Source organism: Setaria viridis, chromosome 3 (genome assembly GCF_005286985.2).
Source record: "Setaria viridis chromosome 3, Setaria_viridis_v4.0, whole genome shotgun sequence".
NCBI lineage: Eukaryota > Viridiplantae > Streptophyta > Magnoliopsida > Poales > Poaceae > Setaria > Setaria viridis.
In genome coordinates, this window is record NC_048265.2 from 25,529,188 (window position 1) to 25,600,470 (window position 71,283).

The 71,283-nt window shown below is 44.1% G+C and overlaps 5 protein-coding genes, 1 long non-coding RNA gene and 3 pseudogenes across 6 annotated transcripts; 4 read left to right on the forward strand and 5 right to left on the reverse strand.

Moving 5' to 3' along the window:
• The first annotated feature begins 1,416 nt into the window (after positions 1–1,416).
• On the forward strand, positions 1,417–2,847 carry LOC117847753 (transcription factor bHLH61). The gene is made up of 3 exons (XM_034729030.2): positions 1,417–1,576; positions 2,117–2,404; positions 2,527–2,847. Exons 1-3 carry the CDS (start codon positions 1,499–1,501, stop codon positions 2,605–2,607), a joined length of 447 nt encoding a protein of 148 aa, XP_034584921.1. The 5' UTR covers positions 1,417–1,498; the 3' UTR covers positions 2,608–2,847.
• Positions 2,848–6,961: 4,114 nt separating this feature from the next.
• Positions 6,962–12,697, forward strand: LOC140222207 (uncharacterized; annotated as a pseudogene).
• A 5,437-nt stretch (positions 12,698–18,134) lies between these two features.
• Positions 18,135–23,088, forward strand: LOC117849615 (ruBisCO large subunit-binding protein subunit alpha, chloroplastic). Its single transcript, XM_034731231.2, has 8 exons — positions 18,135–18,295; positions 18,528–18,681; positions 19,679–19,800; positions 19,898–20,105; positions 20,235–20,380; positions 20,577–20,883; positions 21,755–22,206; positions 22,577–23,088. The coding sequence occupies exons 1-8, from the start codon at positions 18,242–18,244 to the stop codon at positions 22,865–22,867; spliced, it is 1,734 nt and encodes a 577-aa protein (XP_034587122.1). The 5' UTR covers positions 18,135–18,241; the 3' UTR covers positions 22,868–23,088.
• Positions 23,089–25,700: 2,612 nt separating this feature from the next.
• LOC117850353 (uncharacterized) lies at positions 25,701–28,108 on the reverse strand. The gene is made up of 3 exons (XR_011897831.1): positions 26,504–28,108; positions 25,952–26,436; positions 25,701–25,868 (listed from the first exon to the last, which is right to left on the reverse strand). It is a non-coding gene; the product is annotated as an uncharacterized lncRNA (long non-coding RNA).
• Positions 28,109–28,167: 59 nt separating this feature from the next.
• Positions 28,168–30,510, reverse strand: LOC140222208 (uncharacterized). Its single transcript, XM_072292399.1, has 2 exons — positions 28,270–30,510; positions 28,168–28,188 (listed from the first exon to the last, which is right to left on the reverse strand). The coding sequence occupies exons 1-2, from the start codon at positions 30,376–30,378 to the stop codon at positions 28,168–28,170; spliced, it is 2,130 nt and encodes a 709-aa protein (XP_072148500.1). The 5' UTR covers positions 30,379–30,510.
• Positions 30,511–36,392: 5,882 nt separating this feature from the next.
• On the reverse strand, positions 36,393–43,235 carry LOC140222209 (uncharacterized; annotated as a pseudogene).
• Positions 43,236–45,448: 2,213 nt separating this feature from the next.
• Positions 45,449–50,200, reverse strand: LOC140222210 (uncharacterized; annotated as a pseudogene).
• A 2,866-nt stretch (positions 50,201–53,066) lies between these two features.
• On the forward strand, positions 53,067–58,644 carry LOC117848054 (protein NRT1/ PTR FAMILY 5.1-like). The gene is given in 4 exon segments (XM_034729358.2): positions 53,067–53,446; positions 56,993–57,976; positions 57,979–58,284; positions 58,287–58,644. Coding segments are annotated over 4 exon segments (1,647 nt in total). The 5' UTR covers positions 53,067–53,248; the 3' UTR covers positions 58,446–58,644.
• A 4,062-nt stretch (positions 58,645–62,706) lies between these two features.
• On the reverse strand, positions 62,707–63,893 carry LOC117847633 (uncharacterized). The gene is made up of 2 exons (XM_034728873.2): positions 62,986–63,893; positions 62,707–62,919 (listed from the first exon to the last, which is right to left on the reverse strand). Exons 1-2 carry the CDS (start codon positions 63,629–63,631, stop codon positions 62,915–62,917), a joined length of 651 nt encoding a protein of 216 aa, XP_034584764.1. The 5' UTR covers positions 63,632–63,893; the 3' UTR covers positions 62,707–62,914.
• Between the last annotated feature and the right edge of the window lie 7,390 nt (positions 63,894–71,283).

The window sequence follows — 71,283 nt, forward strand, 5'->3', positions numbered from 1 at the left end:
TGGCTTTATATCTATCTATCTATCTACATATACATACACACACACACACACAAAAATAAGTTAGGTTTATTAATTAAAATCTTTATTTTAGGTAGCCTTCGAATAAGGTCTATACAATTTTCCAGTAAAATCAGTAGATGTTTGAAATGCCATGAGAGCTATAGGATATTTCGCAGGAGCTGGAAAGTGGGAGAGCTGTGATCAATGCAGGTGATGTGGTGTGGCTCCCAACCTCTCTTGTCATATGCGTTGGCCACGGCATATGTGCACTGATGCGCCCAAGTGTCGCCATTATAGTAATGGGGTAGAGAATGTAAGAGCCATTTGTTTAGGGGAAAGAATGAGGGGAGGAATTCGATGTTTTGTATCCACCCTGAATCGATCAGGGGGTCATGTGACCAAAAAGTACATTCCTTTGTACTTTTGCTAGCGCGTGTGTGTGTGAACCCCATTTGGTTTGTATGACAAGATCGAGTGCATGCGCTAGCTGCAGACCGGGAGTTGGCCTGACGTGGATGTACAACAATGACGCTTTGCTGGCCCATTGCAATCAGGCTCACTCCCATTCATAGCTACTAATAACCTAGCTTATTAGCATAAAGACCACCCATGCTCCTCCCACGAGGACGAGGACGAGATTCGCAGCTAATGACTAGAGGACGCTCCTCCCCCGTTCTCCATGCTCCAGCCCTCCCTCACCATGGAGGACGCCATTACTGTCGCCTAGGCAACCTTGAACTCAGGGGAAGCCATCACCAAGCCGCGGGAGAGGAGACTGATTCGCTACTCGATTTGGCTGGAGAGGGAGTTTGATTTGGTGGTGGACGCTTCAATTTGGCCGGAGGTGGGCGAGAGATGGGGCGGCGCGCGAGGAAGCGGCGGCGCTGTCGTGCTCAAGGGGAAGGAGAGGAAGCGGTGCATGGTGGGCTGTGGAATTTTTTACGTTGCGGGCCCCACTGTTATGTCTGTTTATGGGCTTAGCATTGTGGGGATTGTAATATCTATTCAGACTACTCCTGGGCCTATCCACATAGAATACATTGCTCTTGCCCTAATAAACCGTATCGAATGGAATTATTAGTAGCTACTACTCCAATTTTTTCTTGATTATACCAATTAATAAACCGCGTCAGGAATTTGTATCTATACAGCAGCCAGCCTGCAGATTGACGTCTCCAAATCTTTTTGTTGATGATCTGTATATACTCTTAATCATCAATGATTGTGCATATCTCCGGTTGCGTCCTCATGGTATCAAATATTAATTGCGTGGCCATATTATTTGGTCTGTTACTGTATCCCAGCAGGATTTTACTAGTAGTGCAGGCAACCATTAGCCTTGAAGATTGTAAAAGACTTCCATGTATAACCAAACGGTGGGCCTCATGCCAGGGGGTCGTCATGTGTGGAGTAGCGCTTTTAAATAGCCCCCGTCGCCATAGCATGCTCGTTCAACCGAGAGAAGGACAAGGGTAGAGGGAGGAATTAGGAGAGGGAGATGGTGTCCAGAGAGCAGAAGAGAGGAGTTTTGCACGAGAAGCTGCAGATCCTCCGCAGCGTTACTCATTCTCATGCGGTAATTTTCATCTGCTCATCTGCTCGTCAAGATTATCCAGTGCTCTTGCGCTATATGTTCTTCGTTCTTCTGGACGAACACCCATCATATATCCTCTTGTTATGTATGTGAAACAATCCAGCTCCTTGTATTGCTATGTGCTGTTGATTACCTTTCAGTAAGGAAGGTGGTTTTCCCCTCAGAAATTAGGGGGCTGATCATTTAGCTTTGCCTGAATGGTTTAGTTTTTCGGTTGTTGATTTCTTGCATATGTGGTAGATAGATATAGATTGATTTATCTTGATTGAAAGCTAACTTCTTGAGAATCAACACCCACCTGGCCACCTTGGTAAATCAGGTCCAAACTTCCATTATTATCTGAACCAATAAACAGCCTCAAAATTACTTCTCGAATGAAATGTCAAAAACAACAAAGTGGTTTGTACAGTAGCTAAACTTATGTACTGTGCAGTCATGCTATTTTTTATTAACCATTCATCTTTCACGTCATTTCAATTTTCACCCGGAAACTGAAAGTTGTATGATGCATGTGTCATGCAGGGAGATAACATGTCGATAATTGCTGACGCATCATCGTACATCAAAGACCTGAAACAGAAAATCGCAAAGCTGAACCAAGAGATTGCATCCGCACAGCACGCCAATGTTTGCCAACCATTGGTGAGTGTTGAAATCCTAGAGAACGGTTTCCTCATCAATGTGTTCATGGACAAGGGTAGCCCAGGACTACTTGCTTCGATTCTTGAGGCATTTGACGAGATTGGGCTCAGCGTGCTTGAAGCTAGGGCTACCTGCGCTGGATCATTCCGTCTTCAAGCTGTAGGAGAGGTTGGAATTCTGAAACACCGTATACACACCCTCTATATTAATGAAAATCTTGATAGATATTAAAGAGCGTAAACATCAGCCTGTTTTTCTGTTGAAATAAAACTCATTTCGATTTTATGCAGGAAGAAGGTGAGGATCTAATCGATGCACATGCCGTGGAGCAAGCAGTGGTTCAAGCAATCAAGAACTGTCCTTCAAACTGATCAACCTGCTAGAACTGTCCGATCGAGTTTAATTTCATGCTGTTGGAGTTTAGTGCTAGGAGCACAAGATTTTCCGTCTAAACTCCATGCTATACCTATAGCTATTTATTTTCATCCTCCTTGGAAGAGAGCAAAGTATATTCTCTTCCTGCAAGTGTCAATAATCTTGCATGTTATGCTAGTTAGGGGTATCTTATGGTAATGTCATTATGTCAATATATATATTGTTGCTACATCAAATCATCAGCTTGCATATCTAAGTTCTACAGTTTAAAAGAATCACCCGTCGTGTAGCTTATTGACATGGCGTGGCCCTCGTTATCTTTTCTCGCCCAATTTTTGCATGCTTGCGTGGAGGTGATAAAATGCTGTCGTGGTCCAAAAAAACGCTAATGCTTGGAACTGGAAAGACAATGACTACTGACAGTTTGTTTGGCTTTGGCTGGTACCTCAGTCCTCACGGGCAAGATCAGTAAAGAGGAAACAAGAACAAGGCAGTAGCAGTCCCTCTTGGCTGCCATTTCAGTCCATGTCTGCCCCTGCTGTCTGCATTTGCCTTGTAGCAGCCCAAGCTGCTGCGGCAGCACAGCCAGCATGGTTCAGAAAAATTAAAGCAAGAGCTACACGCCTACATCTCGCTGCCTGAACCTGAAAGCTACATTGGCACGACCTCCGCAGTGGCTACTGCTGCTATCTCCGTAGTAGTTGTGCAATCTCATCATCAACTGTTTGCTGCTTGCGTTCGATGCATAGCGATGTAGAGAGTGGCCAACTGTTTGCTCTCTCTCTCTGTTTTTTTTTTTTTTTTTTTTTTTTTTTGCTACTAGGTGGGAGCGAGGACCTGGAGGATCAACCAGCCCAGCCCATCACTACAGTCCTTCGGCCATACCCATGAAGAAAAGGAGTATCAGCCCGACCCACTCCAAGAATCAAGGGCACAGAGGCAGAGAGCAGGCCAGGAGCCCAGGACACCAACAGACAGATTGGCTCATCTTTTCGTTGGCGGTCCCTCCCTCCCATCCTCCCAGCAGCAAATCCGGCCTTGAGTCAATATTGCAAATACATGTGTCGCATCTCTGGCGGGAAAACGCTAATTAGTGACACTCACAGCTCAGCTACAAAGAAAACATGATTTGATGCTCTTATTATTTGCTGAGCAGATACACAGAAAATGACTCGCCGCTCCGCATTTAGGGCTCCCTGTTCCCACTGTTCTGTCGATTGCCTTCGATCTTGGCGACTACCTCCATAGTTGATGAAATGTTGAATACGCAAAGGACGAGCCTGTGGGCTGAAGTGTCACAAGCTCCATACCTCGGTGTCACGCTCAGGCTCAGACCGCAACCGTGCAGCCACTATTAAGATCTCACATTCAAGCAAGATTTTGAAAATTAGCACCGCTCTCCCTGCAACAAAGAAAAAAAATAAATTTCTGGTTTTGCTCTTTTTGAGGTACTTTGCAGCTAATAAAAAAGGAACCAAGCGGCCAATGCAACCGTACAACAAGTTCGTGTGTCAAATCACCAGGATAGATGATATTAAACAAAGCTCAACAAATAATTCGCACATTGATCAATGCCTAATTTACATAATCCCGATCATTCCAGCATTAATCTAGACATGCCAGGCACAAAGAATCTCTACTGCTTAAAGCTTATTCAATCGGTACTCTGATGTGCCTGCCAGGCAGCCATCACTACAAATAAGGCAGGTGATGGAGCAAAAATTTCAAGTCGGCGATTAGGGGTTTTTAATTTTAATTTGAGAACAACGAGAAGATAACTCGAACGGATAGGATTAAGGCGCGATCCGTCGCGGGGAGAAGCAATTGCGCAGCCCTATTAGCTTCTGCCACATGCCCGTGAAGCAACCCCGCTGTCGGAAAATGAACGAGGGAAATAGTATTTTTTTTCTTTTTAGTTATATCATCATCGCTGACATCATCAAGGTAATTTTGATTCATTTTCTTTGATCGTACATAACTCTCACCTTGAATCATCCATTTCATATCCATTTGTTCCATTATATTCTTTTGAACGAGATGTATGGAACAAGGTCCATATTTAATATGTTTTGAAGTTTTTTTAAACTATTATCAACTTATAATAATTGTATAGCAGTACCTTATATATGAACTGTGTAGCAACTTATGCAACTTAAATAGAGAAAAAAATTAGTAACTTATGTATAAGCAACGGTACTAATGATTCATATCTCTCGCGGTACTATCAACTTATATAGAGGTTATTTTACTACTGGAAAACTAAGCATTCATCCGACGTGTTAGTACAGGACGCACGTCACGCACAGTACCACCGGAGCTCCTGTAGTATCGGTTTTGGAGCCTCAGCCGATACTAAATGGTAGCTCGTGGATCGCGTGGCCAATAGCTAGATTCCCTTGGAAGTCATTTAGTACTAGCTAGTGGCTTCAACCGGTACTAAATGGCGGCTGGTAACTTGAACCGGTGCTAATTATAACCATTTAGTACCGGTTTCAAGCTACCAGCCGGTAGTAATCATTTGTTCTATAAATCAGCTGCTTCCTTCCTCCCCGAGCAAGCTCAACCATTTGCTCGAGCTTCATTTTTCTTCACTTGACTGGCTTCTTCACCAGACCGGTTAGCAACTTCATTCTCCCTCCTTTGGTAATAGTATTCTAGGGTTTTTTGAGCTAGTTTTATGTTACAAATTGAGTACTTGTTGCTTTATTAGAGTGAGGAGAATGGAGAGTTTTTTAAATGAGTTTTATGTTACAAATGGAGTACTTGTTGATCTTTTAGAACGAGAAGAATGGAGAGTTTTTTAGAGTAAGGAGAATTGAGAGTTTTTTGAATGAGTTTTTTAGAGTGAGAAGAATGGAGAGTTTTTTAGAGCGAGGACTAAATATTATAAATGCATTTACTCTTTGTTTCCCCTACCTAATATTGATCAAGTTCTTTATCTAATACGAAGCTCTATATCCATTTTTCACGTAATACGACACAGATGGACCGACAATGGATGTAACACCTCCGTTCCTCCAATACCAGAGAACAAAAGAACTTAGAGTCCACAAACTCTGGCTGAACTTCATAAAAAGAATCTTGAAATAGTTTTCCACACACCTTTTGGAGCCAGATTTTCATAATAGAAGTATGATGGCCAATAGCCGGTTTAGACAGAGATTTGTTCACTTACCTTGACCCATCGACTTTTGGTTAGTTTTGGATTGCCAAAATGGGCCATGCTCAATCAACAGGTCTTTTGCCTGGACAGGCTATTGGGCCAACATACTTCTATTATGAAAATATGGCACTGCTCCAAAAGACGTTTGGACAATTATTTCAAGATTTCTTTATGATATTAATTCAGCTAGAGTAGGTGGACTCGTAGATCTTATGTTGTACCATTATTTTAGGATTGGTGTATCTTTTTGTCTTCCAAATTAACGGTCGTGATGTGGACGATCCTATGTTCTAAGTATCTCATTTATGTAAGACTTAATATGTATATATGATGAATTTTTATCCCTACGATTTCATATATATAATTTTTATATGTCATGAGGATTAGAGTGAGGAGAATGGAGAGTATTTTAGAATGAGTAAAAGGAAACTTTGGAAAATAAAAACAGTGCGTGCGGGAAAGGAAACTTAGGAAAATAAAAGATAGTGCACACCATTTTAGCAATTTTAGTACTGGTTGGTAGTCCTACCTGGTATAAAATAGAGAAATTTAGGACCGGGCAAGGCTTCCAACTATACTAAATGGAGCAATTTAGTACCGAGTAGGTCTTTCAATCGGTACTAAACTTTCGCACCTACATATACTTCATCTTCTCCAAACACTTAGCAGTTCCCGACAAAGTCGCCCCGTCCCCGGCTCTGTCGCCGCCGTCCCGTCCCCAACCGCCGCCATTGCCCCCGGCCCCGACTGCCGCCGTCGCCCCCGGCCCTGACCGCCGCCGTCGCCCCGTCCCCGGTCTGTCGCCCGTCGCCCCTGTCCCCATCGCTGTCGCCCCCATCCCCGACCACCGCCATCATCGTCACTGATTGGGCCGCCGCCGTCGCCTCCCCCGCGGGCTGTCGTCATGCCTCTCCCTCCCCCGGCTCCCCCGTGGGCTGCCGCCGTGCCTCCCCCGCGCTCCCTCCTCAGTTAGTTTTTCTTTTTTACGATAATTTTAATTTTGATGCATTAAAATGATTTTGCTACTTGTATTGGATTAAAATGATGTGCGTATATGATAATGTATTATTGGTGACAAAGTTGACTAGTTAAGAAAAATGGTGGCAAATTATCTTATCACAATTTTATTCGACAGTTTGAGCTAACTATGCCAAGTGGAAGTTCTTCTTGCTGCGGTGGTGGCGGCCATGGACACTACATTTTTGAGGAGCCACCATTGGCTTGTCCTCTATAACATCCCATCCTTCAAAGGCCCTGTTTGTATCCGATTATTTCCCGCTTATTGGTGGAAATAAGCGATAAACCCACCGAAATGCCTTGCTTATTTCCCGCTTGTCACGTAAGCCGCTTAGTTGAAAATCCGGAATAGAACTAGCGGGGCGCTTATCTCGTACGCGGGTCTGAATACGCTTCTGGGGCAAGCGGACCGTTTTTCCGCAGGTACCCTCGGCCACCGACGCCTCCATCGTCCACCCCCGAGCCTCCTGCAACCGCCGCCGCTCCCGTCCGCTCCAGATCCCGCCGCCGCTCGGGTCGCTCGGGCCGCCTCCTGACCTCCGCCGGGCTCGGCCCCCGCCGCCGACTGCCCCTGCCACCAGGGCTCGGCCCTCGCCTCCGGCCACGCCGCCTGGGCTCGGGTCCCGCCGCCGGACGCCCCTGCCGCCTGGGCTCGACCCCTGCCTCTGGCCGCGCCGCTTGGGCTCGGATCCCGCCGCCGGCCGCCGGTGCCGCCCGCGCTCGGCCCCCGCCGCCGGCCGCCCGTGCGGCGCCTGTCGCCATCTGCCCGTGGCACCTGAAGTGTTGAGGGAGGGTAAGAAAAGATTACCCTCAGTATTGAATACCTACTGTCAACTTATAGTTAGTACTTCCACCACCGAAAAAATTTCATGAGAGGCATGCCATTTTCGTGAGAGGGGAATTCACCTCAGCTTCAGGTTGCTGCTTGAAGGGAAAGATTTTCCAAAATCCAACGTGTAGCTATGAAGTACCATTTTATAGGTGTAAATCTTGTTGCTTTGCTTAGGCTTTTTGTGGATGGAAGTGATTGAATTGTTTGATCAATTAATTTGTTGGACAACTAATGACAAGGCTATATGTAAATTTCTTCATTTATTCACCACGAATTTTTGGCATGCCACTCCAAAATGATTCAGTCAATGTTAGGATCTTGTGCCAACTGAATGAACACAGATGGTCACAACGATCCTATGCCTGGATTAGTTGGCACTCAGTCCATTGCGAACGCAGAACTGCTGAGCCTGAGCATATATATGCACAAGCTCTGAAACAGGCTTGCTCCGGTGGTTGCTTCATCAGGGGCAAAATGAGTGTCATACAACACTTAGTGCTGGATGTCTAATCATTGAGGATTGAGGTATTGGAGGAAATATAAAACCATACACAATTTTGGTTATACACTATTCAAGAGCATCGTATTAAGCCATCTCTGATTGAGCCTTTTTCCCATGCATGATTACCAAGTCAGTTTCACTGTAGGACACTAGTTTACTACAACACCTCTGAGTTGTACACAGAGATCTTGAGCAACGTCGGAGATAACAATTTAGTATGTTCAATCATTTACTTCCCCTATAGAGTACCTCATAACAATTTTATGCATGCATGTAGTTGCTGCAGAGGATCTGGACAGCTGTTGCTGCTACGACTGCAAGGCCGCCAACAAATAGCAAGGTAAAATTGGTGTCACTTCTTAATGGATTACTAAAATGATAGATTGTGGGTTGTATGGTCAGTAAACAAGCTTGTAGATTTGTATTTAATTCTACAATACTGTAATCAAATTTTAGATGAAAAAGTCGTCAAAGATTGTGGCAAAATGGGATTCGTTTGCTGCGAAAGCTTTCAATGACATTTGCGTGGAAGAAGTACTTGCTTTCAATCGGCCGCAGCAATGTTTGAATGCGGTGGGATATGCAGACCTTATTAGAAAGTTTTATGAGCGTACCAAGAGGCCATACGGTGAGAGTCAAATGAAGAATAGGTGGGATATATTAAAAAAAATGTATACCCAATGGAAGACTTTGAACTTGAGATCAACAGGATTGGGAAGAGATCCTGTTACTGGTTGTATTGTGGCTGACGATGAATGGTGGGAAGAACAAAATAAGGTGATCCCACTAACAACAATGCTAGAGATATAGTTCACATACACGTTGTTTGTTTATTTTGAATTAGAGTATAATAGCATGCTGTTTTGGTGATATTTTACAGGCTATGCCAGGTTGTATCCGGTTTAGAACAGCTCCGCTTGAATATGAGGATCATATGCGAATCATGTTTGAATCGGTCATTGTTACAAATGAAACTTCATATGTTCCAAGTGGTGATGGAAACGTTGATGTTGATGAACATGATGTTGTTGATGTTGAGGGCACCAATGATAGGGAGGCACATAAGGCCCCATCCAGTTCTGAGCGGAGGGCTTCAAAAAGGCCAGCTCCTAGTTCCCCTAAAGGAAAGAAGAAGAAGACTTTTAGAGACCAGTGCATGAAGCGGTTGGTCGATGCATATGAGTTGAAAGCTCAAAGTAGTAAACATTCAGCTACTTCATAGGTTGTTGATCACATTAGAGATGAGATTGGGAATACGTTGGAGCAAGTCATTTAGGATGGGGCTGAGGAGGGGAGTGATGAACACTTCTATGCCACACAACTTCTTCAAAAAAAGGAAAACCGTGATGTGTTCATTACATTGAAGACACCAAATGGGAGGTTGAATTGGCTGAGGAGGGCTTGGGAGATAAGGAAGAAGCACTAGGGTGTTGCATTAGTGTGCCATTTCTCTTTCATTTCTCTTATGTTGTGTGAGACATAATTTCAATTTTCTAAGTATGCTGTGTGAGACTATGAACCTTCTATTAGTTGTGTTGTAACAATAAAAATTCATCTGATGACTTGGTTAGTGCTTTTTGACAGGCTTGCATTTGTTTTGATGAGTACCTCTAGTGCAACTAGTGAATGTGAAGGCAACAGTGATTCTGTTCATACCATGGATGTTGATGAATCTGATGATACTGATGATGATTACATAGTGGCAATGCTTGGTCTGGACTACATGGCATCATCTGGTATGAACAAGAAGAAGATTACTACTACGATAGCAAGGATGACTGGAATACAGTGGGTTGAGTTACAACTACAAGATCCAGTGGAGTGCTTTAACATGTTCAGAATGAGGAGGTCAGTTTTCTTAAGCCTTCATGACACTTTGGTGCAAGATTATGGATTGAGATCAAGTAGATAATTTTGTAGCAAGGAAGCACTAGGAATGTTTCTATGGGCTTGTGGTGCACCTCAATCTTTTAGGCAATGCAAGAATAATTTCCATCGCTCATTAGAAACTGTGAGTAGAAAATTTGAAGAGGTTCTTGAATCTATCATGAGATTAGCTGTTGACATTGTGAGGCCTAAGATCCATAATTTTCTACTATTCATCCTAAACTACAAGAAGCAAGGTTTTGGCCTCATTTCAAAGATTGCATAGGAGCAATTGATGGTACCCATATACCCGTAACTGTGCCATTAGCTGATCAATCGAAATACATTGGTCGGCATGGGTATCCTTCACAAAATGTCATGGCGGTATGTGACTTTGATATGCGGTTCACATTTGCTGTCACTGGTTGGCCTGGTTTTGTCCATGATACTCGTGTATTATTGGACACGCTTCTCACATACAAGGATCAATTTCCACATCCTCCCGATGGTAAGGACGAGTTATGTTGCAATTTATTTTTCAGGGAATATTTGCTCATTGTGATATAACATATAAATATAACATGCAGGTAAGTACTATCTTGTTGACTCCGGATATCCTAATAGAAAAGGATTTCTTGCACCCTACAAGGGACAAAGGTATCATGTTTCTGAGTGGCAGCATGGTCAGCATCCGGTAGGATTGAAAGAAGTGTTTAATCATGCACATTCATCCCTTAGAAATGTGATTGAGCGATCATTTGGAGTTCTAAAGATGAAGTGGCGCATTTTCTTGAATTTGCCCAGTTATCCGGTTAACAAGCAGTCGAAAATTATAGTTGCTTGTATGGCCCTTCACAATTTCATTAGAGATAGTGCCGTACATGACGTGCATTTTGAAGAGGATTTTCAGGAAGATGATGGTAATTCAACCCAACCTAGCACAGATGGTGGTGGTGGTGCTTTAGGAGATGACATTGATATGGGTGCATTGCGTGATGCTATTGCTGTCGCTATGGTTTCATGATTTGTTGTTGTACCCATGATGGATGTTTCCATACTAGACCGATCTATCGTATGAATTTCATATTATTGTAATGTAATTTCTATTTAACAAACTCCAAAGGCATTAGAATTATTGTCTTCCCCTCAGATTCACAATAAAAATGAGCTATTATCAGCCTTAGGGGCATTCAGGTCAATTTACCAACTAGGACAGACAATCGACACAAAATAATCAGGATTGCCAAACACCCTGCTTATTCAGACAGCAGATTCTCCAGGCAGCAGGCTTATCAGATAAGCTTGCTTGCTAGATAAGCGAGTTCCAGAAAAGCGTATACAAACAGGGCCAAAGCCGCACCTCCCAGCCCTTCCGAGGGGCGCGCACGCGTACACATAGTACTCTATTTACACTTTCATCCTCGCTTCGTATAAAAGAGTTAACCCGAAGGTGCTATGCTGGTTGACAATTTGCTCAACTAGCAAGGTGGTACTAAACATGCACACCTACACTCATGGGCCACACTGGGCCAACCAAATCGGGCCGGGTGTCACATACACCCCTCTTCCCTCAAAGAACCCGACATCCTCGTCGGTCCAACTCAGCCACACTTGGGCAAATATCTAGGAACATTCCCTCTAAGCGCACGATGTACGTCCAATGGCGGCGCCATATGTCATGCCGTGTGTCCCATCCAGAGCCCACACGCACCATGCACCATATGCCCGCACACTGATCCGTACGCGCAACCGCGAAGGTCGGCTCTGATACTATTTGTAACACCTCGTGCTCAAAGCCGCACCACCCAGTCCTTCTGAGGGGTGGGCATGTGTACACATAGCACCCTGCTTATACTTTCATCCTCGCTTCGTGTAAAAGGGTTAACCCGAAGGTGCTATGACTGGTTGATAAAAGCTTATAAGTTGGCTCCACCCTTGCTTAACTAGCAAGGTGGTACTAAACATGCGCACCTACGCTCATAGGCCACATTGGGCCAACCAAATTGGGTCGGGTGTCACATCCTCCAAGAATTCACTTCCCTAATCACGTCATTGACTTGCCAAAAGGCGATCGAAACAAAGGAGCAATTCCCAACATAGTAATATTCTTTCCTTCTTGTAATTGTTTTTTACTACACATGAATAATTCCTAAATTTTCTTGCATACAATGTAGCTTATCGACAATATTAAATGGTTGAAAGATGTTGTCGAAGCTCTAGGTGGTACTTCTCCTTTAGTGCAATCCAAGATAGTTGGTTCACAAAATTTTAAAAGAGTAAAAATTAGTACCTGTTCGAGAAACATAGGCCAATTGGATGAGAGTACCAGGACAGCCCATCCCGATAGTTTCAATTGCCGCATGGGATCAATTAGCACCAAGTAGGGTAACTTTTGAAAGGACCGCCGTGGAGGCCTGCCTACAACAGCTTATGGATCATGGGTACTTTGTACCAGACTTCTTATACTTTCGAATAAAGACGCTCGAGGAAGGAGAAAGCAATGTGACTAGAACTACTGAGAGGCTTTGTCAGCTGGATCAATTTGACATGGTATGGAACATATCTAATCATTCTTTTATCTTTAATTATGTAACATGTTTTAAATCTCATCAAGTTATTCTCTTCTTTTAGGATGTCTTTGGTCAAACCTTGGTAGCAATGAGCTCATGCGATTCTGGCTCAAGTCTTGGATGTGTTGAATTGTAGTTACGCCGATGGAAACCCGATACGCATTAGAGATTTCAAGCTCCAGGCTCATCTCACTTTCTACAAGCCATTTCAGTTGATGTCGTTTCCATTGTTCGAGATTTATGGTAGTGCATGTGACCGCTCTTGTGAAGCGCTAGAGAGTGCACTAATTCATACTCTAGCTTATATTGATGAAGTTCTAGGCTTTATGATTGGAGACTTAGCTATGTGGCATATCTACATAAATGAAATGAATTATTAAATATGTAGCATGCATGGATGTACTCCTACCATACCCTTTTCTTATGGATTTGAACTTGTTCTCTCTAGGACCTTACGCATTGATGTACGAACTATTGAGTGTTAATGATTTGAATTGGTTGACACTTGTGATACTTGGATTTGAATGGGTTGATATATTAACTTAATATTATTAGTTAAAGCTCAATTGATTACGAATACAAATTGAAACAAAAGGGTAAAAAAAAAAGAAAAGGAATAAACTTTGGACCGGTTAGTAAAACCAACCGGTACTAAACTGCCGTCCGCAACAACGCAACATGGCTCGCAGTTTGGTACCGGTTGGTGTTACCGACCGGTACTAAATGGCGCATTTAGTACCGGTTGGGCTGACCGGTTACCGACCAATCGATACCGGTCGAGCGTCCGGTACTAAAGGGGGTTACGTCGATCCTCCAGCAGTGTTTATCAAGTTATATAGAGACTATGTATCAACTTATATGTAATAATTTTTCAATTTATGTGTACTTGTAATATGAACATAATTAAGTTTATATACTAGTACACCTTAAATATAAATTGTCAATGTAAAATATTTCAAAATATATGCAGTGGTGCACATTGCAGTTATCACATTTTAATTAAAGAAGATCAATTGATACTAATAATGACTCAACATGCCACAAAATGACAAAAACATCCAGCAGGCCAGCCAATCATGCAGTCGCCTCCCTCGCAGCCTCCTAGGCTAGCCCTCACACATGCAATGGGGTGTGAAGGTCGCACGTTGGCACTCCAGTGTGACCTGTCATCATATAGATTTTGCGAACTCGAACTAGAGAACTATGTATCGTGGACGGTGCACCGGTAGAGAACTGAGTATTAGTCCTGATTGGTAGGGCGTAAATCTCCCAAAAAACTATTCGGGATTAATCAATCGAGACAAAAGGGGATGTCTTTTGTCCCGGGTCCCTCGACCGGGACTAAAGCAACATTTATCCTGGTTGGTATTCCCAACCAGGATAAAAGAGTTTTCCAAAAAAAAATAAAAAAAGCACCGGCGGGCATCCGCTCGCCTCGGCTCCCGTGCTGCCCGCCTCGGCTCCCACGCCACCCCTCTGCTTCACCTGCACCACCCCTCTGCCCCGCCCGCTGCCTCGGCCCCACCCCGCCCCGCCGTCGTCGGCGCCTGCCTCCGTGCCCCGTCCCGCCGGCGGCGGTGCCCGCCTCCGCCGTGCACCATGCGGCCTCCGCCTTTGGCTCCCGCGTCGCCCGCCTCGTCTCGATCCACACCACCCCTCTGCTTCACCCGCACCGCCCATCTGCCCCTCCCCGCCCCGCCGCCCGCGGCGCCCACCTTCGCGCCGTGCACCCGTGTGGCCTCCGCCTCCGGCTCCCGCGCACCGTCGGCCGGCCGCTCGCCAGCCGCGCCCGCTGCCTGCCTGCGTGGGAAAGAAGAAAGGATAAGGAAGAAGAAGGAGGGAGGAGAGGATAAGGAAGAAGGAGGGAGGAAGGAGAGTACCTGCCGCTGCCTCCCCCGCGTGACGCCCTCGGCCCATCGCCGCCGCCTCCCCCGCGTGCCGTCCTTGGCCCGCTGCCGCCACCTCCACAACGCTCCGGCGCCAGCCCGCCGCCGCCCCGACCCCCACCCCCCCCATCCCCCGCCGCTCGCACCTCGCTCGGTTCCGCGCGCCCGCCGCCCGCCTGCGCGTGGGAAAAGAAGAAAGGATAAGGAAGAAGGAGGGTGGGAGGGAGGAGAGGAAAAGGGAGGAGGAAGGAGCTAGAGTACCGGTGCATTTTCTGAGACAGAGATCGAGGAGGTGGAGTGGTGGGGGCGTTAGTCCCGGTTAGAAACACCAACCGGGACTAAAAGAGGGTCCTTTAATTCCGGTTGGTGTTTCTAACCGGGAGAAAAGGCTCGTCAGGGCCACTGGCCTTTACAACCAGGATTAAAGGAGTTCTTTAGTCCCGGTTGGTGAGCCCCCCGCTAGTGGCTGAGTTTTAATCTCGGTTTGTGAACCTTTTATGTCGGACCTACTTTAAACCGGGATAAAAGGGAACGATCGAAAATCAGTTCTCTACTAGTGATTCTACTAGTGATGGCATGCTCGTGCTACCCCACCATGTCGGGTAGCACACCCGAAGCAGGAAAATAGTTCGTGTCATCCTGGTCTAAGCACCATTGCTACCTGGCTGGACCACAGTAGCATGTCCAGACCGCCATTATTTTGCACGACCCATTTGGCTAGCACTGGGATATGCATGTATATACATTTATATCAGGACGTGCATGATTGTTTATCTAGTGGTTTTATCTCTACCGCAAAACAAATTATAGTGAAACCTATCAAACTATGGTAACATTTACTTTAAGAAAGATACTAAGGTATATTGAATGAAGATAAATGCAAAATCATACATACAATAAGTAAAGAGATGAGCAAGATAATGTGGAACCCAGTATTACGAGCAAATCATCAACCCCGGTCCACGGTAGTGTTGAGGCAATGTGCAAGCGCTAGTGGAGGGAGTATGGTGGTGTACGCGCATGCTTGAGGAAATCCTATCCACCTTCCAGAAGATAGATAAATAAACATCTATAATCTAGCAGTAGCTCAATAACTAGCCCACAACGGTCCAATAAACTATCTCAACATTTTAGATGAACACGTAAAAAAGTTGGTGAATATAAAAAAATATTGAGCAAAAATATATTGGTGAGTGCAAAAAAAGTTAGTGCATGTAAAAAATTGTTGAGCAATAATGTTGGTGAATGTTAAAAAGTTATAGAAAAATGTTGGTATATATAAAAAATGTTGGTCAATGTCAAGAAATGTTGATAACAATTAAATCAAACTTTTTGAAAAAATATTGATGAATGCATGTTGATAGATGTTAAAAAACTGTTGTACATGGGCTATACGAGCTTTAAAGATAAGTTGCTTACCTACATTGGGATTTCAAAGATAAGTTGTTTACCTACATTGGGATTTAAAGATAAGTTGTTTACCTACATTGGGATTTTCCTGGGCGTCAGGATTCGCTGGATTAGCGTCGGGAAGTTTAGACGCATCCATTGTGCTCGCGGTGATTTTAACCCGAGCCACAATGACTGTTGGAAAAATGCAAAGTATAAAACAATTGCCACTTAATAGAACAAATGAAGAAAGGAAGAGATAAAGTCGAATCACCTTTGCAGTTGTAAGAAAAGGGCCGCGGCTGCGAAAGCATGAATCTCAAAGCAAACAGAGACGAAGGTTCCAAGAGTTTGCAACACACGAGGGTGCGAAAAGTTATGGCACCCTCCCTCTATTTATAGGCACCGAAAGATGCCGCTTCGTTAACCGCGCCTAACGGTAAAAAGACACGGGCAAAAGGGTCAATTCACCCACCTTCACAGCTCGATCCATTCCAGCGTGCGAGGGGGACGTTTTTGTATTCTTGATCGAGATCAAATGATTTTCGAGGATTCATCCTGCTGGAGTTTGAACCTCACCCACGAGGAGCTACTGTTGGGATCTTGTTCAATGATATCAATGTCACCTTCGCACACACTCTTTTATGGATCGCATTGACTCAGGGCCAATCAAATTAGTTTTCACCTTCACAGGGTGAAATCAACATCGCTACCAAGATCACCCTCACCGAGATAGTTGCGAGGGTGTTAGATAATTTGTTCGCCACTTTCGCAGGTCTCCACATCGAGAGGAAGGGAGCGAAGGTCTATGTCAAGCCCATGGGGGAAGGACAAAGTCGGCAAGCACTTTCGCACGAAAGGAATCCAGGAGCCTCGCGGGATCAACCTTGTCAAAGTACCAGGAAGAGGGTCACGTTGCAAGCGTGATCATGATGGCGTGAACCGCATGACCCGGTGGGAGAGTTCAAGTCGGATTATGACTCTTTCTTTACCATTTTGTACGGCATATTCTAAGAATGTAGTGGTTGAGTAGGGATAAATTCGGTATGTAAAATGTCGGTTGGCCTCCCTATAAAAGGAGAGGCACCCTGCTATATAAGGGTTCACATTTTTTTAGAAATACAAGCCCTTAGATAATGTTGTTTTCCCATCAGTGTGTGCATTGTTTTAAGTGTTTGGTAGAGAGCTTGCTATGAAACAACAGACATAATTATACACGCCGACCTTACTGCTTTCTTTTGAGCCCATTAGCAAAGCAACCTTAAGAGCTCCTCTTTAGCCAGCCTACAATATGGTAGAAGGTTGTCCTAATTCCTGCTTCCTTTATACTCCATAGAACCAGTAGCACGATTCAGTTTTCTCGCTTGAGCAAAGGAGTTCGGGGCCACCAGACTGCCACGGGGAGATCGGGAGAGGAGAGGAAGAGGGCAAAGTATAGCATCTTCTATGTACAATTGTTAGCTGTACACCCTATTTAAAAGATGTAAAGACAAACTTCAAATGCAGTAGCATCATTTTCACAAAAATGGTTTCCAATTTTTTTCTCTTTTTTGCATATTTTTAAAGTGAAATTTACCATTTTCAAAGTTTATATTAGTTTTTATCAGAGATGCACCAGGCACCGAAGGACGCGTGTTTGGTGTTGTTGCAGTAGTTTTTTCATGTAGCGGAGCCGGAGGGTCCAATGATGATCACAACTTTCTTTGGATTTTGCTGTCGGATGGCAATATGACTGATTGTTTTAGTTAGGCTAGTCGTAATATATACCAATGGTATTATAGTTATTAATTAGGCGCCACCATTTTACTGACATGGCAAGTAATTATAGAAGGGAGATGAAAGTAGTATCTCCATGAAGATAGAGCTTGAGTATGAAAAACCAACATTTTAAACCACACGCATATTTTTTTTATCTTGTCAATTGTCATAGACATGATCTAGACACTAATTAATTGACTTGTGCTTTTATAAGAAATAACAGCATGATATGTATTGCAGGAGGTGTATCATTCTCTCATTATATGACATGTCATGTTTTGAATTGGGGTTAGTTTTAAGATGACACGCTGCAATACTTTTTTTTTCAGATAACGTTTTCTAAAAACAAAGAGCGTTATTTAATTTGTTCACATTTCTGCACGCACGCACAAAAGAACCCTCATAATTTGCAGAACACGAACAAAATAACGTTGAATGTTCTAGAAGTCCCTCAACCCGTCTTGCCTCCAAACCCCATCTCCCTCCCTCAGTCTCGCACCCACAGACCCACTCTCCAGCGTATAAAAACTGCGCTACCTCATCTCTAAACCCCGCCTCGCCTCGCCACTTTGCTTCCAAATCCTCCGCCTCGTCCCCTCCACCTTATCCTCTCGGCTCGCTCCCTGATCCTTCTTCTCCGTCTCCCGATGGCCTCCGCTAACGCCATCTCCACCGCCTCCCTCCTCCGGCCCCTCTCTCAGGTCAGCTCCTCCTCTCCTCCCTCGTGCGCAGGCTTATTTCTTTCCCGGCGTGGCTGTCAATTGTTTCTTGGTTCCTCAATTGCGGTTTTCTCCGGCGGGGAGGCCGTCTGAATTGCGGTTCCTCGCCCAATTTAGGGTCTTCCGTGTTTGTTGAACTGTGGTTTCCTGACGAATTCTGTGCTCTCCATCCTCTCCTATATGTAATGTAACATTTCTTCTTGGCTGCAAGCAGGGCAGGGCGAGGAGGGCCAGGAACGGCCGGTCGCAGCGGTTCGTGGTGCGTGCGGACGCCAAGGACATCGCGTTCGACCAGAAATCCAGGGCGGCGCTCCAGGCCGGCGTCGAGAAGCTCGCCAACGCCGTCGGTGTCACCCTCGGGCCCCGAGGTAGCGAACGCCCTGACCCGGATGCTACAGCACATTCTGTGTGTTAGATGCTCTATTGTGTTTCTCCTCCAGAATTAAAACTGCCATTTTGATGTTGTAGCAGGTGCTTCATCTTCAAAATTACGCCTGCTGATACAGACTCAATTGTAATTTCTTTCTATTGCAACTGCATTAACTATTTCATTCTCGAATTATACGACACTAATGTTTATGTATAATTTTTGTGCCCCTAGTTCCTTAACGTTATCAGGATGCTCCATAATATGTTCAGTACCTTTAGTGATTACTGACAGAATGTTATTTAATGCAAATTCTAATCCTTGAAAGCTAATTTTGATCCTCGAAAGGCAACACTCTTGTAGTGTAGTGGTAAGCTCCCCGGTTGAGGGAGACACCAACCAGGATTCAAAATCCTGGTTGCAGCAAAAAAGATCCCCTCACTGGCAACCCGAAAAAATAGTGGTAGGGCTGGTGGAGATAGAGAAGAATAAAGGGGGGTGTGGCACCTTCACAACATACTTAGACATTCAATTTAACATGGTGAAAATTTAGAGGTGATAAGAGACTATGATTTTTGTCTGGGAGCAGCTGCACCTAGCACTTATAACCTAGCTCCACCCCTAGGGCGCCGGCCTGTGGCACCTGTGGTTGGTTTGGGGTAGTTGTAGTGGTCGCCATTCGCCAACCCAGTGGGTCATGGTTGGCCGAGGTTACGGTGCCGCCCTAGGTGAAGCTGGAGTTTGGAGGTTTTCTTGGCTAGCTTGGCTGAGATTTCTTTCTTAGTGTAATGCTGTGGGAGGCGGTCTTTCCCCCACCGATCGAGTTTTTTTGACTGTGATCCGCGATGAACTGTTTAGTGTACTTTTGTTTCTTAGCTTAGACAATGGGCATACCATCTTCTGTGATCATAACACATTTTTGCGTAATCTAGCTTAAAAAGAAAATATACAGTACTGTTAAGCTGAAGCAATCTGCGACCTCTGGAATGTTTTCACAGGGAGGAATGTAGTGCTGGATGAGTATGGTGCGCCCAAAGTTGTAAATGATGGAGTTACTATTGCCCGGGCTATTGAGCTGTATGACCCAATGGAAAATGCTGGCGCAGCACTGATCCGTGAGGTGATTTATTTTTCTTTCTAATTAACATGTGGTATCATTGTAATATTTGAGAATTCTGAATTCTCAAGCTATATTCTTGACTTTTTTGTTGTTAAAGGTTGCTAGCAAGACCAATGATTCGGCTGGTGATGGGACTACAACTGCTTCTGTCCTTGCTCGTGAAATCATCAAGCTAGGCCTTCTGAGTGTCACGTCTGGTGCAAACCCTGTGTCACTTAAGAAGGGAATAGACAAAACTGTGCAGGGTCTAATTCAGGAGCTTGAGAACAAGGCTAGACCAGTCAAGGGTGGAGGTGATATCAAAGGTGGTTATTGTATTTTAATGTTAGACTTTGTATCTTTTATTTACTTTCATTTGTTAGCGCAGACAAGTAACAAAATTTGTATTTTCAAAACATAATTCATGCCTAATTTGGAGCTGTTCGGTTTTACAGCTGTTGCGTCTATCTCTGCTGGCAATGATGAATTTATCGGATCCATGATTGCCGAAGCAATTGACAAAGTGGGCCCTGATGGTGTCCTTTCAATTGAGTCTTCATCATCTTTTGAGACTACTGTTGATGTTGAAGAAGGAATGGAGGTTCGTTAAATACTCAGCTTGTACAGTTACTTCCTTTCTTTGTATGAAGTAGAAAGTTCAGATTTTATTTTCTTGACCCAAACTTCTGATTTTTTTTTCTTGAACCCGAAACTTCAAATTACATAACATCGAAATGTTACAATGCATATGTACTATCACAGGTCCTCAAGTTTAAAAGTTTTTTTAAATATTGCAGATTGACCGTGGATATATTTCTCCACAATTTGTGACCAACCTTGAGAAATCTATAGTGGAGTTTGAGAATGCTAAGGTTCTTATTACTGATCAAAAGATCACAAGCATAAAGGAAATTCTTCCAATTTTGGAGAAGACCACACAGCTGAGAGCCCCGCTGTTCATTATCGCTGAGGACATTACTGGTGAAGCTTTGGCAACTCTTGTTGTTAACAAGCTCCGAGGAATCCTTAACGTTGCAGCAATTAAGGCCCCGAGCTTTGGTGAGCGGCGGAAAGCTATCCTTCAGGACATTGCCATTGTTACAGGTTTGTCTTGCAACCAACAGTGACACTATTGTATCTTAATTCTTTCCTCAGATTGGTACGTATTTTCACTACTGTGGTTGCATTCCCTTTTGCTGATTGAAGTCTTTTGCTTTGATGCCTGCGATAAGTTGATGCAATAAATGCTCCATGCTCAGAAATTATGTCAGATATAAATATATTATTTTCTTTTTCCATATAATCTGTCCAATGTCTTAGCCTTTTTCCACAATACATTGAGTAGCTCTTTAGTTTCATCAGCTGTGCTGTAGCTTCTTTCTTCCACTTGAACAAAATTGGGTGAGAATACTAAGTGATCAAACCATCAAAGGCGTTTTCTCAGTTAGCATTGCATGGATTCATTAATCATAAATCATCTGTAATGTTAAACTTTATGCAACCATCTGATGCAAAAACTTGATAGGTTGTTCAATGGTGTTCGGCATGTGTCTATGAATCTACGATGGAGTTGAGAAGTTGAACTGCGTCTCTTGGTGTCAAGAGTTATAAAATACTTGGCATGCTAGCATGTTGTTCAAGTTCATCTCTTTAGGTCCATTAGTCGACTCGAAGCCCTGAACCCTAAATATTGACAATTTGGACTAGTAGTGTCAGCCTGCAAGAGAAACCATGGTTCTTTATTGCACTTGCATCAACCATGATGTTTTAGCTTACTGAACATTATAAGAGTTCCTTGCAATGATGCAATAGCTAAATGGATAGCATGAATTCCTCAAAGTTAGAATCTTCGATGCGTCATATTCTTTTCTTTTATTAGTTCTTTTCCTTATCCAGACCCTTATTTAACAATTATATTCTACTTGCCTATATATTTCTCAGTTTCATCTTGCTTATGATATAATTTCACTTTCAGGTGCTGAGTTCCTAGCAAAAGATCTTGGTTTGTTGGTTGAAAATGCTACAGAGGAACAACTTGGGACAGCAAGGAAAGTCACTATACATCAGACCACAACTACCCTGATAGCAGATGCAGCTAGTAAAGATGAGATCCAAGCGAGGGTTGCACAGCTAAAGAAGGAGCTTGCTGAAACTGATTCAGTTTATGATACTGAGAAATTGGCTGAGAGAATTGCGAAGCTTGCTGGTGGTGTTGCTGTTATCAAGGTTGGAGCCGCAACTGAGACTGAACTTGAGGACCGCCAGCTACGAATTGAGGATGCAAAGAATGCCACTTTTGCCGCCATTGAGGAGGGCATTGTTCCTGGAGGTGGCACGGCATATGTGCACCTATCCACCATTGTCCCTTCAATCAAGGAAACAATTGAGGACCCTGATGAGCGTCTTGGTGCTGACATTATTCAAAAGGTAACTTGGCTGACAGATATTAACGAATTGATCTGTGCCTATACAGTTAGATAACATAAATGCATTTATCATCAGACGTCCAATCACAAAATACCTTTATCTCTTATCTGTGCTGGTAAAACGTGATTAGTAACCGTCATCAGACGTCCAATCAGATAAATACCTTTATCTGTGCTGGTAAAACGTGATTAGTAACCGTCATCTAGGATGTGCGTTTCTGAGTATGTTTCTGATTAGACATGGACCATAGTAGTGTGCCTTGCAGGCATTGGCATTTGCATAATTCAGGCCAGTTCTTGTCACGTCTATACTGTTTCCATTAGCAACAAAACATCTATTTTTTTTAACAATAGCTTGTCAACTTCTGCAGGCATTGGTAGCACCTGCTTCGCTAATCGCACACAATGCTGGAGTGGAGGGTGAAGTGGTCGTTGAGAAGGTCAAGGAAAGTGAGTGGGAAGTGGGCTACAATGCAATGACGGACAAGTACGAGAACCTGATGGAGTCCGGTGTGATCGACCCCGCCAAGGTGACAAGGTGCGCGCTCCAGAATGCGGCCTCTGTGGCTGGAATGGTTTTAACCACACAGGCCATTGTTGTTGAGAAGCCGAAGCCGAAGCCTCGAGTGGCTGAGCCGGCGGAGGGCGCCCTTAGTGTGTAAATTTTAACGTTCTTGAGGCCGCTATTTAGATGGTTCAGATCAGTTAAAAGGGTAGAACTTTGGTTTGAAATTTTGGTTCAGGTCCACTGAAAGGTGTAGTGTAGGTTTGCCATTTTGCGGATGAAGGGAGAAGGGTAATTTTACTTTGATCTGAAGTCATGCGAATCAAAGAAATTTGCATCATCATTTTTGAAATAAATTGATGGCGATGTTCAATTGTATGTGGAATGAGTTATGCATACGGGATCATTTTTCTTTTGTCCATGTCAGTATTTTCCTTTGATCACCACATATATCTTTCTTTCTAAATAGAGCATATATATCAATGACTATCTATTGAACAGAGTAAAAAACTGATTTTAAAATCTTGCCAAAAACTATTGGGAGAAAAATAAAACCTCTCGTCCTTGGACTATATATTGAATCGATGATCTCCTTGGACGAAGTCTAGTGCACGCAATGTTCACTCGGTACCAATAATGCGTAGGCTTCGCCCTGAAGGCCCAATCTATGACTTTATAATGGATTTAATGATTGGCACTCTCCTTATGGCTGATTGGAGCCTGACGATGGCACATAGACGGTATGAGATTCGTCGGTAGGTAAGAGCCTCAAGACCGTCGAATGTTGTAGCTAGTGTACCGCGGCTATATATGCATGTATATTTCTACCTTCCACTTTGGTTTACGATTCGCGAGCATGCGACGTTTGGTATAATTGGCCCGAATCCATGGAGCCCGCAGCAGGTCTGGAGCTAGCTCTGTGGCTCCAGATCAGACACTCAGCTAGTGGCATCCATGATGTCTTGGAAATAATTTCTGTCAAGCTGTTGAAACTTTAACTGCAAGAGTCTTTCAAATATAAAGATTAAACTCATGGAAACTTTATTTTCATGGTATTATAATAACCGTTTTGAAGGTTTGTTCAGGGCGGTATTGTTAATTTTGTTAAATCATCAATCCGGCTCCACCAATGCATAATCTGGTCGAGATGATCGGAATACACATATACAACCACTACCGGATACAGTAAGTTTGCCGAGTGCCCCAGGCACTCGGCGAAGGGCCAAATACACTCGGCAAAGTGTTTGCCGAGTGTAACACTCGGCGAACATTACTCGGCAAAGTTTTTCTCGGCAAACAGGTTGTTTGCCGAGTGTCAACCATCGGGCACTCGGCAAAGCCTTTGCCGAGTGCCGCAATACACTCGGCAAAATACGACACTCGGTACAAAGGCGTTGACGGGCTGTCACGGCGACGGAAGCTTTGCCGAGTGTCTGACGGCCGACACTCGGCGAAGTCTAAATCTTTGCCGAGTGTTTTCTTAATTACACTCGGCGACATTTCCATCTTTGCCGAGTGTATTTAAGAAAACACTCGGCAAAGATGCCCGGCCCGCCATTTTTTATGCCCCCTTTGCCGTGTGTTTCCCTAAATACACTCGGCGAAGTTTCCATCTTTGCCGAGTGTATTTAAGAAAACACTCGGCAAAGATGCCCGGTCCGCCATTTTTTATGCCCCTTTGCCGAGTGTTTTCTTGAAAACACTCGGCAAATGGCCTGTGTTTGCCGAGTGCCTACCCAATGGCACTCGGCAAATAAGCAATTTCGCCAAATTTTTTGACCCCTTTGCCGAGTGTTTGAAGAATACACTCGGCAAACCCGTCTACTACTACCAGAAATGGCCTCTTTGCCGAGTGCTAACACTCGGCAAAGTGTCCTAATTCCTGCTACAAAATAGAAATGTTAGGTATAAAGGACCCCTCTCAAAAAACAACCACAGATACACAGGCATATTAATGGCAGCACAAGCATATAAATTGCACCACAGGATTCACAAGCACACAAATAGCATTCATAAGTTCTCGTCTAAATAAGTAATTCACAAGTTTTGCATCACAAACACAGAAATGACAAGTCACTGAGGAGGATGAGGAGGACGTGCAGGTGTCCAGTGCCCCCAGGAAGATTCTGCATTGGACGCTGCCGATTGATTCTGCACAAATGTAGGTAAAGAGATTTCATAGTCTAAACAAGTAATTCTAGTGGAAGTAAGTCTAGATTGATTGTAAGGTTGAGATTGACTCACAGGAGTAGCTGCAGGAGGTGGTGGAGGTGGCGGGAAGAGGTTCGGTGGCATAGGTGGTGGAGTTTGACCTAAACTGTGGAACACACTCTGCATGTATTGGAACATCTGCTCCGTCCTCTGCCTTTCAAGCTGCCGATCCGCCTCGATCCTCGCCTCTAGTTCCTCTCGGCGCTTCCGTTCTACCTCCACCTGGGCCTACAATATTTCATCCCAACCACTTATTGTCAAGCAAAAGGTAAGTACAAAATGAATGAAAAATTAAAGAAACACATCTAACCTGCAGAGCCTGCATCTGTAGCTGTGCAGCGGTAGGCCGTGGCCGTATCGCGGGGCTCGAGTCCGTGCTCCTTGCTCGGATCTGGGAGAGAGTGGGAGTACTGGCAGTGTCGATCACGCTATCTCCAATCCAATACCTGCCATGCTTCTTCCCTCCTCCTACCCTCATCACTATTTCAGGATCGATATCCTGAGAGCTCGGATCGAACTCTGGCCCGTGAACCTCCCTCGCCATGGCTGTGTACTCGGTGACGCGGCTGTGGATGCTGGGATGGCTGTACGCCTCGGGCGGGTCCTCCGGGTTGAAGTCGATGTCTGCCGTGGCCTTGCCCTTTTTGGACATAACCCATGCCTTGAACCGGGAGCACTCCTGACCATCATGTGATGAAGTCTGCGGAAAAAATGTAAAATGATTACAAAATATGCAGTATTATGTCTGAGAAAACAGAAATGAATTCACGTACCCATTTTTCCTTGTACTCATCAAGGCTCAGACTGCCTTGATGGTGTGATGCATATGGCATCTGCAGACGCCGCTCCCGGCAGGCATTGTGGTTCTCCAACCACCCAGGCTGCAACCACACGTCCACCATTTTTTCCCAGCACCGGGTAAAGGATCGGCACCACCACGGAGGCACCTATATGAAGTGTATGACATATAAATAACGGAATTAAGCGTAATTAATCTCTCAAATAGTAAATATAGTCTTTATGTACGTACCGCCATGAATTCTTCCTTGGTCAGGTTCATTGTCCTGGCCTCTTCTTTTTTGATCCTCATCCTTTTGTATTCAGCATAAAAGTCGATGATGGCTTGAACGCGCGCCTCGTAGTGCATGTCCTTAACAAGCTTCTTAGCGGCTTGTTCAATCACGGAGGCCGCCCTAGCCTCGAAGCCCTCCTGACATCTATAAAAGTCCTGCGTATAGACGGCAAGCATACAATTATTATATCAAGAATGTATTAAGCAATGTAGTGCTGCGAAGACTTACCCACAGCTCGGCCTTCACCCGCTCCGCCTTATTCGCAAACTGCCTGTGGTCACGATCACCGACGTCGGCGGCAGCGACGTAGTGGTCCCACGTGTAGGCCGGCTCCTCCTGTCCGGCGAAGACCACTAGACCGGGGAAGTGTAGCCTACACAAAAGACCGACGATGCCGTTGACCTTGCGGTTGTGGGCACCCCCACTGAGCTTAGTCCAACTCCTGCACAAGTGATTAATATGTGAGTTTGAACATATCAAAAGTACAGAGAATATGTGAAGAAACTTACTTTGCCCCAGCGGGTTGAATCAGGGGGCGTAAATGATCAGGGATGGGTCGCCTCGGGAGGGACGAGGGACCTCGCAACCAAATCTTGGACTGCTCCTCCCCTCCCTCCTCCCCTGCCTCCTCCCCCTCCTCCCTCTGCTGCTCCTGCTCCTCCTGTACCTCCGCCTCGTCACTAGAGGCGTGCGCGGAGGGTACCTCCTCCTCCTCCTCCGACGACGACGACGAAGGCACAGGCGACGGGGCCCTCACCCCTTTACCCTTTCCTCGACCCCTGCCCCGACCCCTGCCTCTAGCCAAGACCTGTGCCCCCACCGCTTCCTCCACGGGTGCGTCACCCCTGCCTCCACCCCTCCCTCGACGCCTTCCTCGACCTCTCGATGCGTCTGACCGTGTACCTGACCCGGAAGCTGCAGCTTTTAATTTTTCGTAAAGCGCAGCAATCTTCCTCGTACCGCCCACCATTGTTCAATCACCTGCATTTGCCAAGAGTAAACCAATCAGCACATATATAAATAAAACATAATTTCAAAAATAACATGGTATGACAAATAATAAATAAATTGCCACGATCCATACATGTCTTAGAAATAATCGTCATGATCGGGATTAGCTGGATCATAAGTCTCATCGTCACTGTCACGCGTGTCAAACAAATCATTCTCGTGCTCCGAAGTTTCAGCGTCATCATCAATGTCCTGTCCTAACTGTAACCGCTGAAGTAATTCTAACTCCTTCATATTATGAACCTCCTCTCCAGCGTCATCGTCAACAACCCTTTCATTGTCTACTTCCATTGCGAAAGCGTCGGTTAAATCAATCTCAAAAATCCCTTCGAGCCCATCTTCTTGGAAAAAATCTCCGTCATATGTGTTGGGGTTAATGTTATAATCTTCATTATTTGGTACAGGTAGTTTACCGTGTGGCGATACCTTGTACACAACATCCCAACCCTTCAGACGATCGTCAGTTTGGCACGGGTATGACAAATAATAAACTTGCGTGGCCTGTTGAGCCACAATATAGACATCGTCTCCTTGCAAGACGGATGATTGCCGAATTTCGACTAACCCAAGATTAGGTGCCCGTCTCACGACTGATGGATCAAACCAATGGCATTTGAATATGACTGGATTAATAACTTTGCAACCATGAAAAGTTAGTTCGTATATTTCTTCAATTCTTCCGTAGTACTCGACACCATCAGAGCCTAGCGTGAATACTCCGGTATTTGTCGTTCTTCGATTGGGCCGACTCTGCTCATGGCTTGTTGTGTGAAAACGATAACCATTTACGTCATAACCGGTAAAAGATCTGACCCTGTAGGCACAGCCATCGGCAACCTGTCTAACCTCAACATTTATAGACGAATCGGTTTGAGCCTGCAAGTTGAAGTAGGGTGGTTCGTTATATTATTCGCATGTACGGCAAACTTGGAACGTGGTAATCATGAACGAGCGAAATTGGATTGTACCTTATATTTGAACCAAGAAATAAAATCGGGCATTCCATTACCCGCACCCTTTTGAAGAAGGGTCTCGGCTTCGTGCGGGGTAGGTTCCCTTGAATTACGCCAGAATTTACGATGAAATTCCCTGTACCAACGAGAAACATGAGAGTTGATCGCAGAATAGTGATTAATTGAGAACAAACTAGTTTGTTGACAACTTACAGTATGTACGGCTCCACCTCGATAAGGTTGGTCAATACATACAGCATGATAGTGCGCCACTCTTTATGTTTCAATTTCTTCCGTGTCGCACCACTTGCACTTCCAAGTTGTCCTCGAAAAAGGCTAAGGCTCGATTCAACTTCTGAGTCATTATAACGAGCGGGTGGATTGTGCACGCTAGGAAGGTTGTCAGCATAGTATTTGGTTGTGAAGTTTGACACCTCCTCCAGAATGTATGCCTCTGCAATGGATGCTTCAATTTTGCATTTATTTTTACATTTAGTTCGAAGAACCTTTTGACATCTCTCAATTGAATAGCACCAACGACCCTGCACAGGCCCCCCCATTCGTGCTTCATACGGGAGGTGCAAAATCATGTGCTGCATCGGATTGAAGAAGCCAGGCGGAAAGATCTTCTCCAACTTACAGAGCAACACAGGCGCCATTCTTTCCATTTCTGCAACCACGGTCCGAGATAATTCCTTAGCACACAGCTGACGGAAGAAATTGCTCAACTCCGCTAGCACTTGCCAGACATTATCAGGTACATAGCCTCGAACCATCACCGGGAGTAGGCGCTCAAGCCATACGTGGTAATCATGACTTTTGAGCCCGTTGATTCGCAAAGTAGCTAGGTTCACTCCCCTCTTCAAATTCGCTGCATACCCATCAGGGAACATTAACGTTTGGAACCATTCTAATACCTCCCTCTTTTGGGCCCTCGTCAGGACAAAATCGGCCTTAGGCTTTCTCCACGACTTGCCGGCTCTAGGAGGCATCATGTCTAGCTTTGGTCTGTTGCATAACCTTGCTTGATCCACTCTAGCCTTGACGTTATCCTTTGTCTTGTCAGGAATGTCCATGATTGTACCAAAAATTGCCTCAGCGATGTTCTTTTCAGTGTGCATAACATCAATATTATGTGGGAGAAGAAGATCGTCAAAATAGGGGAGATTCCACAAGCAAGACTTCTGAGTCCAAGCATGTTGCTCGCCATATCCCACAAACCCACCTTCATGATTATTGACCTCAAGAGCGTCTATCTGAGCACGAACCAAGGCTAAGGTCAACATCTGCGGTGGGGGCTCATTAACTACGACATCTTTCGTAAAATTTCTAATATCTGTTCTGAAAGGATGGTCAGGAGGAAGGAATTGTCGATGTTTGTCGAATGAAGAATACTTGCCACCCTTGGTCAACCAAGTGAACTTCACTGAAGCCTTGCATACTGGGCAGGGGAACTTCCCGTGAACACACCAGCCACAGAAAATACCATATGCCGGCAAGTCATGCAGGGAATAGTGGTACCAAATATGCATCTTGAAGTTTGTCCGTGTAGCCCGGTCGTATGTCCATACCCCTTCCTCCCATGCACGGACCAAATCATCTATCAGAGGCTCCATGTACACACTCATATTATTCCCTGGGTGTTCTGGAATTATCAACGATAAAAATATGTTTTGTCGCTGAAAGATGACACCAGGGGGGAGATTCAAGGGGATAACAAACATAGGCCAACATGTGTACGGGGCAGCCGCCATTCCATACGGATTGAACCCATCTGTTGCGAGCGCAACACGTACATTACGAGCCTCTCGAGCTTTCTCATCATAAATGGCATCAAACTTTGTCCAGGCTTCACCATCGGATGGATGTACCAGCTTGTCAGCATTGTATCGACGTCCGTTTTTATGCCATGTCATTTGTTTCGCGGATTCTTCACACATGTACAGCCGTTGGATCCTCGGTATGAAGGGAAGGTACCGTAGAATCTTCACAGGGATTGCAAGCTGCTTCTTCTGACCGTCACCAGAGTCTACCTCCAGGAATCTAGATGATTCGCACTTCACACAGTACTTGGCTTCCGCATATTCTTTCCTAAATAAGATGCATCCCTTCGGGCAAGCATGTATCTGCTCGTATGGCATCTTAAGTGCACGAAGAAGTTTTTGTGCCTCATACATAGACTTTGGTAAGATATGACCCTCCGGGAGCAGGCTCCCAAAAACTGTCAACATAATATCGAAGGCGTCTCGACTCAAGCTAAACTGGGACTTCACGGCCATTAGACGTGCAATGGCATCCAGTTGAGAGACCTTGGTATGCCCGTGAAGGGGTTGTTGTGCCGCAGACAACATGTCGTAATACGCCTTTGCGGTAGCCTCGGGCTCCTCCTCCCTATGAGCTTCATGATAGTCATCTAACATGTCTCCCACCCCGGCGTCATCATCATATTGCTCGATACGTTGTCTGATGACCTCGTCCCTCCCACGATCGACCTCACCATGGTAGATCCATATGGTATAGTCTGACGTAAATCCGTGCCTAACAAGATGTTTACCCATTCCTAACTTGGTTTGCCGACGCATGTTTCCACATTTGCTACACGGACACCAAGTTTCTCTTCCTCCTTTGATCCTTGCAAATGCCCGTTCCAAGAAAGCATCGGTCTTATTTATCCATTCATCAGTCAACGAATTCTGGCTAGATCGGCCCGTGTACATCCACTGACGATCCTCCATCCTCTACCATACCAGCAAATAATATAAACACTCAAGTTGCATCTACACGTTCCTATATTGTCTATTAGGTAAAGATAGGTCCTAATCCCACACGAGGATGTGTAGGTGGGATTAGTTTCCATGGTCTACTCCGACCCGAGATAGAATTTCGGCAGCACCTCCCCGCTGTTCTCCAAATACACGTCCTGTGCTGGAGATTGTGTATCCGGAGAACAATTGGGAGGTGCTGTCGAAACTCTAACTCGGATCGGAGTAGACTATGGAAACTAAACCCACCTACACATCCTCGTGCTGTCCAAAGTAACGTGGACAATTCGAAACAGATACGGTTATAAATATGCAAAAATCTGCATATTTCCAAACGTATCTCTTTCGAACGGGAGACGCCTAACTAGGTTACGTGATATACGACCATCATACGGAAATAGATGTTTAGGATGACTCACCTTGCTATCGTACAAAGTGACGACTCGAGGACGGTAACGTAGCCTCTCCTGCAAAAAAAACATACAATTGTCAACTAAAAATTTCGGCAGCACCTCCCCTGCACGTGGAGGTTTCCATAACCTGCATCAAATAAACGGCACGATGGCCGACAACCACATGTACCGAGCAAGGAATGGCACGATGGCTCACTTCCACAAACATTCTTATAGCTTAAATTCCAAAGCCAACCATCATTTTCTAATTTCAACAACTAAAGTCCCACAATTTCCTAATTTCAACAACGAAAGCCCTACAATTCCCTAATTTCAACAAGTAAAGCTCTCTACAATTTCCTAATTTCAACAACTAAAGCCCTACAATTTCTAATTTCTAATATCTTATTTCTAATTTTAATCTACTATCTAAGTCAGATTTCCTAAATTCAAAAAAAAAATTACCTACGGGGACAGGGGGCGCCGGGGCCGGAACGGGGGCGGCCGGTGGGCCGCGGCCGTCGGGCAGGGGGCGGCCGTCGGGCAGGGGGCGGAACGGGGCCGGAACGGGGGCGGCCGGTGGGCCGCGGCCGTCGGGCAGGGGGCGGCCGGTGGGCCGCGGCCGTCGGGCAGGGGAGCCGGCGCCGGGCGCGCCGGTGGCGGGGAGCCGGGGCCGGGCCGAGGCGGCCGGCGGACCGTCGGGCGGCGCCGGTGGTGGGGAGGCCGACGCCGGGGCCGAGGCGTCGGGGTCGGGCGGCACGCGGGGGAGACAGGCGGCCGGCGGGGCGGTGGCGGTGGGCGGCGGGGCGGTGGCGGCGGGGCGGTGGCGGCCGGCGGTGGCGGTGGCGGGCGGCGCCGGCGACGCGGGAGTCGGGTCGGGCGCGGGGGCCGGCGGACGGGGCTAGAGGCGCGCGGAAATGAATCGACGAGACGCTAAGTCCGGAGATAACTTCGATTCTTTGCCGAGTGCCCGCGATCTGGCACTCGGCAAAGGCTTTGCCGAGTGCCGGATCGCTGGCACTCGGCAAAGAACTAGTGTTTGCCGAGTGCCTAGATCCAGGGCACTCGGCAAACTTAATTCGGGGTTTTTTTTATCAACCGAGGCCGAAGAAAGTGGGCCCGTGCAACTTGTTTGCCGAGTGCACATAGAAAACACTCGGCAAAATAAAATGTTTGCCGAGTGTTTTATGGTTACACTCGGCAAACGTTACATGAAATAACGTATTTTAGTGGCCTTTTTCAAATATACTTGTTCAAAATCGTGTCAAAATCACTAAAAAATTGTTAAATTAGTTTTCTACCGAAAATATTCCATTATTTCATGCAGTTATAGCTCAAATTCCATTTATATCTAATAAAAATCTATAATTGCATTTAATCAATAAAAAATATCAAATGCATCCGAAAAATTTCCAAAATTTGACATGAACCAACATGTGTTGTATGTTGCCTGTACAAAAAGATTTGAAGGCACTCCTTAATTCATGTGTCACTTGAACACCAAATCTTATTGGCTCCTTTCTAACTTCTATGAATCCCTCCAGGAGATTAGTCGGTTTCTAAGCATGATAGGTCAGAAATTGGGCGAAACGTTCTCAATTTTTTACCACAGCCTACACACATAATATAATGACATCTTGACAAATCTTGTGATTTTCAGATTTCGTTTGGTTTTTTTTACAATTTAACAACCATTGAACCAAAGGTTCGTGGTCGTGTTTTTTAAAAACAATGTTCAAAATTTCTTTTCATTTTCTGGTTGAGACCTCAATTTGGTCTCCATAATATGAATATGATTTTTTCACTGATTTCAATCCATTATTTCAAGTACGTGTAGTTAAAATTTGACTTCAATCAAAAAATTCCTATTAATGCAAACAAAGCATTAAAAATCCCAAACAGACCCGAAAATATACCAAATTTTAATATGTATAACCAAATGTCCTACGTGGGGAGTAGAAAAAGTGTGGAAGGTGTTGGAAGGAATTTTTTTTTTGTTTGCCGAGTGCATCAAGGATGGCACTCGGCAAAGTGTTTCGTTTGCCGAGTGTCCGGCTGAGACACTCGGCGAACGTTTGCGTGTGCCGAGTGTATGCGTCTGGCACTCGGCGAAGTGGACTTTGCCGAGTGTCACACGTCTAACACTCGGCAAAGGTGTAACGGCCGTCCCACGCTGTTAGTGCACGACGCACGTGCGCCGCACGCGATACCGATTTGCCGAGTGTGTCTTCTTTGCCGAGTGTCGTGGAGTTGTTTGCCGAGTGCCTGATTTTTGGCACTCGGCAAACCTCCTTTTTGCCGAGTGTTTTATTTTCGCCGAGTGTCCCATTGTGTACACTCGGCAAAAAGGCTGTTTGCCGAGTGCCCGAGAAAATGCACTCGGCAAAATTTTTACACTCGGCGAATTTACTGTTTCCGGTAGTGAACGTCTAATTTGAAGTCCGGAACTTCGGATGAGATATATGGCTCTGGAGAGGTTTGATAACCCTTGAAGGTTTTTTCAGCTGTATTTGTTTATAGTTGTATTTTTGGCATGAGATATGTAAGAGCTTCAACTCTAATTAGGGCGAGATTTTCCCACCATATTTTATATGAAGATTTGCTGCTGATTAATACACACCCAATCGAACATCAAAATTAACCGTTTGCTCCCAAACCCTAAGTCCATTCTCTAACCTATTTTGTTGTTCATCTACTTATATCCACAATCATAGTTGATGTTCTAGGCTTGCTAGGTAGTCTAGGGCATGTCGGCAATGTCTTTCACGGTCCATCCCAGATGAGAGCATCGCTGATATTTATGATATTTATTTACTAGTCTGCTCGTAAATTAGTCATTCTTCGCACATAAGTGCATTGGTTACCATTTCATGGTAATATACCATGTAAGCGTGATGGTTAACCCTCCCGGGCAAGCAATTCGGAAAAGCCCGAGGAAACCTGTCTGGCCTCTTCCAGAGACTGGCTTGGCCCCTTTCAGAAACTGGTCCGATCTTTTTACACAGATTCACTATGAATTAATCTGTTTGCAATCCACGCACTCTAGTGCTTTGGTGCGGTGTTGGCATTTGCGGTGATGATTTCATCCATGGCACTTGCGGTGTGTTCAAACATCAATCATTACTAAAAAGATAGTTCTGGTACCAGTAGGCAGATATATACATCAAAACTAGTCAAGATGTAACTAGGAACGAATTTTATATTGGTTCCGCCACTTCAGCGGAACAAAAAAGTCCTTACCGTTATTAGAAAAAGTCAATGTTTCATATATATATATATGCTCGATCATCATGAGGTATATTATTTCATATTGAAACACTATCATCAAATCCTTGATTTGTAAGTTGTAACCTATCGTCTCATAGGCTCCAAGCCTCCAACGTCCAACCCCAACACCACTTGCCACACGATTTCACTTCTTTTCCCTTCATGACTAGTACATTTCCGAACATGTGCCTCCACTATATGTGAGTATGTGAGATGTGACGACATCGACCATAATACAATGTGGCGCACCATGCATTATCTGACAAAATTCATCATTCTGCACGCGGTGCACCATTGCCTTAACAGACATGATTTGGCAGTACAAAAGGTAATAATTATCAAGCTTCATCCCACATGTCAAATGACCCACATAAATAACAATCAATGTTGTGAATAATAAAGTACTAATATTCCATTAATTTTTAAGTAAAAAGAAATAACAGATGCATGAGAGGGAGAGGCATGATTCATGATTGTGAACATGAAGAACTCACCTTTGAATCGCCATGATTGTTAGATAGATTACTCAACAAATATGGATATTTCACATGTGCATGTGACTACATGAGTTATCCGAGCCATCTATTTTTGAATCAATGGTGAGATGAATAATGGGTAGGTGAGAAGTACATGGGGTAGGTAGTGAATCAACAATTGGATGGAAAGAAATCAACAATTGAGATAAGTCATACGGTCACATGTACACGTAGTTTTACACTTTTTGTACTCAACAGCATACAGCTAGATGCATGGATATATTGGCCGTTAGCTGTTGGATGTGTTGCATGATTTGCTTGATGATTCCATCTTTTGACATGAAAGGATGAAAGCAACTAATAACAGATTGTAAATTGTATATATCTCGTGACCACGGTCCACAATCCACGCACATTTGACCTTAAGGCTCAAGTCGCATCTTCTCAATTCGTCTGTCTTCCAGTGCGGCATTTTGCCGGCACCGAGCTGTCGAGCCGCAGCACTCTTCATCAGCTCCTTCCACGGCCGCCCCTCTGATTCTCCCCTTGACCCCAGGCCTGACCAGGGGTAGCATAGCTCGCATCTCACGTCGCGTGCTGTCGTCAGAGCAGTCGAGAGATGGTGGGGCGGCTAGGCGTGCCACCGGAGGATATGGGCAAATCTTCACGTCCAAATCCAAATAATTATTATCCACTCCTTACCCTCTAATCCCATCCATATCTAATGAATAACTTTGTAATATATATATTTTTTCAATTGATTAATTGTACCATTCCCAATTGTAATAGGTATATAATTTTCTACCTATACCCTTCCTATTTGAAGTAGGTGTGAATTTATAGAGAGGGTATGGATACCAGCTGCTGATCCAGAGGCGGCGGGCCAATGAGCATGGGAGCGGCAACATAAGCAGAAGGGTGCGAAAAATGCGGCGTGGAGCGAGGACTATCAGTTGCTACGACAGTACCAAGCGTAGTGACGTTGTTCGCTGATTCACGCATCTCCTCTAATTTGAAACACTACAGTAATACCTTTTTTTCGAGGAAAATAGTACAGTGCCATGGCGCTCATCACGCATGCCTAAGTGCTGAGCTGCTTTGTTGCACTGTTGGGGAAAGCCTCGTCAGTACCGGTTGGGAACCCTCTTTAGTACCGGTTTCGCAACCGGTATTGGTGGTTCGGTACTAAAAAAAGCTTTAATACCGGTTGAAATAACTGGTACTAGAGGGCAGAGACCAACCGGTACTAAAGGGCTTGCCACTCCTGCGTAGCGCCAGCAAAATCCAACCGGCACTAATTAATTTTTTTAATTTCTTTTCTTATTTTCTTTTCTATTTCTGTATTCTATATTCATATTTCGTATTTGTTACCTTTAAGAATTACTAGTTCTAATACGCTAATATATATAAAGTTGTATTTATCTTTAATATTACATTTAAGACACTATTATATTTATATATACATACATATTGTGTATACACATATATGAATAATATTACATTGCCTCAACTTTTCAAGTTCAACATTTCGTATCTGCTATTCTGAACCCGAGTCCTGACGGTGATGTAGATTTGATCCATTATTACGAAACTCCCCCAGTGGATTTACTACCTCGTCTAGAAGAAATCCAGAGTGTTGTTCTTGAATTGCCCTGATGCACTCTGTGTCAAGGACTCTTTGCTTCCTATACATCATCTGTGTCATTGGCAAAGGTTACTATATATATAGTAGATCAATGGATTTGCACAATCAGAACTAATTTATTGTTAAGAATTTTGTATACCTATGATTAACTCGTGGTCGGTCATACGCTTCGGATCTACAAAGCCATGGATGAACTCACATACGTAGTATCCACATAAATTGTTACCCTGCTTCTATCTCCAGCACTATATATATGGAAAAAAAGTTACAAATATTTGTTATGTTCAAGGAAGTATCACGAGATGTGAAAATTCAACACATCCCGGGAAATCAATCTTCCAATAAAGTTCCTCCTTGAATTCACCCACGTGATTTTGACGGAATCAAGCCCATGCTTTGTTCAGAACGTCTATGAGGTCTTTGTATTCATCTTTTGGTTTCCTCAAAGATTCTGTAACACCCAAAATTCCATCATGAAAATAATGTAAGAAACTCAGTCTAGCTTTCTCTCTCTAAGGACTAAATAAAGCATTTTAATAAATTACGGTCTTAAATAATTAAAGAGCACTTGAAATAATTTTAGAAGCAATAAGTGCTTGGTAGAGTTTTTCTTTTCTCTTTTATTTTGGCTTTTGTTTGAATGCTTGCTTTTCATTTTCAAAAGAATTTGAATTGATTTTTGAAAACTTCAACTCTATTTAAATTCTCAAAACTCTCCACCTCTCTTTCCTCTCCTTGGGCCGAAACCCCTCCTCTCTTTCTTTTAGCCCGTAGGGTATTTTTTTTCCCTTCCTTTCTTCCAGCCGCATGGGCCCTTTCCCCACCGGCCCATCTCTTTTTCCCTCCCTCCTTTTCCTCAAATGCGTCAGCCCAGCCCCTTTTATTTTTTCTGGGCCGCCACCCCCCCTCTTTTCCCCCACCAGCCGGGCCAACCGGCCTGCTTCTTCCACCTCCCACCTCCAGGCGCCTGAAGCGCCAGAGCCAGGCGCACGCACGGCGCCCACCCGTGCGCCGCCGGCCCCCCAGCCCCCTCGCCTCCCAGCGACCTTCAGCCTTCCCGACCCCTCCAATCCCTTGCGCCGCACCTTCCCCACTCACTCCCGGCCTCAAACCGTCGCCCCATCCTTTCCCCTCCCCAGAAACGTCCGCACAAGCTTGAAGGCCATTAATGGCCGGCCGACCTTCGATCTCTCCCGGGAGCCCCTTCCGCTCCTCCCCGGGGCCTATAAAGGTCACCATCGACCTCGCCCGGAGTTTCTCTTTCCGTTTTGCTACTCACCCGCCTCTCTCTCGCACCGCCGCGCCGCCACCCAAGCCACGCCACCGCCCGAAACTTCCTGTACGCCGCCGCCCGTCCTGTTCGCCGGCTCGAGCGCCTGCTTCCTTCAACTCGCCGCCGACGGTGAGTTTCCCTCTTCGCGCGCCTCTCTCTTCCCCCTCGCCTGCACCGGTTCCTTTCCCCACCGCGCCAAGGGCGCCGGCAAGCCGCCCGTGGTGCGCCGCACCCCTGCCGTGCCTCTGGCGAGAGGTAGAAGATGATAAGGCCATTTTCTGATCTACCCCCTGGCCTATCTAATATTTCTTCTTTTCATTCTTGTGTGTTGTAAATCTTCCAGAAAAGCCCCTAAAGTTCCTGTATACTTTCATTTTAACCCGAGCCATGTCATCTTGTAGATCTAACCCTTTGTTTCTCTGTTTTCGCATGTACTGTTCAGTATATCTTTCTAAAATTCCTTGCTAGCCCCTGAAGTACATAGTTAATTCTGTTTTAGCCCCTAAAACTTGTTTATCCCATATCTTCATCGTTTTAAATCCGATTTCAGCGATTCTCGTGCTCACGCGATCGTCTCTGCATGAACGTTAATTTTAGGAGTTTGTTGTAAGCCTTTGCATATGTTTGTTGTACTGTTTTACTTATTCTTTGTTTCTTTGCCTTGTGTGATCGTGTAGACGACGTGACGTTCGCGGAGGAGCAAGTCCAAGAGCAGCCACCGTTCGAAGAAGAGTACTCCCAGTTTGCCGAGGAAGGCAAGTGGCCTTCTCCCCTGCATGTTCTTTTTGTCCCAATAATATCATGATCAAACACTTTATTTATTTCTTGTATGTGCATAAATTTGACGGGAATGCCTATTAAGGACTTACCTAGTTTTAATCCTTATTCCTTGAAAACCTGTTTAATCATGTTGGGTAGACTTTCTAGTCGCTTAATTTGGGTTGGTAATGTCTTAATAATGAGAAAAATGTTAATCATATTTTATTTATGTTGCTATACCTATTTAATTGCAAGAACACTTGTTTTAATTGGAACATGGAGAACCACCTAAGAAAACAGTACAACCACAACATCACATGGCTCTGATCTTAGCCGAATAATTAGGCATGTGGTTAGCTGGTGGCTTTACCGAAAGGGCAAGGAGGGGGAAGGTGTTGGGTACACGATCCGAAGCAGTAGCCTTCGCTAAGGTGCTGTCTCATTAACGGGTTATGGTCCGCATCGCTACTAAAACTCTAGCGGGCTACCAGTTATCTGCGTGTCTTTGTAAAGGCTTCGTAGTGGACCCCCCAGCCACTCACCAAAGGAAGTGTTTAAGGGCTTTGCAAACCCGGGCGACATGGGGGACCACAAGTTGTGGGTAAAGTGTACAACCTCTGCAGAGTGAAAACTGATATATCAGTCATGCTCACAGTTAAGAGCGGCTTGGACCCTCACATGATAATTGAACTTAAAGATGAGATTAATATGTGTTACCTTTACCTTTGGGTTAATGTTAATGTTATATGCTTAATTGGGTTGGTATAAACGTACATCTAGTAATGAGGTGCTGCTAATAAAATTTGACCAACTAAAATGCTAATCGCTTAAAGCCTTGAGCCATTCCTTGTGAGCCTTGCATGTTTCCCCCACTTGCTGAGTACCAACCATAAGTGTACTCACCCTTGCCCAAACGCTGTTCAGAAGCTTGTGACGACGTGGAGTTCTTCGACGACTTCGAGGAGTTTTAGGCAGGCGTTCACCAGTCAAGCCTGTGGAGAAGCTGCGCTGTGTGTGTGTGCGTGTTATGTTATCGGTGAACGATTAAAGACCTTCGTGTCTATCACGCTGAGTGTAATAAAGTTCCTACTGGTTTATGTACGTTATTGAGCACTGTCTTTGATGTATTCACTGATGATGTCAACATATGTGTGAGAACGGATCCTGGTACACATATGCGATGCATTCGGTTTTATCCAGAAACCGGGTGTGACCGATTCCAAGATATATACGAAGCTCATATCAGGCACGACAACAATGAGTATCCAATGGAAGCTGTACAACCAAATTAAAGCTAGTTAGGGGGTGTTTGGATACACTCAGCTAAACTTTAGCACCTGCCACATCGGATGTTTGGATACTAATTAGGAATATTAAACATAGTCTAATTACAAAACTAATTGTACAGATGGAGTCTAATTCGCAAGACGAATCTATTAAGCCTAATTAGTCTATGATTTGACAATGTGGTGCTACAGTAACCATTTGCTAATGATGGATTAATTAGCCTTAATAGATTCGTATCGGGAATTAGACTCCATTTGTGCAATTAGTTTTGTAATTAGCTCATGTTTAGTCCTAATTAGCATCCGAACATCCGATGTGACTCTACTAAAGTTTAGCACCTCGTATCCAAACACCCCCTTAGTCTTATATTTAACTGCTAGTTCAAAAAAGAAAGAGATGGGAAACACACCACTTGAAGTTGTACGGGTCCTAATTAGCATCCGAACATCCGATGTGACTCTACTAAAGTTTAGCACCTCGTATCCAAACACCCCCTTAGTCTTATATTTAACTGCTAGTTCAAAAAAGAAAGAGATGGGAAACACACCACTTGAAGTTGTACGGTAGTAGTATGTACTTCTTGTAATGTTGCTTGTTGAGGAACTTATATATATATTCTTCAATACCCAATTTGGTTTATCTCTTAGAGTTGACTCATTTACAACATCGGGGTCCATCAAGCCTATGTCATAGTATCCTTTCCTCCGACAAGTTTGAACTCCATCCTGCATGATATAAAATCAAATAGGAGTTAAGACATCGCACAATGACTAGAGCGGGGATTTTGAAGTTAGAGCAAATTAAAGACTTACGGAACTCAGGAACTGATGAGTGACTTGTTAAGTGTGTCTTGATTGTACAAATAATACAATTCCTCCAGTGGCACATTTATGATGTCTTCCCCACGGAAATAATGTTGATCTCCAATCCGAACTTCGAGCATAAAAATACCATCAGCTGAAGCTTCCATGTACCATTTGTGCAACTTGTACATCTTCATTGGGAGACGGTCCACCAACTGCGGCCACATAAGCAGTTTCCCATACTCATATTTCCATTTAGTAGATCCAGGGTGCTTTGTGATGTCATCCTCCCCTCGAAGTTGAGCTGCAGTGAGATTTGTATCTTTGGCGAATTGTAGTAGGTTCTTATCAAACTCAGAAAGCACCTGGAGCGAGGCAATCAATTGGTTGGATTGGGTTCCGAGTTGTGGAATAGTTAACCCACTTTTCTTCCTCTTCTGAGGAGCCTTTGTTATTTGTCTATCATAGTTAGATAGCGGTGGTTTCTCTGGCTATTTCCTTCGCTCCACCTCCATGCTTCTGATGAAAGCTCGAATTTTACCCTTATCAACTAGTGGATCTTCCTTTGGCTTCTCCCTTGCGAAGAAAGCTTTTACCTCAGTATCCACTACTGCACGAAGTTCCTCATCTGTCATATCACATGAGTACTTGGGTTCTGGTTGCTTCTCCTTCTGCTTTTTCTGCTTCTTCATAGCCGCAGTAGGCGGAACTGAAGGCGTCTTTCACCGTGTAGCCATGCTCATAGCAAGGGGAGGTGGACTCATGCTAGGATCCCTGTCTGGTAGTGGACTCATGCTAGGATCCCTGTTTGGTAGTGGAGATGGTGCCCTAGCAGATGGCGTAGGTGATATTTCCCTTGAGCTTTGAGGAGATGATCCCAAGGTCGGGGGATTTGGCTTCGTAATCCTTATGTAGCGCTTGGGCCATAGAATCCAACCATGGATGGCTTCTCCTAGATTCTTTTTCCCGTCACCTCTAGGGGTCTCCAGTTCCAGGTCATTCCAACCATCGACCATTCAGTCCACCCCAACTTTGGCGTAACCACGAGCTAGAATCTCCATGCCATGAAGTGTTTGGTCTTGCGTCGGTTGCTCAGCCACACCATAAGCCACCACGATGAGCTTGTTTTTCACGGGAGTAACAAGCTCACAAGGGGCTCTCCCAGTGATGTCATCCACGGAGTGGCGTTGGTTGTCCTCAAGTAAGTCAGAACATCCCCCAGCTGAGGCTTCCATGGAAGCGACACAACTTCGACGCTAAGAGGGGCTTACATCAACATGTGCCCCTGATGCTGCAACAGCTGCTTGTTCACTAACTTGTTTGCTAAGAGCTAGAGCCACACGCCGGTCGATTGCTTCCTCCATTCTTGCCTCTATCAAAGCTTCATGTTCTTGCAACTCTCGCAGCTATCGTGCGTGTTCGGCCTTACTTCTTTGGCGACTTCTATATGAATCAATGTGCTCACAAAAAGCAAACTTCCATGGAATTACTCCTTTGCCTCGGTAACATCCAGGGTGTTTCGGGATTACCAAGTGCCATAGTCAGCTCGTCCTTCTCTCAATCAGGCACGAAAGGTCCATCGGCCATTGCCTTTATTAAGTCCAGAAGCCTCGTAGCCGCTTCTCTTAATTCTTGGCCGAACACAAATGATCCATCTTTGGGATTGAGAGTGCTTCCATGAGCATAATATTAATTCTTTGCTCGCTCCGGCCATTCGAGAGTCTGCGGTACTATTCCCATGGCAATTATGTCATCTTCCATTCTCTGCCATTTCATGATCCCATTCTTGTAACCTCCTGGAGCAAGACGATGAAAGTATTTCTTCTTCTGAGTATTATCGGTGTTGGTCCAAGTTGTCTTAGCGCTCTTTTCCGAGTACTTGAACTGTACAAAGGAATGCCAGTGATCTCTTAACTTCGGGTGCTTTGTGAAATCAAATGTAAGCCCCTTCTCTATGTAATATTTGTTCAGATTTTTCTTGTACATCTGAAAATTAATTGCACCCTTCTTGAAGCCCCAATCTTTCACTTTGTCTTCATCTACACCTTCGAATGTGAAGTTTTCTTTTAACTGTTCCCATATCTCCTTCTCTCGGTCAGGTACCATGCTAGTGGAAGCGATGCTGTTCTTGATTTCAGGGCTTTTCCAATTCTGAAAGCTTATGGGATGTTATCTCTGACAAGAAACCCAATTTGATTCACCAATTTAGTCTTAGCATTGATAGGAGCAACTGGTTCACCATCTTTAGCAATTTCCGTGATGATGATACGGTCCTCTAACTTCTTCTTCTTCTTGCCTCGTTTTCGTTTAAGCCTGCTGCTCGATCCAGATGGCTAAAAAATGACAAGCACTATTAATTCCCGGTAATCTTGATAAGTAGAGAATTCAAATAATGTTTACATATAATAATTGCTATACCTTGCCTTGTTGCCCATCATTGCCTCCCTCGTCAATTTGTTGCTCCTCATTGCCTTCCTCGGCAATTGGTTGTTTCTCGTTCATATCACCAGACATGTTGAGGTAGATGTCAGTCTAGTTGTGATCGACCTCTTCGTTTGGTTGATCGTTTGTGCCACCTTCAGCAATCAACTGCATTATGTATTCCTCGGCCATTCAGGCTTGGTCATCCTCTGATCGTGCCATTGTAACTAGTATATTATAAAAGGAATTATTTTCTAAGAAATAGTAGAATTTAATCTAAGAATGACTAGAACTTATACAATTTTGTTAGAATAAATGACTACCAAAATGAATGACTAATACTTATACATTTTCAAAAAGAATGAAACAGTTATACAATTGCTAATATTTATACATTTGGTACAATAAATGACTACACTTATACAATTTGTAACAATATAAACGACTAATATAATATAAAAGGAATTATTCTAAGAAATAGTAGGATTTATTCTAAGAATGACTAGAACTGATACAATTTTGTTAGAATAAACGACTACCAACAATATTTACATTTACTAGTGAATTGCTAGAAAATGACAACAAATAAAGAATGAAACACTTATACAATAATAATTGACTACAAAAATATATGGTTCAGGATGCCAACACCAATAGAACTACAAATATTTAATCCATAAGAGGTAACTACACTTATGTTAGAATAAATGACTACCAACGATATTTATAGTGAATTGCTAGAAAATGACAACAAAAAATAATGAAACACTTATACAATAATTGAGTACAAAAATATTTACAGTGAATTACACATTTCTATAATAGATCGAACTATTTGATGAATTTTGTAACAGTAAATGATAACATCATAAAATTACTTGGTAATTTCTAAAAGTATCAAAGTAATTTTCACTTATTTTTATACATTTTTAAGAATTAACAGGATTTAATATAATTTCTAGCTACGTCAACTATTTTTCTATATTTTCAAGCTAATTAAACAATCTTTCATACAATTTGTAGCTATTTTCTAATTAGCTAATTAAACAATCTTTCCTACAATTTGTAGCTATTTTCTAATCCTGTAGAATGAAAAAAGAAAAAATGGCATGCTTATATTACCTTTTTAGAGTTATTGACATAATTTTTTTTTCTAAATTAACATGATTTCCAACACTTATACATATTTTTTTTGTAAATTAACATAATTTCCAACACTTATACAAATTTCCTATAATTTCTAGATATTTTCTAATGCAGTAGAAATTAAAAAATATATATGACGTCACGGCCGGTCGCAGGCTTACGTCAGCGGCAAGAAGCCAAGCCCGCGGTCGGCCGAGCGTCGGGTCGCGCGCGTGGATCGGAGGGGCTGGGTCCGCGTGATAGTGGAGGGGCCGGGGCCGGCGGTGGCGGCGGTGGTGGTGGCGTCGGTTGACGACGGGGGCAGCGATGGGGGCAGGTCGACGGGCGGCCGTGATGGGGCCGAGCAGCGACGGGGCGGTGACAACGGGGATCCACCGCGACGGACCTGAGGTGGCGACGGGGATGGCGATGGAGGGTCCGGGGGGTGGCGGCGACCCGAGGCGGCGATGGGGACCTGAGGGGGCGGCGGCGATGGGGGCGATGAGGCAGGATGGCGACGGGGGGTGCAGCGGCAGCAGACAAGGCGAGGTGCTTCATAGCAGCGGCAACGGATTAGGCGGGGAGTACGTGACACACGATAAGTGTTGTTGGGAGAAGAAGGGCCGGCCACTAAACCACCCCTCTCCCTAGTACTGGGCAAGAAGCCCACCCAGTACTAAAGACCCTATAGTAAATGCCTAGTACTAAAGGCCCCACACCCAGTACTAAAGTGCTCCACGTGCGCGAAAGGAAAAGACCTATTTAGTACTGGGTGTTGCCCCAACCCGGTACTAAAGGGGTTGCATACTCCTATTCTTTTTATTTTTCAAACAATCTGGTAGGTTCATGTTTATTAGATATACACTATAAAAATATCAGATGTGCTCAAATATCAAACATGGTAAAGTTATTAATTTTAACTTAGTAATAAGTTATAATGGTCATAATACTTATGTTAACTTTAAAATTCAAAAAAATAGATATTTTGATCATGCAAAAATTTAGAAGAATAGAGCCTGTAGTGTTATTAACATGTTTACCATGAGTTAATCATGTACTTATTTAATCGTATGTAAATTTATTATTTAATATTTAATGGTGCTAAAAATCGAAATATTTAATATTTTAACCATGCAAAAATCAGTTCTTGTTTAATAGGGTGAGATTTTTGCAAATAGTATTGTTAATAAACCCGACAGATACATGACATATCATTACAATGCGTTATTACATTAATTCCTTTGTTGATAACAAAAACACAACATAATGGTTCAAATACATTATGCAACATCATCTAATGGAACGTTAATAACCCTTCTCTTGACGAACGTCCCTTGGTTGTGATTGCGGCGTAAGTATGGAGCGTCCTCTTTGGCTAACAGGATGGTTGGGCCAACCTCGTTTGAAAATGGAGGAAGGTCATCAAACTGATCATAATCTTCTGAAATTTCAGTCTTGTCCTCAACTTCAACGATTTTTCTTTTCCCTGGAAGAACTATGTAGTGATTTGGCTGGTCATCTGACTTATTAGCACTCTTCCTTATTGGTTTGCTTGACATGTCCTTCACATAGAAAACTTGAGTCACATCATTGGCTAGGACAAATGGTTCATCTCTGTATCCAATCTTGTTGAGGTCCACTATTGTCATCCCATAATTGTCTGTCATTACGCCTCCTCTAGTAAGTTTTACCCATTGGCACCGAAATAGAGGGATTTTCAAAGGTCCATAGTCAAGTTCCCATAACTCCTCAATGACACCGTAGTATCTGTCTTTTTTTCCATTGTTGTCTATTGCATCTATACGGACACCTCTATTTTGGTTTGTGCTATTTCGGTCTTGGACGCTGGTGTAAAATGTGTACCCATTTATCTTGTATCCTTGTAATGTTGATACTGAGATAGATGGACCCCTAGCTAACCATGCTAGTTGTTCTTCAATCATGTCATCACCCATCAGCCGTCGCCGCAACCAAGACGCCAAAGTGTCAATGTGATGACGTGTAATCCAGACCTCAGTCTTCCCTTGGTTTGAGGACCGTACAATAGCTCTATGCTCCTCCATATATGGTGCAACCAAGGATGATTGTTGCAGAACCGTGAAGTGTACTTTACGAAATGTATTCTCATCGATATCGATCCGAGCTTTCCTCCCTAGTGCGCCCTTTCCCTTCAATCTCCCCTCATGGCGTGATACAGGTACTCTAATCGAATTTAGGTCATCAATAAAGTCAACACAAAACTTAATGACCTCCTCTGCTCTATATCCCTTTGCGATGCTTCCTTCCGGACGGGCACGGTTACGAACATACTTCTTCAGAACTACCATAAACCTCTCGAAAGGGAACATATTGTGTATATTGTGTAGAAATACAAGACCAATAACAAAAATCTCTTCAACAAGGTGGACTATAAGGTGGGTCATGATATTAAAGAAGGAAGTTGGAAAGACCATCTCAAAGCTGATAAGGCATTGCACCACATCATTCTGCAGTTTTAGTAGATTGTTTGGATGGATTGCCTTCTGAGAAATCATGTTGAGGAATGCACATAGCTTCACAATTGTCATTCTCACATTCTCTGGTACAATACCACTCAGTGCAATAGGTAGCAATTGTGTCATCAGGACATTGCAGTCATGGGCCTTTAGATTTATGAATTTCTTCTGCTTAAAATTTATTATTGCCTGTATATTCGAGAAGTAGCCCAATGGGACCTTGATACTATTCAAGCAATCAAACATGCTTTCCTTCTCTTCATTGCTAAGAGTGTAATTGGTAGGATGCAATTAATATCCATCATCTCTCTTTTCCGGATGTAGGCTATCTCGTTGTTTTATACGTTTCAGGTCCTGACATGCTTCAATTGTATCTTTTTCCTTTCCATATGTACCCAGGAAGCCAAGCACGTTCACGTAAAGATTTTTCATTTGGTGCATCACATCAATTGCATTACGAACCTTAAGGACTTCCAAATAAGGTAGCTCCCAAAATATAGACTTTTTCTTCCACATGGGTGCATGTCCGTCCTCGTCGTTCGGAACAGGTTGGCTACTAGAGCCCTTGCCAAAAACTACACTCACATCCTTTATCATAAAAAATACACGTTTACCATTACGGTGAACAGGCTTAGTACATTTTTTTTCCTCCCCTTCAAAATTCTTCCCTTTCTTTCTTAACGGGTGCTTAGCAGGAAGAAATCAACGATGGCCCGTATACACGACCTTTCTACAATGTTTCAAATATATGCTGCAAGTATCATCTAAACAGTGCGTGCAACCTTGAAATCCCTTATTTGACTGTACAGACAGATTACCAAGCGCCAGCCCATCATTGATGGTTACGAACAACAATGCTCGTAGATTAAAAGTCTTCTTTTTGTCGTCATCCTACACACGTACACCTTCTTCCTTGTATAGCAGTAGAAGTTCATCAACCAACAGTCTTAGGTAAACATCAATGTTGTTGCCAGGTTATTTTAGGCCTTGGATAATTATCGGCGTCATAATGAACTTCTGCTTCATGCACATTCAGGACGGAAGGTTGAACATACATAAGGTCACAAGCCAAGTGCTATGATTACTACTGAACTCATCGAATGGATTGAATTCATCTATACTTAAAACAAACCATATGTTACTTGCATCGTTTTCAAACTCAAGGAATTCTTTATCAATTGTTCTCCACTGTGACCCATCAGTAGGGTGTCTGATTATTTCATCTTACTTACGTTCTTATTTCTGAACAAACGCTTCAACCATGGCACTACAGGGACATACCACATTACCTTCACAGGAAATTTCTTCTTGATGTCCTGCCCCTAAACATCACCGGGGTCATCTCACCTGATCTTATAATGCAGCGCTTCGCACACAGGACAAGCCTCCAATTTCTCGTATTCCTCATCGTGATAGAGGATACAGTTATTAGGACATGCATGCATCTTTTGTACCTCCAAACCCAGAGGGCAATCAACCTTTTTTGCTTCGTACGTTGAGGATGGCAATTTGTTTCCCTCGGGAAGCATGTTCTTTATGATTTTCATTAACTCATGAAAACCCTTGTCAGAAACTCCATTTTTTGTCTTCCATTGCAGCATTTTCAGTGTGGTATCCAACTTTTTGTGCCCCTATTTGCAATCTGGGTACAATAATTTCTTATGACCATCTAACATACGCTTGAACTTCTCTGACTCCTTCACATTCTCACAGTCTTCCTTTACATCTCGCAACACCTAACCTAGATAATCGATAAGACCTTCTGCCTCGCCCATCTCTTCTTCAGCCTCGCCCATTGGAGCATCTACAAAGGCACCTCCTTGAATCCAGTCAGGAATATTGTCATCATCTTCTTCTTCATCATGATCCATCATAACTTCTCTTTCCCCATGCTTAGTCCAAACAAAATAGTTAGGCATGAATCCAGAAATATATATGTGGGCATGAATAGTCTTTCTCGATGAGTAATCCTTCTCATTTTTGCAATTTCTGCATGGACAACAAATGAAACCGGATGGTGGTTTGTTGGATTCTACTTGATCGAGAAAACTACGCAAGCCATTAATGTACTCCATGGAACATTTGTCTGTGTTGTACATCCATTACCAATCTATCTACAAAATATTACCGAACCAATGATATTCTGATCATCCATACAATTATAAATGAAACATAATAAACATGAAACAAATACCATTAAAATGAAATGTTGCTGAAAGTTTAGATAGAAAATACAAAAATTTAAATTTTAGATCCAAATAACATGATACACTACGACAAACTCAAATATTGCTGAAAATTTAAATAGAAATGCACAAATTTAAATTTCAAACCCAACCAACATGATACACTACGACAAACAATCCACTGAGTACAATCTGGGAGGACTTTAACCATCCTTGAGAGGTGAAGATGAAGGTTTCGTTGACCCAGCCTCATCCTGTGGTTTAGTTGTACCTCCTGCAATGGTAGTACTAAGTGGACTTGAAACACCCAGGACTGACGGTGGAGCATAACGACCACCAAAAGGAGATTCCTGACCCGCTGCAACAGCATCTTCATGACATCTTTGCAAATAACAAAGCATTGCTTTCTTCCACGTGCTCATTTTCTTCGGCTTATCGTGAGGGCCAACTATGATTTTCCCCTTGCCGCGAGAAGGAACGATATTCGCCCCCACCATCGCCAATACCTCCAGCAGCAGAAGCCATCTCTATATACCATAATTTATTTAGCTCATATTTGCAAATGACTAAACTATGAACAAATTATATATTTTTCCCACAATTTACATACCTCAAGCATAACATACAAATGAAAATTTTCTCTATTGTAGCTTATTCTAAAAATGATTAATTATGTACCTTTATTTCATCTTATTATCTCTAGTACCACAATTTATCTCGCTCACATTTACCATAATTTATTTATCTTATATTTGAAAAGTACTAAACTATGAAATTATAAATGAAACATAAAAAATATGAAACAAATATACCATTAAACTGAAATGTTGCTGAAAGTTTAAATAGAAATATAAAAATTTAAATTTTAAACCCAAACAACATGATACACTAGGACAAACTCAAATGTCGACATCACATATCACAGGCTGGCTCTGGTCTAACGACGGTAGTGACTTTCTACAATATGTGAAAGGAATGCGTTGTAAAAGATAGCTGGGGCATAGAGCTTTGTGAGGAAAGTGTTGGAGGGCAGAGAGCTCAGAGATGCAAAAGCTTGTGGCTTGAAGCGGGTTACTGGGGAGAAAAATTTCATGGGAACCGTCCACAAAGTCCTCCCGTGTGGCCCCCGTCTCAATTTTGTCCGCTGGGGGATCGACGCTCCGGAGCGCTCGGCTCGCTCGATCGCTGCAACGCTTCTCTGTTTGCTCGCCCAGCTCGCTCGCTCGCAACTCCTTGGCTGGTCTCCTGCAGGCTACGCGTCCTCTCCTCTCCTCGCGCCGCCAGCCTGCCTGCACTGAAGTCGTGAGGTGGTCGATGAGGCGCACGCCAGCCTGCGCCACGCCACCGCCATCGCCAAGCTGCCGGCGTGACAGCCACCATCTCCCTCATCCGCGAGGGGCCACCACTCATGCCTGTCGTCCGCTGCCGCCATCCTCCATCATCCACAGACAGCCGCCCCCGCCGCCCTCAAGCCCGGCGGCCGCCGCCATCTCCCTCGAGCTCATCCTATTTGGACTTTGCCTCCGCCACCACCTAATTCAGGTACAGATTTTGCATATTTGTATTCAGGTATAGATTTTGCATATTTGTTCTCATACGTTTATCATTTCAAATTGGATCTAATATTGCTGTTTTGTGTACCGTTATAGCATTGATTATTTGCTATCTTGCTGCATGGTTGCTGATACTAAGATTCTGGTATGTGTAGCTAACCTGCTAATTTGACAACAGAGGATCCGGCGAATGCTACCCCTGAGTTGGGCCTTCCTAGTGCGCTTTCTGAAGAAAGAGTTGTTGATGCTGGAAATATGGATAAAGGGAGAAGAAAGTCAACCCCAAGGTATGCCACTCTACTTTGTCTTTTTTTTTCTTTCATTTTTTGGTGCATGCACACAACATTGAGGTTATGGGTGATGTTTCCTAATTTGTTAAAGACCCAAGCATATAAACACCGAAGGGGATGCTGATAAACACTCCCCATCCGCACGACTTGCCAATTGCCTGTCGTTTGCCCGTATGAAAGGAATCGACAGGAACAAAAGATGATTGATGTTGAGATATAATGTTGACGAGAATTGCTGCACTGCAAAGATGTTAATGTGACAATTTAGTATGAGCTTTGATTTCTTCTGGAAACTTACTCTTTCTGCTGCTGTATGGTAGTGACATATTTGCTTGCTTCTGTGACTACAGAAAGCAATACTTGAAAGGGTCTAGTTTCACCAGTGAAGTTGATTTTTTCCTCTGGAGATTAGTCGGTACAGGTGGAATGTCCAAAGGTAGAAAACGTCATCTAGCAGTGTTCAGGCTCAAAGTGAGGAAACATGTTCTTATCGTGCTCTGTTCAGGATGGTGACGAACAAGCTGGAGCATCATTAGGCACAGTGCCTTGTACGCAGCAGATTTCCTTCCGCAAGGTCTCTTTTAATTACTGGGAGGACGTCTATATAATGAGCTTCTTTCGTGGATGCATTACCGTGCTGCTCACTCTTGTGCAGGAGTCTTGTTCAAACAGAACCAGTGGCCCCTGGATGTGATCAGTCGATGCCAAACTGGTAGCACATGGGGAGTTTCTTCAGTGATAGGCATCTTCTCCGGCTCTCCGTAGGTAGCACATGTGCTGGAGTAGATCAGAGTTTTCACACTGGAGTAGATGCTGGGACGTTTACACCACCGGAATTAGGTCAGGCTTAGTCTGCAGTGATATTGTCCTTGACGAGATCCAGCTCACCACCTAGTTGGAAGTCAAGTTCTTGGAGCAGTCCGGAGTGTAATGAAATTCAGTTGCAACAATGAAATTCACCTGCTCGATCCGGCTCGCTCGCTCGTCTGGTTCTCGCAAGCGATCGAACCAGAGGAGCGAGCTAAGCGAGCTGTGCGAGCGAGGTAGCCCCTGCGAAACCAGAGGACGGAGAGGAGCGAGCGAGCGAGGCACGCGCGGAGGTGTCGATCCACTAGCGGACGAAATCGAGATGGGGGCTGCACAACGATGAATTTGCGGACAGTTCCCATGCAATTTTTTTCCGTTACTGGGGTGGTGCATATTTGTAGGCCGGATCGGAGAGGAGTTGTGGACTACTAGCTCAAACATAACATACAAATGAAAAATACGTACATCTATTTCATCTTATTATCTCTATGATTTGCCATAATATATTTAGCTCATATTTGAAAAATACTAAACTATGACATTATTTCTCTAACCTCATATCAATATCTTTGACTAATATGAAATCATGTTAATTCTTTTTTTTATTTTTGCAGTATATGAATTAGCTAGAAATTGTAGGAAAAATGTTGAATTAGCTAGAGAATATAGAACAATTCTTGAATTAGCGAGAAATTAACATTATTTCCTACCATTTGATGACGTAATTGCTACATGATGAAATTTTCACTTATTTTTATACATTTCTAAGAGTTAACATGATTTTATATAAATTCTAGCTACTTCAAGAATTTTTTTCTATGTTAACATTATTTCCTACAATTTCCTATAATTTCCTATACAAAATGGTGCATATATTTAAGAAAAATCACAAATATGAGCTCTAAATAACACATTCATATAAATGAATTTTTTCTCCATTGTACCTTATTCTAAAAATCACAAATTACTCTAGCTCTAAAGCATAAAATTTAGTATATTAACCATGTATCAAGGGAGGATGAAGTTTCTAACCTTTAAAACACTTGAATGAGTGAAATCCCCAAGAAATGGTCTTTAATCCGGTAGCACCTCCCCTATGGCGCTATGGATAGGGTGAAGCTCGAGCTGTGGTGAATGGCTCGGGCAAAAGGAAGAAGGAGGTGGATTTATAGAAGGAACTTTAGTACTCGTTGGGGGCTAAAAGGTCCACATTAGTAGTGGTTGGTACCCCTAACCAGTACTAAAGGGGTAGCACATTAGTACTGGTTAGGGGCAACAACCGTTACTAATGTGGTAATACCGGTACTAAAGGACCTCACGGGACCACCCTAGAAATTAACTGTTAGACCCGGTACTAATATGAGCATTGGTACCGGATCAAAATGCAACCGGTACTGAGCCTCGGGATGAATGCTCAGTTTTCCAATAGTGTTGGTAACATAGAAAGGGTACGAATACCCAGTGGCTGGTCCAGGGGCGGCGGGCCAATGAGCGTGGGAGCGGCAACAGAAGCAGAAGGGTGCGAAAAATACAGCGTGGAGTAGAACGAGAAGAACTATCAGTTGCTACGACAGTACCAGTAAAAAACACATAGTGATGTTGTTCGCTGATTCATGCATCTCCTCTAATTTGAAACACTACAGTAATACTTTTTTTTTGCGAGGAAAATAGTATAGTGCCATGGAGCTCATCACGCATGCCTGAGTGCTGAGCTGCTTTGTTGGTAACGGAGATGAGTCGTTCGAGCGCATGGCGTTCTACGGGGTGGCATCGAACCTGGTGATGTACCTGACGACGCAGCTCCGGGAGGCGACGGTCCCGTCGGTGCGCAACGTCAACAACTGGACGGGCGCCGTCTGGATGACGCCCATTGCCGGCGCCTACATCACCGACACCTTCCTCGGCCGCTTTTGGACCTTCACAATCTCATCGCTCATCTACCTCGCGGTAATTATTAATTAAACTCCTGCTCTTGCTCTTCATCCTCTGGTCCGGCTAGCTTGCTATTCAGAAGACTGCCTGTAATAGGCTAGTAACCACCATCTTCGTCCTCTATCTATTAGTCTCTGTTTATCCCCTGTTAGAGACAAATCTCGGTGGCAATAATTCATCCCTCCGGGACGACGCCTCTGTTCTTGAATAGTTGGATGCCATTCGGAGCCAGTATTGCGATCATGTGCAGCAGTGGTGCCACTAAACCGTATCTGGATGGTTGGATGCCATTCTCCTTCTCAAACAGATAGTGTGACTCGAGTACTGGAGTCTACTCCTTGTCATGTAGAAAGATGGAAGTTAGTGTGCCTTCCATCCACCGTACCTACCCGCAAACAACGTTTCAAAAGCCATTTTTTTTAGGGCTTCAACCTCCAAAAGTTGGAGAGTGATCGTTGTCGACATTGTTGTTGCGTGTGAGAACGCTGCCAGAGAAAAGGCGTGCGTGTGTCACTCTCTTCTGGGCACCGGACCGGCAGTAGTGCAGACAAAGGCTCATGTGGTGCTGGGTCTGACGGTCTGTTATTCAGTTCCGCTAGCTGCTACGTCTGCTTGGGCCCACCGGCCCGCAATTGCATGCGTACTAGATTCATGATTGGTCTCGGTAAAGTGTTTGCACTATGTAAAAGACTCGTGCTCAAATAAATTGATTTTAGTCGGTAGCTTCAACTTGGAAGGGCAACTCTCAGCCAAGCACACTTGCCGTGTTATGGTCTCATGGACAAGGTTGGTAGTGTGCAGTCACGTCTGAGGATCCTCTCGCTGCGTGCACCAACGGCGAGGTAGCACCCCACTACTGAAGGAGGAAGCGGTGAGTCCCACGGTCAAATTGTTTGAGTATCTCGACATCAGCTATTTTCCTATGTATAGGTTAGACATGTGAATATCACTCAATTCGAAATGGGCTTTATTCAAATTAACCTTTCAATAAAGAAAAATGTAATTCTTGATGGAAAACTTCAAAGGTCAAGATATTTCCTATGTTCGCTATAGAACAAAATGTGTTAAAGTTTTTTAATCAATAAAATGCATAGGATATTTTCTCTAGTACCAACAAATACAAAGCCTTTTGTTTTCTTTCATCATGTGGATACAAATTTTTGGTTTAGAGGAAATCCTTACAACCGGCATTATATGGACCCCTAGAGTAGAATGTGAATTGCGATGTTGGGAGTTGCGTGCTAAAGATGTATTATTAGTACTAGTTGTAACTTGTACATTCGCACATGCTTGTTTCATTTGTATTAGTAAGCTTGGTAGGTTTTTGAGGTAGCACTATATAAATATAGTAGTAGAACAAATGATAATTATATGTATTTGTTTTGAAAATATGATCTTAATAAAACATTCTAATGAACAAACATGTTTCTTATATACCACACTTTCCTAGATAGTTTCTTCATCTTTGTGCTTGCTGGATATCGACATATATAGGTCGACAAAGTTGCAGCATTTTCCATACCAGCAATACTTTGTGGAAAAACCAATATTTAACAATGCATGCCAATGTAGACCTTTTATCAATGGAATGATGGATAGTAAGTTAAATAATAAAATGATGTTGGGTAGAAACATGATATAATGATGGAATGTAGATGTGGTATTATGAAACACATTAAAAACTATAATCTTGATTTAGTGGATCTTCATGTGCATATTGGTGTAATTACCTACTATTATGCAATAGTTGACCTAGAACTAACTTTGTTCTTGGTACGGTACAGAAAAAAATAAGGTATATACATCACCTGGATAATATAGTTGGCTATTTCATTTAGAGAATCATATCCCATATGGCTAAAACCTCTTTATTTTTGGATACAAGAAAGAAATTATAATTTTAAGCTGAACACGCCTCTATCGCGGGTGTAGCTTATAAATAGGATGCAGTAGCTGCCATTTTAATTTGTGTAGCTATCGATCCATATATCATATAGGTAATTGAGCACCAAGCTAGCTAGACTACTATAGTGATCGATCGATCATAAAATTAAAGGATGAAGCTAGCTAGATAATAGTAATTCAAAACGCGCAGATCGTCGGTGAAGAAAAAGAAGAATATAACGTCGTGGTGCCGCAGCGAGAATGCAAGGTTTGTAGGACATGCTGGCAGCATACGATGATGGCACTCCCTGTTGGTGGGATCGTGTGGCGGAGGCGGTCGGCGGAGGGAAGACTGTTGATGACGTCAGTGTTGCAGTAAGAAGATGTGATGATTCTAATATTGTTCTAATTTAGATGATATTATGCTCATAAAAACATTGATGATATGTTTTAGAATTAAAAATAATTTGATATACTCCCTCCATTCTCTTTTGATAGGGATATCTCCAAAAATGAGATTTTCACAGATGATAGTCCTGTTTGCCATTGATAATGGTCGTGGCAGTAAATTGCATAGATAACGAGAAGTCATTGAGACAAACATTGGAGGGCTAATGATAAAAATATTATTTGCATTTAGTAGATGATAAGCAGAGTTATTTTTTTAGTCATTGTGTCAAGGTGAAATATTCCTATCAAAAGAGAATAGAGAGAGTATAAAACTATCTATAAGGTGATATGATCTTTAGAAATGGTTTACTAATGCTATTTTTAAAAAAATAATAAAATAATTTAAAAATATTGTTGTTAACCTTGAACAAAACATTTGTGCATAATATGTAGTCTAGTTGTAATGTAGTCAATTACAATAATTTCCTGCACATGTAGGTGATTATTATTATTCATTAAAAATATATGGACAATGTTATTTTTAATTTTATTTCCCCAAAAATAAGGTCTAAATTTAGTTTTATCCAGGGAATTATTTAATGTTTTACCTCATTTTTTCTAAAAAAACTATAGCATATATCTGGCTCAAGATGCGATTTGCATGGTCTATTAAGAGAGTAGCATTTAGTGATACGCATTTGAATTACTGGTGGCTCAAATATTTGCAATGTTTTCATAAATATGGTTTTGTGCATGGTGGCGATAGAGCTAACAACTTATATACAAAGACACTTTCTAATGGACCAACTTGATAAATTGCATTTAATTGCAAGATTATGCTTTGTGCCCAAGTGTTAGTCTTTTTTGACGGGAACCCATGTGCTAATCTTACTACTGGCCATCTGCCACCAGGTACACCTCACAATATATGATTAGGTGGGTAATTTAGTTGGAGACTAGGGTTACTTCATATTAATTTTTACAATTGCAGAGATTCAGGAATTACTTAGACTATTTTTATAATGACACATATGGATAAATTTTTAAGAGCGAAAAAGAGATCTAATGGCTAATATTATCTATTACGATTGGAGTCTAGCGAATGGATGGTCGAATGTTTCTGATTTTTCTAAGAAAGGTTTGAAGATGAATTGTTTTCAGTTCTACCATATCAATTAATGTTTTATCTGTGTAAGAAACAGTGTCTGGTGAAAATGTTTACTTATGCAGCACTTGATAGTTCATACTCGATGTGTAACCTGTTACAACTGACGGAATGTGCTGCAGGGCATGCTCCTGATAACGTTGGCCGTGTCGCTCAAGTCCCTCCACCCGCAATGCACCCCGGACGGCGGGTGCGCGCCGGCGACGCAGCAGCAGGTGGCCTTCTTCTACGGCGCGCTATACACGATGGCCATCGGCGCTGGCGGCACCAAGCCAAACATCTCGACGTTCGGCGCGGACCAGTCCGACGACTTCGACGCGCGCGAGCGCGAGGTCAAGGCCTCCTTCTTCAACTGGTGGATGTTCAGCTCCTTCACGGGCGGCCTCGTCGCCGTGCTCGTCCTCGTCTTCGTGCAGGAGAACGTCGGGTGGGGCATCGGGTGCACCATCCCCACCGCCGGCCTCGCCCTGTCGCTCCTCCTCTTCTACGTCAGCACGCCGTTCTACAGGCACAAGCCCGTCCGCCGCGACACGGCCGCCGGCCTTGCGAGGCAGGTCGGCAGTGTGTTCCGCGGCGCGTTCGCGAACCGGAGCCGCCCGCTGCCGGCAGACGCCGGCGAGCTGCACGAGCACGACACCGCGTGGTACGCCGCGGCCAGGAAGCGCCGGCTGCACCGCACGCCGGCTCTCCGGTTCCTCGACCGGCCGGCGCTGAGGCCGCCGACGGACTATGAAGGCACCAGCCGGAGATCCTGCACGGTGACGGAGGTGGAGCAGGTGAAGCTGATCGTGGGCATGATCGTGGTTTGGCTGACGACGCTGGTGCCGTGCACCATCTGGGCGCAGGTGAACACCCTGTTCGTGAAGCAGGGCACGACGCTGGACCGCACCATCGGCGGCGTGCGCGTCCCGGAGGCGTCGCTTGGCAGCTTCATCACCGTGTCGATGCTGCTGTCCATCCCGGTGCACGACCGCGTGCTGGTGCCGCTGGCGCGGCGGCGCACGGGGGACCCGCGCGGGATCACGCTCCTCCAGCGCCTGGGCGTCGGGTGCGCGCTGCAGGTGCTCGTCGTGGCGTGCGCCTACGGCGTGGAGGTCCGGCGAATGCGCGTGTGATCCGGGAGCGGGCCGTCCGCGGCGCCGGCGAGACGGTGCCGATGAGCATCCTCTGGATGCTACCGCAGTACGTGCTGATGGGCGTCGGCGACGTGTTCAACTCCGTGGGGATCCTCGAGTTCTTCTACGACCAGTCGCCGGACGGGATGCGGAGGCTGGGCACCACCTTCTTCACCAGCGGCCTCGGCGTCGGCAACATCCTCAACAGCCTGCTCGTGACGCTCGTCGACCGCGCCACGAGGGGCGGGGGCAGGAGCTGGATCGGCGACAACCTCAACGACTCCCACCTCGACTACTACTGTACGTGTTCCTGCTGATCCTCTCGGTGCTCAACACGGCGCTGTTCGTGTGGGTGGCGATGAGGTACCAGTACAAGAGGGAGTTCCTGGAGGTGGAACCTGCGGGGACGCCGGAGTTGGAGATGGCCGCCGCCAAGGGGAAGGCGGCCACGCTGGACTAGGGTGATCGTAGAAGTATACAGATGAGACATTTGGACACGTGGACACGAGTTTATGGTCTGTTAATGGGCCTCTAATATGTCGTTGGGCTTATGCTTTACGGGAAAAGTAATAGAAAAACAAACGAAGTAGGGCAAACGCAAGCCCATATTACAAGCCCCTCGAGTTTGCTTTGTACTGCAATGACCCAAAAGACGGCGAAACAAATGGGAATCGGTATGGCAGAAATGCTTGGTCCATGGGTACAATAATACTCTCCATCCTAAATTACTATTTAGTTTTTTTAAATATATATAACTTTTGCTATATATTTAGACATATTATATATCTGGGTGCACTCAAAAGTGATGTGGTTAAAAAAATAAAAAAACGAATAGAATTTGGAACGGAGGAGTACTACGTTTGCTGTCAATTTGCACTGTGAAGCCCGCGAATCAGCACATTTACTTTTGGCACTTGTCAGATACTATTTTTTTCTACAATCTTAAAGGAATGCATTTTTTTAGTCCCATATCTTTCACTCTCTAGTCTCTACCCCGAAAAAGTCTTAAATCATGAGCAAAGCATAACTTTTTATTCAACAAATTGAAACTGACACGGTCGCTAACATGCAACTTTGACAATACATTTTAATTAAAACTCCAGAAAGTTGTAAAGTTACCAACAAATTTTCAAGAAGCCTCAGCGATGGTCAATAGAAATTTGAAGTGCATATAGGCAAAAACAATCAATCAAGAACACGGAGTTTCTCAAGATCTTTTGGCACACAGAACATGTTAGACCCATGGACAGCTATGGGGAGGGGCGGACCTTAGTTGTGACCAAAGGTGCCCAAGGCTTCCTATTTCTAGAAAGTTTCTTTAGTAAATACTCCCTCTGTTTCAAATTGTAGGTCGTTTTGACTTTTCTATGCATATAGAAAAATCAAAATGATTTGCAATTTGGGAAGGAGGGGTACATAATTTCACCATGTATTGAGTTAGTTTTGTACGTACTTTTTCACTTAGCTTGGTCCCCTCCAGATTACTCCTCAACAATGCCTGCCACTGGCTATGGAAAGCTTCAGCACTGTAGATCTTGCAGCAACATCATCTTAAAGGAAAAGGAAAAATCATAGCTCTGCTACATCAGGTAGCTACCTATGAATGCCATTGCTTGCTTGAGATCTGATCATCTCTAGCTAGGCCTGATGGAAATAGCCCTATTCGTTGTGGATATCTTAGCTTGAACAGATTACATTCAATTCAGCAGTGGTATGCTCTCAGTACCTATATGGAAGCAGACACTGCAGCAGGTAGCTGAAGTGAACACTACTATAGAACTCATCTTCCATCCAACTCTTTTTATCTTAGTTGACTTTGGACCTCAGAACTAAAGGCCAGGCCTTTAGCCCCGGGTCAAAAATGAACCACCGACGGGGAGCTTTAGTCCGGGTTCGAAAGACCAACCGGGACTAAAACCTCCCCTTTAGTCCCGGTTGTAACTGCTAGTGGGACGATGGGACGTTTAGTCCTGATTATTGTTTCCAACCGGGACTAAAGGCCCCCCTTTAATCCCGGTTGGGGGGCCTTTAGTCCCTGTTGGAAACACCAACCGGGACAAAATGCCCATTCCCATGCGCCCCCTCTCAGACCCCTCTCTCCACCTTATCTTCCCACGTGCCCCCTCCCGGTCTCCTCTTCTTTTCTCCCTTATCCTCTCCCGGCCCGCCCTTTCCCTTCCCTCCCGCCGCCGCTTCCCCCTCCCGACCCGCCCCTCCCCTCCCCTTCCTCCCCTTCCCTCCCACCACCGCCGCCCCCTCTGCTACCCTTCCCCTTCCCACTCTACTTGCCCCTCACTAGCAGTAAGGAGCGGCAGCGGGGCGAGGTGTAGGGTAGTGGCGCGTGTGGGAGTGGTGGCCAGCTGGAGGCGGCGGGGCGTAGGCGGGACGCGGCGGCACGCAGGGCACAACTATGCTTGCTCCCCTCCCTTTCCCTCCCTCTCCCTCTCCCTCTCCGGCGGAGGATGTCGCGGGTTGGGCGGCCGGCGGGATGCGGGGCCGGGCGGCGCGGTGGCGACGGCGGCGGGGCGAGCCGCGGGCGCGCACGTGCGTCGGGCGGGTGCGGGCGCAGGCGGGCGGCCGGCGCGGGCGCGCACGTGCGTCGGGCGGGTGCGGGCGCAGGCGGGCGGCCGGCGCGGGCGCGCACGTGCGTCGGGCGGGTGCGGGCGCGGGCAGGCGGCCGGCGCGGGTACGGGAGGCGGGCGAGCAGCGCGGGTAGCTTTTTTTTATTTTTTTGGAAACTTTTTAGTCCCAGTTGGTAACACCAACCGGGATTAAAGGAGGTCATTAGTCCTAGGTGAATGACCCGGGACTAGAGGACCTCATTTTTATCTCAAATAGTTAGTTTCGGTTGAATTTGCGGGATCTATGACCCTTACCGACAGGAACTAAAGGTCTGTTTTCCAGTAGTGGAACCTTCACTTAGCAACTAAGAATGCCAATTTAATGCTCCACAATCATGTAATCTTGTAGTGGTGGCAGGCACACTCGTACTGAACTGAACAAGTTTACGGCTGATCTGTTCTAATCTTCAAAGTCTCCTAGGATACTAGGCGCAGGTAATTTAGACCAAAGCTTATGCCAAAGTTTTCTGGGGTTAATTGACAGAGAGTGCTCAACACCACACAGACCTAGTACTATATTGTCTACTAGCTAGGATATGTTAATGTTAAAACATCGACCTAGGGCTGATAAAACAACGAAGTATTTGTTAGTTTCAGAGCGTCACAGCTTGGTCAACGGGGGACAGCATTTCAGCGATCGATCAGACCAGGCCGCCCTCCAATAACAATCAGCACAGTCCGGTACGGTGGTGGCTAGCTCTATTAAATGGTGATGCATGGCTGTTGTGTGGTCGATCGATCGTCTGAATTCTGACGACCCCTGATCTATCTTCATTCATTCATAAGCCTGCGCTGCATCTGTACCAGCTGCAGCAGCTGTTGCGGCACCGTGTGCCACCGTCCGTCCCCTCCTCATCTCATATCATCACGCCTCACATGTACCTTCCGGCCGGCCACATGAATAGGGAGATTCCACAAGAGACTTTTGGTATCCTATTGAACATCTGTTTTTAAAAATTCTGCGAGAATTGACCTGTTATTTTACATGTCTAACTGCAACTCTTTGGTAAATCTCTGCATCCCAACCTTGACACCAGACTTTTTCTTAAAGATTCCAGATTTCATGCTGGTGTAAACAGAGGTACTCCCTCCATCCTAAATTACTATTCATTTTAACATTTCTAGATACATAACTTTTGCTACGTATCTAGACATGCATACATCTAGGTCCATAGCAAAAACTATGTATTAAAAAAAACTAAAACGAATAATAATTTAAGATGAGGGAGTAGAACATATACAAACAGATGACGTATAAGTTTAGCAGAAGTTGGTGTGCTTCAGTTTCAAGTTCCTGTAGCTAACCTTAAAGCATGAACAGGAAGACAGTTTTCGTGGTAAGCTCACCATGTGAAATAATAAATAGCAAACAGATGATGTACAAGTGTGAGCTTCGACACCTACACAGAACACCTTTTCTATGTTTTATAGAAAATGAAAGGTCCATTGCAGTCCAAAAGTATATATACACTACCACTAACATTTTCTGATAATTTCACAATTTATGGTAGTTGTAGTCCTTCTGATCAATAATCTTTCGGAATTTAGTTCATTGTAATACTTGGGACCTTATATAACAGGGTGGCCTCATTGAATGGAATTCCACGTACTCTTTGTTGAATCTGAAATCGTAGACGATTAAAAATAATTGCAACCTGAGTTTGGTCTTGAAAAGGGAAAACATGATCGATATAAATTTGAAATACTGGTCCTGTTTGGAACCGCGGTAGGAAGAAGCGCTTCTCTGGTAAGCTGTATAAATATTGAAATAATGCTTATTTGAGAAGTGGGTCTGAACTAACTTCTGCGTTTTAGTACAAATGGAAGTGGCGGGAGAAGTGCGGCAAAAAAAAAGCTGCAAAAAAGTACGCCGTTTAGCTTCTAGTTTCAGTTTATTTTGGTCATAAGCTGGATTTAAGCTGTTCCAAGTAGGGTCACTATCAAGGTCAAGATTACTGATTCCTGGGATTGAATGACATTCCCGTAGCTACAAAGCAAGAATTGACTTGTTCGAAACTTGAATACGAAGTATACATCTTAAAAGGCGATAGAGAAAGCATGGAGACAAAGCAGCTCTCTGCTCACACGGTGACGCGGACATGCAGATCTGTATAAGACACATTATTTGGCTTCAGCATGAACAAATCGATCACCATCTGTTTTGAGTGCATCCTACTACAAACACTGCTACACATATTGTTCATATACCATGTCATATAACGTACAATGACAAAGCCCCCCTGGTAATTTTTCTCAAGGTAAGTGTAGAAGACGACGCCGAGACGGACATAGTAGAAGCACCCACACACTACCCTGAGAAATCAGAAATGTCATCAAGAACACCGGGAGATGCGAACCCTAATCAAGAAGCGGTGGTACCTTGCCCTCCGACCACTGACGCCAGCAGCCCGTGCAGCCTCCCGGTACCCCCGCCGGAGTGCCGCGTCCGGAAGCACAGCGTGGATGTCGGCGACGACGCCGCGCCGCCGTCATCTTCGTCATCTCCCCTCGAGTTCGACGAGAAGGACGAGCGCGGGCTCGCCAGCAGCCTGCTCCGGCTCCGGGTGCACTGCACCTGCGCGCCCTCCTTGGACGTTGGCGCCGCCGCAGACGGTGACCGTGACGGCATGGTGTGGCTCCGGCGCAGCTTGGGGAGGATGCTCTGGACGAAGCTCGCCGGCTTGGAGGAAGACAAGAGCTTCTTGGAGGATTGGGACTTGGAGAACTTGGTCTTGGCGGCGCCCTTGTTGCTGTAGTAGGACGGCGGCGGGGTGAGCGGCGGGAGGGTGGTGTCGGAGATGGAGTTCTTGGGCGTGCCCGGCGCCGACTCCCACATGAAGGGCACGGAGCCCGCGGAGGCGACGCCGTAGTAGACGCGGAAGGAGGGGTTGGAGACGGAGGAGGGGTCCTTGGAGAGCAGGCGGCTGGCCATGGTGGCCCGCTCCTCCTGCATGGCGGCACGGAGCGTCTTCTGGCTCGAGCTCTTGGGGAGCATCCGCGTCCTGTCTTCCTTCTTGTCCAGCATTGTCCTTTTTGGCTGTTCTTGAGAGATCGATGAAGTTTGTTTGACTAAAGTGAGAGCTTGGGGGTTTGGAAATGGAGGGACGGGGTGGGAAATTGTAGCTAGAGGATGTACAAATGTGGCTTTGAAGTTTGTAGGGAGAGAGGGATGTCAGCAGCTAATGGCTAGCCAGGGAGAGATGTACTAGAGATACAGGGGTGGGTTATTGAGAGCCCTAGTGGTCAGGGAGGCAGGCAATGTGGACCTGAGCAAAGGGCACATGAACCCATTAGGCTTGTCTCTGACTTTGGGGTTTCATAATCAAGCAATCAAATCTCACTTATTAAGTGTATATTTTATTCGTGGAGATGATGGATCATTTTATGACAAAAATTATAGATAGGTCCACATATTCAAACATAACAGTAAGTTGCACGCTATTGCCACTACATATATAGGTTCTTTTTCATACTTATCTAAGCTTGCATACAATGTACTGAAAGTAGTGTTTTGTAACGAATTCCCAATGGTTATACATACTCTGATCTTTCCTCGTTTTCTAGAGTTAGGAAAACCCAAGAGCCCCATGGTGATTTTTCACTGCTAATTTTTGTAGGGTCTGTTAGCAAAAAGATATATTTCAAAGGAAGTCTAAGAATATTTTTCTTAAAAATAAAAAATAACTGCACTATTTTTTTAGAAGAAAAAAACTATATTAGTTTCACACGAGTAAGCTAAGTTTTTTTTGGTAGTTTGACCCTGCCCTTTCTACATGCCTGATGTACATGACTTCAAACAGAGAGGTGTACATGATTCTTGAGAGGTTGGGATTGCACAACTAGTACAGGCACCAAATTAGATTTCAACCTCAACCTCTCAAGAATTTTGCTTTCTGGTCTAATTAAGCAAAATTCTATTTTCCTCTCATCCCAGGACCAAGACCAAAGTAATTGTCTGCACATGCTTGCCTTGGCAACATAATCAAACCGTCAAATTAAACCTTGCCCACGTTCATATGTTCCCTTCGTTAGCTGTAGGGAGATAAATCTAATGAACTACAACTGGCTAGACAGTTAGCTCAACATGTACACGATAGAATTTGAGCTGGATGCACATAAAAAATACACCAGAAATATACCGTACAATTTTTTAAGAGCTGATAATTGTAAATTAGTGGTTGTTTAACTACTGTTATGTACATAATGTATGTATAATGTCATACAAAGATGATTTAGTTAAGTTGGTGGAATTTGACTTGCCATTTTAAAATTAAAAGGACGTGGGCTCACAGTTATTAGATTCTAGTGCAAGATCTTGTGAGAGGTAGCCAGACCTAACCATTGAGTTGGGTTCTATAACATATATTATTGTATAGCTCTAGTTAAAATGGAGATATGTATCAATCTAATTTCCACGTAAAGGGGCTCTTTAGCTCCGGTTGGTAACTGGAGTACCTAAGAATTCTAGTGCTGTTTTTTTATCTGTAAAATATGGTAGAACAGTTAGTTGTGTGCTACATTCGTCTCAGATCTGATAAAATTACACGGGTAATTTGTTTTTTGTTCTTTCACTACTGGAAAACTGAGTATTGGTCCTGACTCATAGACTGGTTGGTTTTTGACCCTGTACTAATGGGAGCATCAGTACTAGGTCTACCCAGGAGCCCCCGTGACCTCCTTTAGTACCGGGTGGGAGTTCCACCCGGTACTAAAAGTCACCCATTAGTACCGGGTGGAGCTTCCACCAAGTACTCTCAAGCACATTAGTACCGGGTGGAGGCTCCACCCGGTACTAATGGGTGACCTTTAGTACCGGGTGGAAGTTCCACCCGGTACTAAAGGAGCTCCCAACCCGCTCTTATCCATCTCCACCCCGTACCCGCTCCCATCTCTCTCCGCCCCCTATCTTCCTCTCTCTCTCTCTCTCTCTCAGCACCGTGCCCTCCCCCTTCCTCTCCAGCTGCCGGCTCCTCCTCTGCCTCCCCTCCCCTCCCCCCTCCTCTCGCCCCTCACCGGCAGTGAGGAGCAGCGGCAGGGTGAGGTGAGGCGACAGCGGGCGATGGCGGGCGGGCGACGACAGGTGACGGCAGGCAGGTGATGATAGGCGCAAGCTGCGGGTAACGGCGGGCTGTGGGCGACGGCGGGCTGCAGGGAGGCGAGGAGGCACGGTGGCGGGAGGGCGGCGGGGCCGGGCAGGGGGGGGCGATGGGGACGGGCGGCATGTGGCGGCGGGGGCTTGGCGCGAGGGGCAGCGGGGCCCGGGCTCAGGCCGGCTTGAGCTCGGGCTTGGCGGGGTGATTTATTTTTTTTATTTTTTAATACCCCTTTAGTACCGGTTATTTCAACCGGTACTAACGACTCCCCTATACCGAAGTAGCAATACCGGTTGCACAACAAGGGGGTTTAGGAACCGGTATTGAAGGGGCTTTCCCCAGTAGTGTTTGTTGCTCCTTTTAGTTTGCTATTATGACCCGATTTGGATCCACCCATCTAAAGTTAGCTGGCTAAAGTTTAAAGGCATCTTTTTAGCTGGCTAATCTTTAGCAAGGAGTGTTTGGATGCACTAGCTAGATGCTAGTTATTAAAAATAAGTTACCATGCTACCCTTCATTAATTGCAGTGGGGACTTTTACCGAGACAGTGGAGGTGCAGGATTGTCTTTAAACATCTTTACTTGGGTTTAGCTGGTTTAGCAAGTTGGAACCAGCTAAAGGGCTAAATTTAGCTAGAAAATCTTTAGCTGCCGATCCAGATGAGCTAAATTTAACCGGTTAAAGTTTAGACGATAGATCCAAACAAGGCCTATATCACCGTACCCTTTTATTAGGAAGTAGTCTAGGGACTTCCACTGAACTATGGGTCATAGCTAGTCATCTACATCGAAAGATCATGTTATTGACAAATAGTGGGAGTGGTGCATGTACATTCCATGAGTGCAACTAATTAGTACAACTAAATGGGTAAGGAAAAGGACAAGGATATTGTCATTGGAGAACGTAGAGACCATCATTTCTCTTTTGCGAAGTAGCACAGACCTTCATTTAATTTGCTTGAAGTAGTATATGCTTTCGATATGTATAACAATATAATCTCATAAATGGGTAGATTGTTAGACTATTACAGTAGAAATTAACTTAAAAAAAATGCAAGATGTAATAGATAGTTTTGCGCTGCTAGATGTATCAGACTGTTAAAAAAAGATGTTGATCTTTATTTATGCATTGTTATACTGAGAAGAGCAGCCATTCGGTTGACTCGGCCTGTTTAATAAATAGGTTCAAGTTGAACTAACGTAGCGTTTTGTGCACTCAACTTATTAACTTTTAGTCTGTTGACACAAGATTAGAATTGTAGTTTGCCTACACTAGGCCACAAAAGATCTGTGCTGGCGGTTAAACGGGGCCTGTGCTGATGGTCCGAGCACCCGCCAGCAACTTTGAGCCAGCACAGATCGGTCTGTGCTGGCAGGCAACGTTAGCCACCCGTAAGCATAGATGCTTTCTGTGCTGGCGGGTGCTTATGCCACCTGCTAGGAATATATATTTTCCATTCAATATATTAATTATTTATTATTTCTATTTCCCGCTAGTTTTTAGCCGCCAAATTTAAATATATATCTCCAACGACATAACAACAAACTTAAATAATAAATAATTCACATTATTAAAACTGTATAGTACATAATAGATAATTCAAATTATTCAACAAACTTGAATAATAAATAATTCACATAATTCAACATTTGGAATACAGCTATTCTTTGCCATGCTAATATTAAAACTACTACGTCCATCTACGAAGATCTTTGCATTCGTCCGCCATCAACACGCCATCTTTATCAAAGAATGCTCCATCTTCATGACAAATCTCGCGTTGGATGAACCTCACCATGTCCCTACAAATGTTGTCGATGCCTTTGTCTTTGAACACCACATCGCGAGTGTCGATCTAGGCATCTGCAGGTATACAGTAAATGAAGATTAGGATGTATTACCAATAAGAAGTTAGCACATGGCAATGTATAAGAGACTTACATCTTCGGGGTTCGTCCGGTACCTCCCATTATTTCTGAGGAACTCGCACATGTAATATTCGCATAGCACAGAGCCGGGAGGTTGCCTGTGACACTGGAATCAAATAGAAAAATGATGAGTTGTTATTAATGACAAGTCTACATTATATGGAAAAAACCAAGTCAAGTTTTTATGTTCTTACAAATCTATGATATATTATTTTTATAGATTTCTTCCTGTTTTCAGGGCACTCCCCACCTTTCATTATGTATAGCTTGTACGCACTTTGAGGATATAAAGCCAAGAGTTAGTAATACAACTTAGGTGCATAGAATCTCAACATGCATTTAAATACTGCCAAGGAATATCTTACTTTTGTATAACGCCTATGATTTCCTTGTAACTATCTTTGCTAAATCTAGCTGAGTCGAGGACCACTGTTTCTCCATGCTTGGGTAAAATAATGATGCAAATCTAGTGGTCTCTAGATTATATTAGAATAATTTATATTATAGATGGCAATAAATAGCACCAAGTATATATATAACTAAAACTAGCTAGCTTACTGAAAATTGTAAGCCGCCATGATATAATCCTTGTGAGCCTTTTTCCTCATTACTCTTGCAATGTATATGGACACTTTGTGCATTTCATCTCTGTGGGCTTTTCCTTTTATAGCATTTTCTCTGCTTGTGTCTGTGCTACTTCCATTTGTTCTTTGACCGTTTCCATCATTTTGAACTTGTGCTCAGGCTCGCTAATTCGTGTTGGGTCAAGGTACGCTACCTTGAACCTGTCGTTCGTCAATTCTTCCTCCCTCCATTGCATCCTGCAGAATAGGTAGTGGAGAATATATACATATGTATTTAAAACTCATGTATGCAGTACATGTGGACTTACAAGCACCATACAGTAATGAGATTCACGTGGATGTGTTGTTGATGGTAAAGTTTGTGCAAATCCTCGAAATCGATCACAATCTCGTAATTGAGAACACTAAGGAAAACCTTTTTTAGACATGTGCAGTGATTGCTCGAATGTCTTGCTTCATTGCTTTCATGATCTATCCATACAGCTTATTTAGTTCCCATGGACCCTCCAGTAGATCCCACCAGTACAAGAATGATTTTCCATGCTCATAATTCTCTGGGACATCATCTGACGCAAAGAAATTGAGGTTTTCATCCTTTTTCCTTTTGCCAAGAGGCGCTGCAAGCTACAGATTTCTCACCGGAAGATGAAGCCTTCTTCTTTAATACATTTAAGAACTTGTCGACTTCTGTTGATGGAGCCTTTTGATCATATGTGCTGACCATACGTCTGTAGTTTCAGCTTGCTTCCTTCCCCTTTTCGAATTATCAGCACCACCTAATGACTTCTTACCGAGTTTGAACTTGACCTTCTCGCACATTTCAAATACTATTTTACCACTAGCCGGTTTTGGAACAAAATCATTCTCATTGGTGCCATTGAAAAAGTCCTTCATCCTGCGGTATTTGTGCGTCTTCAATAAGAAGCGCCTATGCCGCATGAATATTGTCTTCATAGATCCCTTAAGGTACACATATGATGTTCCATCCAGGCAAACTACGCATGCTGTCTTACCTTTTACTTGACCTGTCAGGACAAATAGAGCAGGATAATCATTGATGGTAACAAAGATAATGACCCTTAGTGTGAAGTGCTTGTGTCTGTACTCATCCCACATCCAAACCCATCTCCCAAAGCTTTTGCATATCTTCCATTAGTGGCTCAAGTAAAACATCTATGTCGATGCCAGGCTGCTTCGGGCCTTGTATGAGAATGGTTAGCAAAAGGAACTTTCTCTTGTGATATAGCCATGGGGGAAGGTTGTATATAGTCATCAGCACTGGCCATGTGTTGTGCGTGGTGCTTCTTTCACCAAACGGATTCATGCCGTCTGTACTCAACGCGAACCATACATTCCTTTTTTTCATTTGAACACTCTGGATTATTGGCATCGAAGGTCCTCCACTAGCGAGCATCGGAAGGATATCGAAGCTTTCCGTCATCCTTTACTGGGTGATCAGCATGCCAAGTCATCACTTCAGCGATCTTTGGGTTTGAGAACAAACGCTTTAGAAGGTCCACCACCGGCAAGTACCACATCACCAAGGCAGGGACTCTGCGCTGAGTTGTCGGGTCAGTACCTATACAGGACTCGTCCTGCACTTGAGCACCAGACCCTTTTCTTTACAACCTTCTTCCTCTTATTCCCGATGGAGGAACCGGCACGGTCCTCACAAAAATTGGCATTACTTTTGTAACGGCTAGCATCTCAATTTGGACACTTTTTTAATGCCGCGTACTCACCACGGTACAATATGCAGTGGTTCCTGCACACGTGTATTCTTTGCACACACATCTTCAATGGATTGATAATCTTCTTTGCTTCGTATGTGTTTTTTGGTACAAAGTTAGACTTCGGGAGCAAATTTCCTAGCAGAGTAAGGAGATCATTGAAACTATTATCTGACCAGCCAAATTTAGCATTCAGGATCAAAAGATGAAGGACGAAACGCAGCATTGTCCACTTCTTCCCACATCCCACATACATACCGTCCTTTGCTACCTTCTTGAGTGTCTCTAAATTCTCTAACCCTTTAGCACTCACTAGCAACACTTCCGGTTTAATGTGGCGCAACCTCCATATCAACATCACGTTCCTTGTCCACCATGGTTCCACACACACATCTGTTTGATCACCATTTTGATCTCCACGATCGTAATCATCATCCATCATAACATGATCATTGTCATTTGCATCATCACCACCCACTTCATCACAACCAGTATTGATGTCTGTGTTGTTTAAAGTACCTCCTGCCTCACCATGGTGGGACCAAGTTGTGTATCCATCCACAAAACCTTGCTTTATCAAATGTTTCTTGATAACATTAGTATCCTCCCATACAATATTGTTGCTACAGTCAAAACACGGACAACGTATTTGCTTTGTCTTGCAAATACGAGAGTACTTTTTTGCAGCCTCCACAAACTTCAATACCTCTAATATGAAAGTAAGCGAATGTCTCCGTATGTCATACATCAATGCCCTATGATCCATCTTTAACAACCTAGACAAGAATTCTATGTTATATTAATTAACTAATTTAATGAGCTATTCTATAAACTAAATTAAATTATGGATGTAGTAACTAATAAGTAGGAAGAAATTTAATAAAAATAATTTTATATTACCCTAAATGAAACTCAATTAAACCTTGGATATAATAATTAATAAGAAGAAGGAAAAAAAATCAAACTTAATTATATATTAAGATAATTAACTTCATTAATTAAAACTATGGATATAATAATTAATAAGGAGGAAAAATATAATCAAACTCAATTCTATATTACATTAAAATGACAAACATAGCATTGTAATGGTTATAAAGACCATAGAATTTTATTTATAAAAATAATCCATTTCTAGTTTTTTCTCTCTCTTCCCTCGTCTCTCTCCTAGTTCTAGATCTAAACCTAGATCACAAACTAAGCTAGAAATAATGGATAGAAGTTGAGAAAGAAGATTGGAATGGCAAAAAATTAACCATATATAGCCACCTCTTCCAAAGAAATCAAGAGCAAAATCTTCTCCCTTAGATTTGGTGTTTTTGAAACTTTTCTCAAGCTGGTA

Bases quoted from the DNA above. Each gene is read 5' to 3' on its own strand.
- LOC117847753 (XM_034729030.2), top strand. From the start codon at position 1,499: ATGGTGTCCAGAGAGCAGAAGAGAGGAGTTTTGCACGAGAAGCTGCAG. The intron at 1,577-2,116 runs GTAATTTTCATC...TGTGTCATGCAG, and splicing joins GCGTTACTCATTCTCATGCG to GGAGATAACATGTCGATAAT. The intron at 2,405-2,526 runs GTTGGAATTCTG...GATTTTATGCAG, and splicing joins GTCTTCAAGCTGTAGGAGAG to GAAGAAGGTGAGGATCTAAT.
- LOC117849615 (XM_034731231.2), top strand. From the start codon at position 18,242: ATGGCCTCCGCTAACGCCATCTCCACCGCCTCCCTCCTCCGGCCCCTC. The intron at 18,296-18,527 runs GTCAGCTCCTCC...GGCTGCAAGCAG, and splicing joins TCCTCCGGCCCCTCTCTCAG to GGCAGGGCGAGGAGGGCCAG. The intron at 22,207-22,576 runs GTAACTTGGCTG...CAACTTCTGCAG, and splicing joins GTGCTGACATTATTCAAAAG to GCATTGGTAGCACCTGCTTC.
- LOC140222208 (XM_072292399.1), bottom strand. From the start codon at position 30,378: ATGTTAGATGACTATCATGAAGCTCATAGGGAGGAGGAGCCCGAGGCT. The intron at 28,189-28,269 runs GCAAGTGGTGCG...AACCTTATCGAG, and splicing joins TTCGAGGACAACTTGGAAGT to GTGGAGCCGTACATACTGTA.
- LOC117847633 (XM_034728873.2), bottom strand. From the start codon at position 63,631: ATGCTGGACAAGAAGGAAGACAGGACGCGGATGCTCCCCAAGAGCTCG.